This window comes from Rhodamnia argentea, chromosome 1 (genome assembly GCF_020921035.1).
Source record: "Rhodamnia argentea isolate NSW1041297 chromosome 1, ASM2092103v1, whole genome shotgun sequence".
In the NCBI taxonomy this organism is placed as follows: domain Eukaryota; kingdom Viridiplantae; phylum Streptophyta; class Magnoliopsida; order Myrtales; family Myrtaceae; genus Rhodamnia; species Rhodamnia argentea.
In genome coordinates this window covers 26,491,161-26,547,629 of record NC_063150.1, presented here as the reverse complement: position 1 = coordinate 26,547,629, position 56,469 = coordinate 26,491,161, and the positions used below count along the sequence as shown (strand labels likewise).

The following is a 56,469-nucleotide window of genomic DNA, read 5'->3' as shown; positions in this document are numbered from 1 at the left end:
CGATCAACTTGGTCGAAAATCGGCGATGTGGCGATTTTTTTATTTTTTTTTTTCAAATTCCTTTTCCTTCTTTTTTTCTTTCCTATCTTCTTCAACCTCTAGCCGGTCGCCGAGGTTCGGTGATCGACCAGAGGCGAGGGCGAGCGACTCGCCATCCTAAACTTTTCTTTTTGCCAATTCAATCTTAAAACTTTTTTGTTTGCCAATTCAGTCCCACAAATTTTGAAAATATATATCAAAATATTATTAAAAAAAAAATCCCCGTTCAGTGTCGGCAGCATCGCAAAAAAGCGATTTTATGCCAAAATTGACATGATGGATTGAATCAGTACAAATGAAAAAAATTTAGGATTGAATTGGCCAAACAAAAAAGAAAGAAATATGATTAATAGATTGAGGACTTTTTCCATAATTCTCCCGATCTTAACGATATGGACATCTTAACGCATTCAAAGATGAAATAATAAATTGACTATGAGCCTACCTCTGTCTAGTCCTTTAATTCTCCCTATGCAAACGCCTATAAATAACAAAATTGTTCAAAGTTGTAAACATATTAGACAACGGCCAATTAAGTACTAAATCTTTCGGTTGTGCTAATTTCCTAAATTTTTTTATGACTTCCCTTATCTCATCTAAGAATTGTGCCTCCTACTCAACGCAAATGCGTTAATTCTAATGCCTAAAAAAAGCTATAATGCAATAACATGTCACATATATATTTTTGTTTTGGGTAAAGTTCTGATCCTAAATAAAAAGATTCTTGAGCGAACATTTAAGTGTCAACAACAATTATGTCTGAATGCCCAAATTTCTGCTCCGTGAAAGTAAAATTAACTCTTGCGTTTTTATTTGACCTCTAACCAACCCATAATAGATTAGTGCCGGCTTTTAAAGTTGTAGGAAAAAATTAATGAGAAAATCAAGTTGTAGTAAAGGCTTGGAGAGCACGTGCCAAGAGCAAGCACCTCATTCCGTCCGAACCCCTCGGGAATTTCAGTTACCCTCCGGTGGTTCACGACACACGCATGAGAACTAAGCTCATCAGATCAGAAACCTATGTTGGATATTTTGATTTCTGATGTTGACAAACTTACTTTGAATTAATGAAATTCTCAGTTTTTCTATATTAAAAAAAAAGATAAGAAACCTAAACGATAACATTCAAAGGATATATCATCACATTAACAAACAGATAGCAATTGAGGAGGTTGTCCCCGTGCATTATTGCATCCTTGAAATTCACACAAGTCACACTTTCGTAGTTATGTAACAACTGGCAGTTCCTCTGCCATTCAAGTATGTGCTGGTGAGACCAGATCAAGTGTTTGGATCTTCACAAGCATCAAAACTTCCTCAGGACACTTCAGTTGGCCTACCAGCCTCTTCAAAATTTGCATGCAAGATGGCCCTCTTTCATTTTGATCGGTCTTTGGTACGGAATTTGAAGCTCCTCAGCCAAGTTAGCTGCACTTAGATCAATCACGTGATGCAATGATTCCATGACAAGGATCAAAAGGGAAGCAAACTAATTAGCAAATTCCTGAGCTCCTCGCCCCAGCTTTGCAAATTACGCAACAGCTCATCGATACAGCTCGGTGAATTGAAACTCCAAAAGTAAGCCTTGATCATTACATAGACCAACCAGACCTAAAGCACCACCGTTTTACCTCACCTGATCTTTCAAAACGACAGTCTGACTACTCGTTTTAGAAAGCTGGTCTACACATATATGACAGACTAGCCAGAACCACTTTCCATTTTATTTAGTCACACCCACCAGAAAGACTTGAACCTTGATTTTCATTTTAGCTCAGCTCTCTTACTTACTGGGGATTCATGCTCGAGGGAACAAAAAGAAACTTGACAGGGTTCACAATCGTCACGGAGAATTATAAAGGTGTTTGCTCGTCAGAATATCTGGCATAAGTCAAATTTGACACGTTAAAGAGTTCCAGGAATTCAACAAGTTTTTTTTTTTTTAGGGTAAAGAGGAATTCTTTTTTTTTTTGTTGGTCCAATGGGTAAAGAGGAATTCAATAAGTTCAGATGTTGCAAATTCCATAAATCCCCAATTGAGCTAGGGATTTCTCTCAATCACCAACAAATCTGGCACTCAGTTTCTCCAACTTCTCAGAGAACTGAATGCAGCCTATACAAAGGAGAATAAGCTGTCAACAAATGAGTTGATCGACAAATACCTTATAATTGCCGCTTTGCCGCATATATGAATGAGTTAAGGCACCACAAAGTTTCAAGGACCTTGAGGGAAGCTCTGGGATGTATTTAAGAAGATGACGATCGCGTCCATGAAACATCAAGTGTTTCTAGGTGCAATGGGCAACAACCCTGTGGCAACATGGGACTCCGACTAGAGATCTTCAGAGATTTTAAGCCAGAAGGAAGCTCTGGGAGCGACCTGAGCTTGTGACAGTCCTCTAGACTTAGCCTCCGTAGTTTTTTCAACATTCCAATTGCACTGGGTAACTCTTCAATCGCAGAATCACTAATGTCCAGATGTTGCAAATTCTCTAAATCCCCAATTGAGCTAGGGACTTGTCTCAATGACCGACAAGCTCGGGCACTCAGTTTCTCCAGCTTCCTCAGAGAACCGATTGACGTAGGAATCTCTGTAATATCAGCAGAATCTAAAATAAGTTCTTTCAGTTCTTCTAACTGGCCCAATTCTCCTGGTAACTCCTTGAGATTACCACAGCCACTCAGGTCCAAGGAAACGAGGCTCTTGACTTTGCCAATAGAATGGTGGACTTGCTTTAATCCGTAACAGTCTTTCAAGATGATAATCTCCACCTCTGTGAAAGCTGTGAGAACTGGTTCTTTCAACGTTTCAACAGCAGGTAACCCTTCGATTGCAGATTCACTAAAATCAAGACATTGTAAACTCTGTAAATCCCAAATTGAGCTAGGGATTTCTATCAATGACCGACAAGCTCGGGCACTCAGTTTCTTCAGCTTCCTCAGAGAACCAATTGACATAGGAATCTTTGTAATACCAGCAGAATCTAAAATAAGTTCTTTCAGTTCTTCTAATTGGCCCAATTCTTCTGGTAACCCATCGAGACTACCACAGCCACTCAGGTCCAAGGAAACGAGGCTCTTGACTTTGCCAATAGAATGGTGGACTTGCTTTAATCCGTCACAGTCTTTCAAGACGAGAATTTCCAACTTTGTGAAAACCGAGAGATCAGGAGTGCATGTCAGATTTTTGCAACATGCAAGATCGAGAACTTTTAGCCGCTCTCCCTATACAAAGGAGAATAAGCTGTCAAAAAATGAGTTGATTGACACACAAAACAAAACAAACAAAAAATCACAGAGGATGTCTTTTCGCATCTTACCGTGATTAAAGTCCATCCTCTCCAATCCTCTGTTATCCGGTTGTATGACAACTGCAGCACCAATAATGTCGATAGAGGCAAATTGGTTGTCCAAGAAGACAAATCGGGGTCAATTTCAAGCCACTGAAGCCATCTTAATTCAGAATACAGTTTGTCAGAGTCTCCACTTGAAGCCAGTCCTCCCAATTGAAGGAACCCAGAGCTCTGTAAGTTCATAAACTGTCCACCTGTGTAGTGGTTGAGACAAATTAGCTGGATTTTTTCAGTTCCCTCTATATCAAATTAATCAACTGAACGTCTAAATCGACTTTCAAACTTTTAGTTTTTGCTTTCTTTATCTTGAACTCACACAATTGTCATCTTTCTACCCTTGCCATATGTAAATGTTCAAATTTACATTTAATTTAATGATAATCTTTTGAAATTTCAACAATATAGTATGTTTTGACATGAAAATGAAAAGAAAAGTGCTTCTTGCTTTAGAAAATCTAAAAGATACGCTCCTCAATGTTTGTACCTTTTACTCGTTAAGTAGTTCAGGAAGCACCTGGTTTGCAATTTATTTGTTGAGTGTTTAATCATTGCTTTGAAACAGAAAATTTTCTTTTAAAGTATGCACTTAACTTGAGCCAATTTCAAAGATTGAAGGCTTAAGAGCTAAATGACGAAAATAGCCCGTGTATTCATTTAAAATTAGGGAATTTCACACTAATAGTCCCCACACTTTGGCCCAATGTACAATTATCCTTGAACTTTAACTTCATTTTAACGTTGCTCTTGAACTATTCGTAAATATGCAACCTAGTCCATAAACTTTTAATTTATTCAGTTTAGTCCCTCGACTTCCAAAACAAAGTCAAATCAGTCCTTTCTATTTGCAAGTTTTCATAATTACAATACTCCTGGAATATATTTTCATTACAATCCATTCAATAAATATAATGATATATTTTTATCATCTTCTAACTCTCTGATTTTTGTAAATAATCCGATAGTTCCATTTATGTATTATAATAGTAAGAGTAGAACCTTATCTCAGGTTGTATCATGTTGATATTTCTGCTATTTTGATTTCCAATTTATAGATTTAACGAAATTAAAATTAAGAAAACATGAAACATAAAAACTTGAAGGTTTTATTTATTTTAAAATATTAGGAACAAGATTTTGATTGATATAAGTGCTAATATTTATAGATGAAGTAAAATCGTTTTTAGTTATCCTTCTGAAAGCACATAATTCTTAAAATGAAAGCAATATCGAAATACGATATTCCTCTAGCACTTGTGTTGCCCAGCACATAAGGGCATGATGACCTGACGTCATCAAAGGACTTGAGAATATTGTCGAAGGACTATATCCTAAATGGAACTATCGTAGTAATTTTAAATACCAAAAAATGTAAAAAAAAAAAACTAATAAAAGAGATAGCATATTTTCAGTTAATTTGGTATATGGATTTTGCAATGAAAATTTAATCTAAAATCTAGGCCTACCTACAGTAGTGAATATTGTTGAATGACTGATTTGACTTTATTATGGCAATTGAGAAACTATTGAGATTATTGGTGCTATCAATTAAAAAATCAGGAACTAGATTGGACATTTACGATTAGTTCAAGCACAAGCACTACATTGAACTAATTAAGAGTTCAAGGATGACATTACACAATGCGCCAGAGTTTAGATACCATTAGTATTATTTCTCCTCAAAATTAATTCAATTAATTATTAAATTGATTTTGATGTAATTTAGAATGAAAGACTCAAAGCAAAATCTCCCTTAAAAAATAGTATAGACAAGAGTCATAGGATATATGTGGCAAATAACAAAGGAGACATGGATGCATGTGACAGATGATGCATGTGGAAGTTTGAAACGTCTTAAAGTGGAGCTTATAAGTTATAGCCAACAAAATAGGAGTTTTCGGAAAGTGGAGCAAGCCTTATCCATGGGCAGTTTTACAAGAAACCCAGTACCGTCCACAATAGGCATTAACATGAAAGGGGCGTTTAGAGGCAAAATAAAAAACGTAAAACACACCAAAGTCTATCTCCCACTTTACTTGTAAGTTTCCGCGTCGTTGCAAATTTTTTTCATGTCTTTTCAATTCCTTATAGTTCAATTTCAATGCATTCATCTTTTTGCTACACTTAGTTTCATAGAATTTGCCCTCCATCCGAGCCCCCGGTCATGGAATTTGCGCTCCATTGAGGAACCATGGAGCGATCCGGGTCACTCTCTGCAATCACCTAAAGTTCGGCGCAGTCGGTCGACCCAATTTTCATGTAAGAATGATGTGTGTAATTGAAAGTTAGAAAACACAACAGTAGCTAAATTGTTGCATTTCTGTTTAAGGTGAAATGGTTCACCCATTTCTCCCTTTTTTGTCTAATTAGTGTGATTATCTAACTCAACAGAAAGACTGTCATATAATATTATCTTAGTTCCATTTGGTTTGTTCTCATGTTAGCGCATTAACTAATCCTAAATAATGCTTAAGTGGATCTCTTGAATGCCATAATGAACTTTACATCCTCTAAATGCCATGAGTATTGAGTAGTCCAACAATTGTTTGAGTAACTCAAGACTCCTAAAAAAAGGACATGACAGTTATTTGAAAGAAATAAGAATACTATTTTCTTTCAAAAGTAAATTATGTCCGAGTATCATCGTTCACTAAGTAGTTTGTTCAACAGTAATTTTCTCATTTATAATATCCTTTGTCGTCTCTCTTGCTTAGCTGATCATTTTTTTTTTTTTTTTTGCTTTTTTGTCTAATTGGTTATGGTGTGGGAATCCAGAAATCAGTTTCAGTCATATGCATTATAATGCAAAAAATGGGAATGTCTTTCGAATACTGTTTACTAACTGAATTTTTCCATTGTAAAAGATTAAGAAGTATCAATTTATAAGTTATAACTATCTTTCCAAAGAAAATGATATGCGTCCACAGATATGTGCATAACAAAGGTAGATTGGGATAATATATTAATATCTGTGTGCTTAATTTTCTCAATTCTAGTTTTGGTGTCTAGCATGGCACGGGTTCGCGACTAGTTGATCCATATTTCACAATACTTCTAACTCTCTCTTTCTTTCACGTGAACTTTTGTTAGAACAGTGCCACCAAACTTGAAAGAATTGTCCTTTTTTCTTTTACATTGGATAAAGATTGTTTTTTTGTTTCCCATTCTTAGAATGCTTTTTATCAGCCGAATGCAATCATAAAAGAGAAGAAAAGAGACAATGGGCAGGAAATACATAGTAAAAATGAAAAAGCTAAAATTATTGATCCATCCACATAACTTTTTTGTTTTTGGTCTAACCATCAACATAACTTAAAAGTGTATCTTTTTTCGTTAGTTTCTTGGGAATATTTAGAACAGAGAAACACCAAAACACAAGTTTGTCTTGCGAAATATGAACTCTACAAACCGTTGTGAAACCAAAGATGATTTTTTTTTTGGTTCAATTTTGTGGTTTGATTCGTTCCGCGTTATCTGTACTTCAAATATTCACTAGGGAAAAATCTGCCCGAATAATCTCTCTGCATTTGTTTGAGTGAGAGTTTTTCAGAAATTGCTTTTTTAGACTTTAGAAAAAAAAATTCCTAAATCCAAAGAAATGAAAACATTTTTCAGAATTACCCATCTCAAACTTTTTAATTTTTTTTTTCTTCTTCCTCCGCTGGTCACCGGGCCTTGGCAATGGCCGGCGATTGGCCACATGTGATCGAGTCTCACCTTATCCGGCGAGCTCAAGCTCGCCGGTTCCTCGATGAGGCTCCACCTCGTGTGGTCAATTGTCAACCATCGTCGAGGCCTGGTGAGCTCTAGCTTGCCAAATATGATGAGGCTCGATCTCATGTGGCTGGTTGCCGAAGAAACAAAGAAAAAGAAAAAAAATAGTAATAATATAATAAAAAACAAGTTGACTATTTAAAAATTTGATTTATTTTTAGCCTCGTTGAAATCATTTTTCAAGTAAGATCTGAAAACCAAAAAACGTTTTTGGTCACAAATTACTAAATAAAGAAAGACAAACCATTTGCCTGAAAAATAATTTTCCAATAATCATTTTCCTTTTCCAATGGATTTTTTATTTTTTCCCAAATAAACACATCCTTAAGTTTTTAGATCGAACATATCCTTAAGCTCATTTGTAGAAGTCACTAAATCGAGCTGTAATCATCATCTCACGCTGTCTTTGATTTTTTTTTCAATGTATATTGATCTCTGGATTATATTACATGGAAAAAAAAAACTCTACTATATCGAAAGGGGATTTCAAAACCTCACTCTTTCGTCAAAAGTTTCCACATCAATGCGCATATAATTTATTACCAAAATACGCATAAACATAGTTTTAAAAGTTAAGATAATTGGAAATCAGTCCCATAAAATTTTTATTTTCCATAATTGAATCGTAATATCTCAATCTTGCAACCATATAAATTGTTTCCTAAACTAGTTAGCATCGTCCAACATTTATCTTTGTTCAAACAGATTTGACTTTTTTTTCATATTTTAAGCACCCATATGATGTGCTGCTTTTGCTGATGTTTATGGAGTTACTGAATCAACGAAAGAGTGTGATATCGAATCTTGTGAAATGTACTATTTCAGATAAAATCAAGAATATAAAGCTTTTTGCTTTCCCCAACATCTCTTGGTTACTTGCTAGGTTAGTTCCTCTCCATTGATTAGTCATGAACCAATGAGGCTTCCCCAAATGGACTATATACAATGACAATTTAAGTAAAACATAAACTTAAAAAAAAAAATGACTTCACGCTGAAGATTATACAACAAATAAAAAGGTATCGATATGATAATAAGCACGTAATTTCCTCTAAATAGTCAAGTTTGTCCAGTGGCTTTTGGCATCAAAGGGCATTAGCCCAAAATATAAACACACTATAAAACAACTTGGAGAGGAACGAAATGTTTATTGAGAAATGTTGAAAAGGAAAAAACAACGGCAATGAAGGGAAAATGAGAAAACCCACTCTTTATCATACACCTAACTTAATCCATGAGATGAACAAGGTTGACATGATACAATCTTTACAAAAAAATTAGTAAATATTTCGAATAAAATTCTTAAGGGTGTTTTTTCTTCGGTATCTATTAACCCGAAAGATGAATGAAAAGACATAGATATAACTATAATAGAAGGCCCGATATCTTCAAAATCAAAGTGGAGAAATAAACATATCAAACACTGGTTTCGTAAATCACAGGAGCACCACAAGGTCCACGATACATTCGGCCGTACTAGAAGCAATCACACGTGATAAGTGTAAAATTTTCTTTCAATGTTACTGTTCAGGGAAATTATTAATATTACAATTGGCACATATTATCTTTATTTTAACAAAGATATATTCATTTTTCTATCTACGATGTTTACACTTCATCTTTAGTCTTCTCAACGAAGTTTTTAGTGCAAAATCATAGTTAAAGGATCTTAAATTGATTGTGAATTAGATTTTTGACAAATGTAATTTATATCAAAAAACTTGAATTAAATAGTACAACTTCTTCATCCTTGGAATATTTATAATTTAATTAGCTGTCACACTTAATCCAGGATGGGCATGCGTGGATTTTTAAATAGATCTTTTCCTGAAAAGTAGGGGCATCTGTTCATACAAGATAATTGTTAAAATAGACCAGATGAAATTTATGAAAATATGAGGGGGAGGGAAAGAAAAGGGAGTGCCATATATTACCTTTTCGTTCAGTTAGCACTTTGGAGGCTTCCTTTTCTTGCCATTTGCTCCTTCCAAGATCTCTGAGTTGATCATGCATCCATATCATACCATCATCTTCAATTTTTATTAAGCACCTCAATTTCAACTCTTCAATTGCTTGATTTGCACGAAATCGATGATCGTTCCACATGCAAATGGCGAATTTGCTATCTTTGCCAATGAAGAAACGAGCAATATCAACAAAAATCTCCTTCTGATAATCGTCTAATCCATCATAACTTATCCGCAATATTTTCTGGACACGTTCTTGGACTTGATCTTGTTGTTGTGCTTCTAATTGCTTCGGCATATCATTCCATACATCTTCACTTTTTCCATACAAGTACGAACCTATAACCTCAATAGCCAAGGGAAGTCCATCCAGAGTGGATATGATCTCACGAGACATACGGTTAAAGCCCTTCAAAGAATCGTCCTCACGAAATGCATGTTTGTTAAATAAAATCAGGGAATCCTTCTCATCTATTTTATTCAATTCATGCTTGTGGACTACCTTGAATTCAGATTGATCAAGAATGGCTCTATATCTAGTTGTAACAATGATGATACTTCCTGAAGTGAACCAATCACATTGTTTAGCCAAAGCATCTAGGTGATCCTTCTCATCTATATCATCCAAAAGAATGAGAACCTTTCTCCTTTTGAATCTATTTTTGATCAATCTAATTCCATCTTCAACATTCGAAACTTCAACTTCGATTGACAGTATTCCCTTAATTAGTTGCTTTTGTAGATAAGTGATATCCTTGTGGTGAGCTGTTTCTCGAATATTGGGAAGGAATCTACAATGCACAAAGTCATTGGACAACTCATTGTAGATGATCTTGGCAAGAGTTGTTTTACCGATCCCTCCCATGCCACAGATTCCAATCATTTGAGCATCATTAGTAGAAGCGTCTACCCAACTCCTAATTTTTTTCACATGATCATCAAATCCAACTAAGTGCTTGGTAACAACAAGATGAAAATCAGGTCGCAACTTGCTCAACTTGCTCAAAACTTCTTTGATAACTCTTTCCACTAATTCTCCTTCATGCCCGTCGAACAACAAAACTCATGATAAACTTGTGATTATACTTAATCTCATCAAATGACAACACCTAATGTTTTGGTTTTATTAATAAGAATGGAGGATGATGGTGCAGTAGTCATTTCAATTTTCCCCCTCTTCCTTTTATGCCATTAGATAGATCTTGATGAAAGAAAGTAAGGTGGTGCACCTGGCTCATTAAGTGTCTTTGGGAGTATATCAACTATTACAAGGCTCAAGGTCGCTGCTAGTTGAAGGGTAGGTCTTTTTTTTTTCCTTTTTTCTTTTTGGGGTGTTTGGGTGGGGGTTGTTTTCAGAAAGGTGGAGGGAAGATTACCCTACTCTAAGGTCAGGCATCCCACAGGCTTATATTGAGGACTTAAAAGTTATAGACGCTTACCAATGGGGAGTCATTGGCAGCAAGAATCGAACCTAGACATGGTCAATGCAACATGTCTGATCAATATCAAGTGAGCTAACCACCGTTGGCAATAGGAGGATAATTTACTTGGTGATGATCAAGCTCTGGAGAACTAAGCATTGGAGAGGCATATTGTTCGTGATCAATACTATTGGCTGGAGGGGGTTGTCGTTTCTTTGTTTTTGGCCCTGTACTTGAGACAATTGTAAAGTTTTCGGGGCTCAGGGATACGTTGGTTTTAGTTGTGGGGACATGTTGGGGAGCGTATGTTGTCTTTTGGGCATTATGGTTGCTCATTGGTTTGGAAATTCCTGAGCTTTCTATGGAAGTAAGTCAGCCACATTTCATCATTTTTCCATTGATAAGAGAACTTACTTTTTTTTTTTATAAAAAAAAAAGGTGGAAAGCAAGTACCCGTTGGCAATTTTCTCAGATTCCCATCCATTTAAGTAACTCACGTCTTCAAGTGCTCGTCGCCCTTCCTGAATCTCCTTCTCATCAAAACGCTTCTTACGTGAATCAAAGGCCTTCCCAAAATTTCCTCTTAAATACCGCACATGCGATGGATCCACTTTGTAAAAAATGGGCAACACTATGTGTGACGTGCTCTTCCTGCAGTCCATCATATGAATGAGCTCACGGAGGCACCATTTGCTCGAAGCATAATTTTCGGAGATGATAGGGATCGAAATCTTAGACTGTTTAATGGCGTTGAGAAGCTGTGAACGAAATTCCTCGCCAATTGAGAGGCTATCATCGTCCCTGAACACGTGTATCGGCATAGACCTTTCGCTGCAAAGTCTGTGGTAGAGGTGATCAGTAAATTCCTTACGGGTATCTGAGCCTCTGAAGCTCAAGAATACATCGTATTCATCGTCAGTGCTGAAAGGAGGAGCAGATGCTCCCTCCGTGATCTCTTTCGTTGCACTCTTTTTCTTCTTCATGAGATGATTGATTACAAACATAGTCAGAAGAATTGGCGCAACAATTACCGCAAACGAACGACCTGAAACGAGACAGTGCATTCCCTTGTTTGCCTTGCCCTGGCTTTTTCCTTTCTCCATGTTAATATGGCAGGCAAAGATGAAAAGAGGATGCCTTCCTACTGCACAAAAAGATGTAGATAAACAAATGAAAAGGTTGGATGGAGAGCACATGCTTTCTGGGTGAAGAGCACATGTTTTCTGAATGATTCCGAAGACAAAATGTTTAATGAATAGAAGATATCTTCTAGGGTGATCGATTCCAAATTGGGTAGGCTCCATAAGTGAAACCTGAAATCTATCCTCTCAAGACCAATTCTCAATTTTCGAAATCTGAAACCTACCCTGTAGAACCTGGAACCGATTCTATCCATTGGGTCTGGCTCAAGAGTCTACCCGAGAACCGGCTGATTCCTTCTTTCTTATTTTTGTGAGTGTTTCATTCTTTTATTCCTTCAAAGGACAAAATTTTCCTGTTAGTTACATTCAAGTTTTAAAGGGTAGAAAGGTTCTAAGAAATTAAATGGATCAAGCCATAGCTTCTAGATTACAACCTGTCACTGTGAAACGGATTCAAAGAAGCCAGAAACATTAAAGCAAGAATACAAACCCTGCAAGAACCACACCTTGAAATGGTCTGACGATAGAATGCAACACTGGCACACTGCAATGCAGTACAAAGCTAGTAAAGCAAACTTCCACTAGATGGCATGACCTGGGAGTCAATTCATCCTATAGTCAAAATGATCTTGCTTAATTTTAAGCGACCGTTTTGAATTATGCTTTCAGCCTTTCACAGAGCTGCTCTCTAAACTGGATCGAGGTCATTTCCACCTAAATCCCCCGGGACCGATAGTTAAAAGCCAAGCAAAAAACGTTCAAATTGAGAGAGAGAGAGAGAGAGAGAGAGAGAGAGAGAGAGAGAGAGAGAGAGAGAGAGAAGCAGAGCTCAGCCTCGACAAACGAACGAACAAACGAGAGAGACCCTGTTGAGCTTACACGTGAAATTAAGAAAACTTTATCGTGATGCAGAAACTGCGATTTGCGAGTCAATCAAACAAAGAAACACGAAGCAGAGCTCTCAGACTCGACAAAAATACTTGAGCTTACCTATCAGAGTGAGTCCCCGTTGCCGGAGTGAGTGAGTCGCCGGAGAGGAGGAGACCGGGGAAGAGCGAGAAACGAACGAGAGAGAAAGAGACTTCGACAGAGAGTCGTCGCTCGAGTGGAGGGCCTGGAGGCTGAATAGATCGAAGTACAGGAGAGAGAAAGTAAACAGGCGACGGGCAGCAGAGCAGAAGAGAGAATAGATCATTAGGGTTTTCCCACTTCGGTCCGGTTCTATCACCCTGAACCGGTTCCCGCTTTGGCTCACCTATAATTTGCCTTCCTCTGCCCAAAAGATCAACATAAACAAACGAAAAGGATGGATGGTGAAAGGGATGTCTTTATGAAAGATTCCCCAATGCAAAATGTTTAATGAACGAGTCTTCCAATATTGAAAGTTGTTGACTCGGAGCAGTGCAATGTCCATGTTGTCTTTCATCTTTTATCTCTAGATGCGTGCACTTTCCTAATTGGACATCAACCACGTCTTTAGTTAGGGGATTACAAGCTAAAGGTACGGCTCGCATGTAAAATTTAACTAATATTGAAATGCATTGAAATCACTTGCACCCAAATCATTTAGGAATTCTTTCCCTATTTGCTCCAACCATGCCTCCGATCGATTGTTCATGTATGTGTATCTATTTGAAAGCACGTGCTAGTGCCTCACATCCATTTTCATCAAGTTACATTCTTGATGTTCATGAACATATTTCGTAAGTTTTACTGGGTACGCCTCATATAATAATGGAAACTAACAACCCTAGTTGTCATCCGTGTATTTGGTTTACTTATAAGTTTTACTGGATACCCCATATATACTGCTTTTGGGCAACCCTCTCAGCAATTAAGAGATCCATTCAAAGAACACGGGGACTAGTTGAAGTAATGAAATAACAACCATAGTTAAATTTCAAATTTGTTAAATAAAAAGTTTTCCTTTTAGAATGTAAATGCATAAAGAGATGAAAAAGGCAAACTCTCTCTCTCTCTCTCTCTCTCTCCCTCCTAGCGGCTAGCACAACCGTTCACCGCTCAATGACAGTGTGACGGTGCTATGCAAGCCACAATATATAAGTAAGCGAAAAGGGACAGTGTGACGGTGCGATAACAGTGGACGCTTATGCAAGCATTTTTCAAGTCAATATGCATAGAAAACTCTTTCCGTCATCTTCAATGCACCGCAAAAAAAAGAGCGTGATTTTGTGTTATTCAGCATCTAAAGCATAGACCAAGGTTCATCGACAATTTCACGGATGCTTCCGATATAACTTACTTGTTCAATAATCTAATCGCGGTGATTGTGAGTCCGTTCTATCCGGGGAAGAATGGACACAAAAACATCAGCTTTCTATATAATTAACATATCAAAATTAGGATAGGCACAAACCCACATTGTCTGTCGGGCATCTCGTAAATAAAGATGTCCAAGAGGAATGATTCTTAAAAACGTATTAGCACAGGCCTCCAAGCTCATACACTTTGACTAGGACGGAAGAAACGACTCCTCTGACATCTAAGGCCGTTAAAATTGGCTCTTTCTGATATTGGTTCCGGAGATGGGGGCCCTCCACTTTATAATAGAACGGCTTCATTTGTTTGGAAGAAAATTCACGAAGAATTATTTTCATTTCTTTTGTTTGTTTGGTGTGAAATAAATTCATCCAGGAAAGAGATATCGTCGAGCGGAAAACATTAGTTCGGTTACTTTGAAAATGACCTCCGAATTAAAACTGAAAATCATTTTTCTCGAGAAAATTATCGAAAAAGTCCTAAACCTATTACATTTTTACCAATTCAGTCCTAAACCTTTTAATTTTGCCAATTCAGTCCTAAACATTTTCACATTTTGTCGATTAAGTCTTTTGGCCAATTTAGCTCCCAAAAAATATTTACATGGATTCATAGTCAGCACCAACCATCCTACATTGCCAATCCGGCACCGACGTGGGTGCCGGAATAGGAAAACGATGACGTTTTTTTTTTTCCAGGGTAAATTGCCCAAATCAAAACATGTCCAAATTCAAAACCCTAAAGCCCCTGACTCCTCGACACTAAAGCCCCTCGCTCCTCCACGACCGAGCAACGGGCAAAGGCAGTCGGATGCTTGACAAGGCGTCTCCCCTTCATGGCAACTCTCTTTAGCAAGAGCCCCTAACTTTATCGAAGCTTTATTTTGCAAGATAACAAATTAAATCATTTGAGTTCTCCATCCCGCAACAATTCCTTGACAATCCCAGTGGACAATTGATACCTAAAAACTCAAACGAAAGATCCGATAATACACATTTCACATGTAACAACCAGAGAAACGAAAGGAAGAGAAACATGGAGCAAACACTTTCTTTTTGAAAATTCACATATGATAACTCTCTTGGATCAAAGAACGAGAGAAGGACAACCCGAGCAAAATAGATTGCCCTAAGGTCAAGTGACAAAAACTCGCCGGGGACCGGGTATGGATGAATCGTGCAACCGAGGCTCATCCTCTCCGCCGAGTCATCGTCATCGATGTCCCAACGAACCGCTCGCGAATATCCCCGGTGCATCGTCGAGAGTCGTTGCCCATCACCCGTTGTTGAGGAGTCGGGGGCTACTGCCAAAAAGAGCATCCGACGACCGTTGCATGTCGCTCCGTCATGGAGGAGTCAGGGGCTTTAGGTTTTTTAATTTGGGCGTGTTTTGATTTGGGCAATTTACCCAATAAAAGAAAAATATCATCGTTTTCCTTTTCCGGCGCCCACGTCGGTGCCGAACCGCCACGTGGGTTGGTCGGTGCTAACTAGGAATCCATATAAGCATTTTTCGAGAGCTAAATTGGCCGGAAGACTGAATCGGCAAAAGGCGGAAAGGTTTAGAATTGAAAAGGTTTAGAACTAAATTGGCAAAATTGAAAGGTTTAAAACTGAATCGACAAAAGTGCAATAGATTTAGGACTTTCTCGACAACTTTCCCCGTTTTTCTCTAAAGACACATAATGGAGTTTGGTCACGGACATTCTTCTAACTCCAATATCCGAAGTGCTTGGGATAATTACACCATGAGTGCCATAACTTGTGTACGGCGTTCACTTGAGTGCCATAACTTTCAAAACGTTCACTTAGGTGCCATAATTTTCAAAAATCGTTCACTTGAGTGCCACGTACGAGCAAAATCGTTCACTTGAGTGCTATAGTAACTTTTCCAAGGAGCCACGTCAACTTTTCGACGTGCCATGTCAGCTTTTCTACTGCCACGTCGCCTTTTCCGGCATCTACGTCAACATGGAACTCAAATGAACGATTTTTGAAAATTATGATACTTAAGTGAACGTTTTGAAAGGTGTGGCACTCAAGTGAACATCGTACAAAAGTTATGACACTTCTAGTGTACTTTTCCCGAAGTGCCTTCTTTTCTTCCCTTCTCTCTGTCTCTCTCTATGTGTGTGACTTTAGGTGTATTTCAAGGTGCCTTGCTCTTTGCTTAAGAAATCGGCTAGAAGTGCATCTCTGTCCATCACTACCATTTGGTGGAGCCCCATGATTTCTTCTGCTCTTATCCGTTTTTGGCTAAGGATTTTGATTTATTTGTTTGATCTCTACTGTTGGTTCCATGGATGTGGTTGGAACAGGAAAATTGTCAAAAAAGTTCTAATCCTTTCACACTTTTATCAATCCAGTCTTAAATCTTTTAAGTTTGCCGCCGATCTCTAGACAAAAAAAAGGAAATCTTTTTATAAATTTGTTAAAATATCATTAAAAATAATCTATGTCAGTGCTAGGGATGCCATGTAGGACGATGACATCCATGTCATTAATTTTCGGCCAATAGGACTCAATCAAGAAAAGGTGAAAATGTTTAGGACTGAATAGGTAACCATAAAAGATTTAGGACCGAATTGGAAAAATGTAAAAGGTTTAGAACTTTTTTGACAATTTTCCTGATTGGAACTGGAAGATCAAATTGGGCTTGGGATGGTTGTTAAAACAAGCCCACCAACTGCTTGTGAAAAATTTTCAAGGAACTCTGACTTACAATCATGGTGACCTTGCTAAAATAGTTATTCCTATAAATTGGAGACGCATAAGTTCAACACACAACTATCAAACGCAGCATAAAAATCAAGCAATGCAACTCAGTGCACCAGAAAAGATATTTCATTCCCTAACGAAAAACACAAATTTGGTTTTGTATTCCGAGCAGCGGAAATCATTTTCCGACTTATTATTGAGTTTTTGCCAAACATAGGAAAACATGACCATTTTCCATAAAAATGACTTGCTAGAAATTTTTCTGTTTGCTATCATTTTTCCTTTCAAAGAAACAGAAATGTCTCGAGTTTTTCTCTGCCAAGGACTTGCAGGCATTGTGAGACCTAGTCTATAGGAACTCCGATTCAGAATAAAATACCAATCCAAGTTCTCGCAAAAGCGCTACGACATCATTAGTGAGTCTTCCATCGGCTAAGAAGCTCTTTTCGGCAACATTCATTTGGTGTGTCAAAATAAAAATGAAGTGCCAATGTTCTAGTTATTATTTCAAGTTAGCTCGACGTCCAAAATTGCATTTGAACAAGTGTAGTTATTTAAGTGATTTAAAAATAGCCTCCATGACTCTGTCATTATGATTCAATCGCCTTATGTGAGTCAAAGGATCCGTTTGTTTTCAAATTCATCTTCTGATGGAGTGTGAAACCATAGGGTGACAGCAATTCGGGAAGTGATATATTAATATAATACGAAGTCAATAATGTTATTTGCGAAGAAAAGGACGAATATGGACTTACAACAATAGTTAAGCTTAAAAAAACTAACTTTAAGAGCCATCTTGAACATTGTTTCCACGAAGTCACCTTCCTGTCTGATGTTTTGGGAGTTGAAAAGCACATGGAATTAGAAAATTCGATTGAAAAACAAATGGTCCGGACAAACCGAATTAGGGAATTTAACACTTCGTTTGGACAATGCCTTGTTGAAATCATACGAAGTCAATAATGCTGTTCTAGAAGAAAATGATGACGATGGACTTACAAAACATAGTTAAGCTTAGAAAAAGTTAAATTCTAGTGAACAATGCCTCTCTAAAAGCCTTTTTGATGACTGTTTTCACGAAGTCACCTTCCTGCCTGATGTTTTGGGAGTTAAAAAGCACATAGATTAAGAAATTTGGATTGAAAAACAAATGGTCAGGCCGAAACAAATTAGAAAATTTAACACCCTGTGTGGACAATGCCTTGTTGATATTGTACAAAAGTCAATAACGTTATTCGACAAGTAAAAGAGGAAAATGGACTTACAACATATAGTTAAGCTTAGAAAAAGTCAAATTCTAGTGAACAATGCCACTCTAAGAACCTTCTTGATGACTTTTTTCACGAAGTCACCTTCTTGCCTGCTGTTTTTAGAGTATGAAATATGCGTGGAATTAGAAATTTCGATTGAAAAACAAATGGTCAGGCCAAACCAAATTAGGAAATTTAACACCTCTGAAATTATACGAAGTCAACAATGCTAATCCACGAGTAAATGAAGAAAATGGACTTACAACATATACTTAAGCTTAGAAAAAGTTAAATTCTATTGTGAACAATGCCACTTTGCATGATTTATGAATGATTTCTAATTTCCCGAGAAATGCATTCAACTTCAATGCGCGAAACAACACAAATTCAGCTAGGACTCAATCTGAACCAAGTTGTATTATCAGGGAAGTTCGTAGTACTTGTTATGTTACTTGAGTATTTTCTAGGTTTTTTGTCTTTCTACATACATGGGTGCATTATGGTCATTGTATAATTTTATAATATATTGAGATAGGTGTAGGGTAAAGAATACATGGAAACATAGAGCCGTTTTTTGGCTTTACGTTTATTTTTTCCTCTCTTCTTCTCCTCTCGTTTTCTCCTCTTTTCCTTCTTCTATCTTGCCTATTTATCATAGATTCTCTAATCAGCTTTATGACATGGTATCAAAGCAAATTTGAGTACCTGATTCTTTGATCCTATTGCTAGTTTGAGAGTCCCCTAATACCCCTTTTCCTTCTCTGGTGTGCAATCACTTGAAGCTGCAATTTCTATCTATTTTCTCTCCCAGTCTCAATTCGTATAAGACTAGGAGAAATCAAATTCATCTGGTTCTCTTTGCAGCTATGGATTTGTTTGTCGCTATGGATTGCAACACTTACAAATCAACAGATTCAAGGATCAGAATATTTTGTTGATTATGGTCGATTGGTATTGTATGATTTTCATCAAAAATACATTACTGTTGGTGTTGATTATATCAAGCAAAGGGCTATTTTATTTCTTGTGTTGAAGTTTCAATTTTCATGATTCGTGGTAGATATGCATTTATTTCGAGATTATCACCATGAGTACTAGTAAGTCTTCTACAGATAGTGTTAATATTCATATTACCTCTATTAAATTAAATGGGGCCTCTAATTACTTGTTAGTACTCAAGCTATCAAAGTCTATATTAATGCTAATGGGAAGCTCAATTATCTTACAACTGACCCCACTCATGCAAATGCTAAAGCATATGGTGACTGTATGAGAGATAATGACACACTTTTGGTGTGATTATGGAACGGCATTGAACCATCTATTGCTGCTAATGTCATGTTCCACACAATTGCCAAGGAGTGTGTGATGAACTTATTATGGAGAGCTACTCACAAGATAAAAACATGTCTAGAGTTTATGAATTATACAAGAAGATCTTTAATTTTAAACAGGGGGACAACTCTCTTGGAGAGTATTATAGTGCTTTGAAAGGCATGTGGGAAGAACTCAATCTTTATCAACACACAACTACTGATTTTGAGAGACTAAAGACGCAACGAGATGAATTTTTTTGTTTTGGTCGAAACGAGATGAATTTCAAGTGGCCAAGTTTTTATATGTGTTGAATGCTAACTTGCATCCTATCAAGAGCCTACTTCTTGCCAGAGAGAAAGTTCTTTCTATGAATGAAACTTTTTGTCGGATTCAACGCATTGTCCCTCCATCTTCTACATCATCTAAAGACAATTCAGCACTTGTGGCTAGTGGTGGTAGTCGTGGTCGTGGTGGATTGTCTTAATATTATTGAATATTATTTTCATATTTGTAAATAATTTTTTTAATTTTTTTAATGAGTGAGAAAAGAAAATGAAGAAAAATATCCACATCAATGCCAGCCATGCCACATATGACAACGACGTCCATATCGGTGAATTTCCGGTCAAAATTGGTCGGATTCAATTAACGTAAATGCAAAAAGTTTAGGACTAAATTGGCAATGCAAAAGGTTTAGGACTGAATTGGCATCAATAAAAGGTTTAGGACTGAATTGGCATCAACAAAAGATTTAGGACTGAATTATATTACCAATGCAATAGGTTTAGGACTTTTTTGACATTTTTCCCGCTATTCATTTGATGGGTTGAAATAAAAATGAAGTATCCAAAATTACCAAAAAAATCATAAACCTATTGCAATTGTGCCAATTCAGTTCTATTTTTTTTTTTTTTTGGCCAATTGAATATTAAAACATTTTGTAATTGTGTCAATTCGGTGCATTTTGCTTACTAGCGCTAATGTGGCAAATATATGATAATAGTTTAATACTTTTATAATTTTTAAATTATTTTTATTTTATTTTTTTGTGTTCTTTTTTCTTTTCTTTTCTTTTCTTGGTTTAGGACCGGCAGGAGGCCACCGGCGAGGCTCACAGCCCTCGCCCGGATGGTGGTGTTTGCTGGATTCATATCCTGCAGATGTCGTTTCGTTAACTCGTGGCGAAGTGCAAGTATGAGCAGCCCGCTCTAGGGTTCCATTCTTTACAGCTGAATCATCATCTGCAGTGCCCTCCACAGCGATCTGACCTGCTCTTTTCTTCAGGAGTTCTTTGAACAGGATAGCTGAGAGAGTGATGGCAGCAACTGTCACCATACAGGGCAACCACGATTACTCAAAACATTTTGTAGAGTCGGCAACGAGAAGGATTTAAGTTTGATATACAGGCGAATAGTGGAACAGCAGAGATGAGAGGTAGCACTTATGATCAGTATGGAGCAAGTACAAGAAGCTAAGGCTGTTTCAAAACTCAAGGAGTGAATGGGCAAGTGTTGTGACACTATTTGTTTCCCCCTCGGAATGCCTTTTAAGTTGATAACATTCAACTGCAATTTCATAAAAGCTTCTCAAAGAATATTCTGTCGAAATTGGAAAAGGCCACTGTCCTTCATCTGGCACTTCCTAAACAATGTTCACAATTAGCAACATCTCACGAGCTGTGATGCATAAGTTGGTCTCCAAGACCAACCAAGCACATGCGCTTCGATTGAACATTGCCTCTTCTCAGATCTCAAGAACAAAAATCGTCCCTTTCTAAGTTTGGTTCCGTAGATTTGGCCCTCCACTCTTCTTTTTGAGTTTATATGTATACGTTAGAGTAATTAAATCTTAAACCACGCTTTTATATAATAGCTTAAGTTTTTAGAACAGTTGGTTGTGGTCCTATCAAATCTTTCATGATATCAGAGCTGGAAATCCTCTAATATAGGCAAAACTACTTGCCTAAGTTCGACCAAAAATTGAATCTCAAGGGGAGAACGTGCATGTGTTCCCATCTTACATAGCACAATGCCGAGTTCTCTTGTTAAAAAGAAAAGTACGCACTCTCCATTGTCTTCCAAAGCTAAACTAAAGCTGCATTGTATAACGTTCATCAGCAATTTCCCGGATGCTTCCCATATAATTCTATATCAATAATTTATTCATGGTGTTAGGCACATGGCAACATCGTCGGCATCTCAAAAAAAAAAAAAAAAGATGTTCACATGGAATTATTTTTAGAGTCTTGATTGACCAAGAGTCATTTTTAGGGTATTGTTTTCGGACTTTCTAGCATTTGAATGACAGAAAACTACTCAAGCAATGAAAAATGTTTTCCCATAGGCTGAAAGATACAAGTTTAGACTGAGGAAAACGATTTTTCTCTTTAGCGAGAAGGAAATTGTTTCCCTCAAACCAATATGTTGATCTTACAAGGCGCATTTGGATTTCGTTTGTTTCATAGACAATGAATGATGTTATCAGCATTTTTCCAGAAATAATGATATTCGACGAGAAAAGGATGAAAATGGACTTACAACATATAATTAAGCTTAGAAAAAGTTAAATCCTGGTGAACAATGCCACTTTTCATGATTTATGAATGATCTCTAATTTCTCTAGAAATACATTCAGCTTCAATACTCGAAACAACACAAATTCAGCTTGGACGCAATCAGAACTAAGTTAGTATTGTGAGGATACAGGCTATTGCAATAGTCCTAATATTAGAAGTAATCACCCGTTGGGCATGCTTCGTAGGTCCCATTCTTTAGGGCTCCGACTTCGCCGAGATTGGCCTTCCACTCGCTAATGGTTCCATGGTTGTATTGCCTCTTGTTTTCGTGCTCGAGGAAGGCCTGTCCATACCCGCCCGTTTGGTACCTGATTCGCCGGAATTTCTTTCACAATGAAATACCTTTTATCAAAAGTAGTTCTTTGATTTTTAAATGTGTGAGAAGGGTACTGTGGCGATTCCGGACCGGGGTGATCCACAAAAACAAGAAATCAATGAACAAAACCTTACTAAAATTTTACAAACATAAATCGAACCGGAGTTTAACTTGACAAAAAGGCTTGGAAAGTACAATTTTTTACAAATGAACCAATGTAAACAAGCTTTTACAAAGTTTGACTCAACAACAAGGCCTAAGAACGCTTCAACACTATACTGGAGTTTGACTCAACGTCAGAATGTCTAGGATAAAAATAAACGCCAGAGCTTGACTTGACGACGAGAACCCGAAAGTTTCAATATTTGCAATTTTTCATGAAATGCTTGACCACGTCCTTGGGCAGTTATTTCTACCGTATATAATGGTCATGTAACCTTCGATAACCCTCTTATGCCTTGCAGCAACTCGAACCTTCTCTTTTTTGGCCTTTTATCAGTCACTTCTACGTCTCTCACTCAATACGATTCCCAAGCAGGTCTTCATGCGGCAGTATAGGGGCTCATATAAAAGTGGATGGTCATCCTTCCGCCGGATGTCAATAATCAAAATCAATCAGTTTATATATTACGAGAAACTTGCTTTGTGAAGTAGTTCTACACCTAATGCAATATAAACGCTGTTATAACCTGCTTTATATATGTAGGAATGACTAGCACATTGTAGGTATATCACAAGTTAGCTGCATATTACAGTGTTTACTTTCAAATATTTATGATAGTAGAAATCCTTTTATAACCTAATTTATATGTGTAGTAATGACTAGCATATTGTATGTGTACTACAAATTCTTGACGGCGTACCTCAACAGATGTTTCAAATTCTTGGCAGCATCACATGCTTTTGGCGTTGGAATCCACAACTATTTCAATTTCATCGTCGTATTGCGAGGACTGGACACGTGCCATCGTCGACAGGGCCACGAGCATCTTCCATAGGTTGATAACTATATGATAGTCCCCACGTGCCATACTCGTGTCCTACCCACGCTCTAGTATTTGCCTTGACTTATTCTCTCTTGCCACAAGCACGTGTGTCGATGGACAAACTTTTTTTCGTCTCAGCAGTACCAAACCTCGTAAGGCCCCACGTCGTAGAAAACGGGCATGATCTTGCCCTTGGTTTTCTTGCACTCTAGCATGAGACCAACTCCTTGAGACACCTTCCCTAAAGGCATAAGTTGTTTTGAGAAGATGGGTATGGAGATACTTGACTGTTTGATTGTTTGGAGAAGCTCTGGGCCAATCTCTTCCCCAATGCACATCTCTTCATCATCTCTGTAAGCACAGATTCCCGCTTACATCAGGCTGATATAAAGGAAGTTGGTAATACCTGCTAAATTGTCCGGTTCTCTAAAGCTCAAGAACACCTCGTAGTCAAAAAAATCCTGATGAAACCGTCATTTCCTGAATTCTTTTCGAGTGTATATGCATGTAGCCGGGTCTACTGTTCCATTGTTTGCAGCTGCTTCATTTTTAAGTAGCATCATCTTTGGTGATTCCTACTCAAAGTCTTCTCCTGGAGAAATCCTTGAAAAGATGAGCAGAAAATCACCAGATATGACCAATTAGAAGCTAGTTTGCTACACACGCTGAATCGCTGATACTGTTTCAATAGAATATTGCAACGTTAGTTGATTGTGACAAAGTCAACAATGCACAGTATACACACTGCGTTCTTTTCCAATGTAGTCTTGTGTTTTTAAGCATCTAATGCATAATACGAGGCTCATCAGCGATTTCATGGATGATCCCAATATAATTCTTTTTTGAAAATCTGCTCGCGGTGATTGTGAATCCCTTCTATCCGGGGACGAATGGACACAAAACATCAGCTTCCTGTGCAATTAATCTATCAAAATTAGGACAGGCACATGGTAACATTGTTAGGCATCTCAAAGATGAAGATGCCCACATTGAATGATTCCGAAAAAAGTAATAGCACTAGGCTCCAAGCTCATAGACTACGCTTAAGAAAAACAAATGGCTCCTCTCATATCTAAGCACGAAATTTGTTTCTTTCTGATGTTGGTTCTGGATATGTGCGGCCCTCCACTTCCCTAGAAACTAACAACCTCAATTTTCTCTGCCAAGAGTTGCAGACATGTAAGACCATTAGTCTACAAGAATTCCATGCAGAATAAAATACCTTTGTAATGGCAATTGCAATGGCATTAACTACTATTTATTTGTTATCTAGGTTACGCCGGAATGACCTATGAATACAAGTAACTTAATGTTCCATACTCTTATTTTTTTGCATTTTGGGCCACGAGAGTTATTTGTTTCCATCTCTATCCTTCTACCGATAAGAGCTATAGGTATTTATTCAGATTTCGTTGTCTCACTATCTGTTGACAAGGTACACTGCTATTATCTCAAGTTTAGCTCCACGTTTAAATTGCATTTGCACAAGGGTATTTTTCTAGTACTTCAAATCTAGCCTCCATGACTCTGATTATGATTTGATCACCTTATGTGATTCAAGGATCCTTTTATTTTCAACTCCTCCTTCTGACAGAGTGTAAAACCGCGAGGTGACAGCAATTCGAGGAGTGATATATAGGAATACTGATCATCTCTTCAACCCCAATGCACACTATTAAATCCTATACATTTCGACCGAGGCTCCAACCCTTGAGTCTGTTCTCTGTTCGACAATTCTTGGCGCCGAGAACGGAACTGCATCACTGTAATTTTAAGTAACTAAGGCATAAAAGGCTGCGATCCTGCTTCTTCGATTCAGTTGCTCCTCGCTACTTCTCCAGTTGCTAAACGAGCGGCAACTTCCTGCACAGAAACATAGTTCTGTCAACTTTGGGAAGAGTTAACCATCTCAATCAGAAAACAAGCTCAAACAGTCAGTCCGAGATGTTTGCACTTCTTGGTCTTCTCGTCAATGTTCAAATGCATAGTAAATGTATCAAAATCAAGGGAAAAGGACGGGTTGTGTGGATTAGCGTGGCCTCGAGACATATGTCTCGGAACCTGCACGCGTGATCTTATGATCCTGAATACACGTCGCTATTGTCAGAACTCAGCAGCAAAATTCTCAGTAAAAGATTCATTCAAGTACCTCATCAGGAGCAGAGTCATTTTCCTTCTCCCTCAATTCCTCTGCCTTTGCCAGTCCAGTTGCATTCTTCTCTTCCACCACCGCTTCACCGTGCTCGCCCTCCTTGACCGGTTCATGCCGGGGAGAGTAGTACTCGGAGGAGAGCCCCTCAGACAAGATCCCTTCCAGCAATTCCTCGTCAGAGAAGTAATGAACCGGTGAGTCATGGGATATTAATCTCCCGGGCTCTGGCTCTGCCTCTTCCTCTTCCTCTTCTACTACTGGTTCCATCTCCGGCACTAGCTCCTGCTCCAGCTCGACCCCATTTTCTTCCTCCACATGCTTCTCTTCCTCCCCGTTTTCATCCTTGGCTTTTGTTTCTTCTTCGCCGTTGTCTTCTTCTTGTTCCGGCTCATGATGTTCTCTTATGTCCTTGACATCAGCTGCAGCTCCCGGATCCTGGCTCACCTCATGGTTGATTTCTTGCAGCACAAGTAATGCCGTTGCATTCCCAATTGCTTCCATCTGAGGAACTTTTCGTGCTACTCCTTTGTTCTCCTCAAGATTGGCGCTTGAACTCCTGCTTTTGGTAATGGTGTTTTCGGTGGCAACAGCATGCTTCGACTTCCGGCAACCCATTTTCGTTGTAGAAAGGACTGTCGATCGAAAGGAATTAGATCGAAGGATTGATTCTCTCTCCCTTTATGCGTTATTGTAATGAAGTTTCGGCTTTTGTTTTCTTATGTCTGTTGGAGTTTTTGATTTGCTTAAGCGGGTTTGTTTTTCTTTTTGCTTAAGCGGTTTGCTCAGCGGTTGACAAAAAGGGAGGAGTTTTTCTTTCTGTTGTGGATTGAGGGTGGAGAGGAGACAGTTGCAGCTTCAGTTAAAAATTGGGGGGGGGAATATTTCCCTTTGAATCTAGAAAACGACAGTGCGCTTCTTATTATCGGTGAAAAACTTACTTAAGATGCGTAAAACTATTCGTATAATGACCGTTTTCACCTCTCTTTTTAACAATTAACATTCGCGTACATCCCTAAGCAAAACCTAATAACGAAAAGGCCAAGTTGTCCGTTCTTGAAGCTCGTTCTAACCTCTCGCTCCACTTTTGGGTGATTTAATTTTCCTGGTTTTTAGCGTTTTTTCGATTGGCGTAAATATTTAGGATTTGGTGACGGATATCATTGCAGGGGAAATGATATTTCGTTTCACAGATAGGAACATGAGACTAATTGATGCGAGAGTGCAAAGTGATCTATATTCAATATTTGCAAAATCGAAAATATGTGACGAGCCGTCGGGCAAAAAAAGTTAGACTTGTTTTTGATATTTTCCCGAGATCAATCTATCTCGTAAACCGATATTTTTATATGGTCATCAAACGTGGAATTGTTTACACATAATCGTGTCGGAAATTACATTTATATTAATGAAAATGGAAAGGATTAATTATTTTGCTAAAAAAAAAATTAAGCATTTCTAAACATTTAAGAATTTCGCAGTTCCACACCGTAAGTGGCCGTGGACGCTGCCGCAGGAGAACATTACCGCATTTCTTCTCCCTCCTCGAAAAACCCTGAGCAGCCAAAAACCTCGCTCGGCAACGACGGGGAACCTTCGGGCTCGAGAACTCGTCGGCGGCTCGTGATTCGACCGCGTCGAAGCTATGCAGGCCGCCTCCAGAGCTCGCAGGCTCTGCCGCATTCTCAAACCTCCGGTTCATCTCGGCTCGGCTGGATTCATCCCTCCGAATGACTACCGAGTCGTGGAATGTGCCCAGATTTGCGCGCAAGCATGTCGAAGTCAGAGCTCCTCCTTCTCCTCTACTGCTCACTCCCTCGGTTTCGCAGGTAGGGTGCTTCTCGTCCGTCAATATTTTGTTTGTTGCTGCTGAGGAATTTCAACGTGGATTGTAGATTTTTCGTTTGATAATTGGGGAAGAAGTCTGAGGAACTCGTTCGAGTGCTTCATGTTCTTAAATGTCAGTTCTGGGTTGAATTAGTTTGTTGACTCGTTGATACAAAGCGGAGCTGCATTTCTCTTGGCAGTAATAGGTTTTGACGTGATTTCGATGAAATTCACAGGGCCCGATCATGGCGGTAGATTGCGTGCAGCCCCTTATTCAATAATTTCGAGTTCGCCATATTCTTCTGAAGCAAGTGCTGAAAAGGAGGAACCCACAGGTTATTCCTCTTTTTCCATCAAAAGACAATATGTGTCTTGACAAATTGTGTAGTTCTTTCTCTGATATCTGGTTCTTGTTATGTTATGCAGAGACCGTGAAGGAGATGCATGATAAAATTCTTGAATCCGTTAATACGAAAAGAACAATGGCTCCAAACGCATGGACATGGTCGATGATTGAAAATTGCAAAAACAGAGAGGATATTAAGCTTCTCTTTGATGTCTTGCAGAACCTACGCAGATTTGTCCGTTGACTTCTTGCTCCATTAGAGAAGTAAAGTTTTAATCTTTTAACAGTTTATAATGAACCTTTCTTTTTTTTCATTGCAGAGGTTGTCGAATCTTCGAATTCATGAGAATTTTAACTGCAACCTTTGTCGGGAAGTCACAAAAGCATGTGTGCGGGCAAGGGCTCTTGACTTTGGTAAGCATGATCTACACAAGTTATGTGCCAAGTTCACAAATTTTGTATTTTACTAATATCTTTACCTGATTTCTCTTGCGCATTCGATTGGTGCTACTTGTTAACCCTATCGTTACCACAGTCATTTTATTGCATGTTGTCTGTTCTCAAAAGACCTTTTTACCTCGGGCCTGTCACGCTTGGAGAACATATTCAGTTGCTTATGAGAACTTTTGACCACCCCACTGCTAGCAAGTTGCACTTTTGTGTTTGTTTTTTTTTTTCCTTGCTGCGTCAATTATGTAAACCAGAATTTTGTCGTACACAGATGCAACACGTCTATTAAGCACATGGATGGAAATAACATGACACATATAACATCTTCAAGAATTAGTTTTTCAAATGTGAAAATGTTGAACCACATTCAATTTAAAGTACATATAACATAGTTAAATGTGTATAAACGTGCCCTGTGTGAGTAACATGTTAACTTGCTCGACATGCTTCAATGTGTTTAAATGGTTAAAAGGGTCAATGATGACAGGCTTTTTTTTTTTTTTTTTATGCACAAACTTGTTAGCTTGTTTATGACTCGGACATTATTAAGCTCAATCCAACGTAATATGTGTCAAGCACTTATTTTGTAAATGTGTCTTTCTGCACATTGATGGCTATATAAGACTGATTTCTTGAATGAAACCTCCAGTTCTGGTTATTGAATTCAATGTTGAGCTCAGCAAAGAGCATTCACTTTGTGCAGACGTGTTTTTATAACTGATAGCTTCAGTAGTTATCAGTTCGAGTTGATTCTAGTAATTAAGTTCCTCATAATTTTCAAGAAAAATAAATCAAATCAAACTGCAGTTCCATAGTGTTGCTCATGTCAGGAGATTGCAGCAATTAATTGTCACTGGAAGTACATGATATATTCAGAATCTATATCTGTAAATCCTTATTTAGGCTAAGAATTTGAATTGCATGGTGCACGTAGTCCGTGATGATAGAAACTAAGGGTTGACAAAATTGTAGGGAAGAAGGCCTTGTGGAAGCATAATGTCTATGGATTGACCCCTACAATTGGCTCTGCAAACCATTTATTGGTAAAGATAAAGTGATTCTTTTTTCTGTTTGTTTTATTTACACATTTCTTCTGCTAACTTGGGGTATTAAAATGCAGCAATATGCTAAAGAGCACAAAGATGCTACCCTCATGCAGGAAGTTATGAGGCTTTTGAAGAAGAATAACTTGCCGTTGCAACCCAGCACGGCCGATATTGTTTTCAGGTTCACTTCCATGTTGTTTTTCCTGGTTCCATGATGTTTATCCCGAGAATTATGTTATTTTCATGTAGTAAGCCATTAAAGCACTTAAATTTTCCTTACCAAAAAAAAAAAAAAAGCACTTAAATTTTTGTGAAATATACTACGTGGTTATCAAGCAATTTATCCAGTTTATAAGTGTCTTTGATATATGAATAAAATCAACTTGTTTTTATTTTAACCATTTTGTCTGCATTGCTACCCTCAATCTAATAGTTTACTCATGTTATTTGACGTCTTTATTTCTGTGGAAAAATTTTGCAGCATTTGTTATGATACAGACAACTGGGGGTTGCTCACAAAGTACTCGACTAGATTTATCAAGGATGGAGTGAAATTGCATAGAGCTGCATTTGATATCTGGATGGATTTTGCAGCAAAAGTAGGTGAGATACGCTCGTTCTGTATCCCTTTGCTGCTCTCACACCCTTGTCCCTCAGCATTTTTTGTTTTCAATTTCTTCCCACGAATAGTTTTCTCATCCAGGTCCAAGCCACTACAATGACTTCTTTCTCTCCCTAAACAAATAGACAAAAGGTAGAAAGAAAAAGAATTTTGCTACACTTTTACTCTCAACGACTTTCTTTATTTGTTCTGAGATTATGCCTCTTTATCCTTTTTGGTGGTTTGATGGAAATTACCCTTTTTAGGAGACGTTGAATCCCTATGGAAAATTGAGAAGTTAAGATCTGAGTCCATGAAGCAGCACACCGTGGGCAGTGGGTTCTCATGTGCGAAGGTATTTTGCAAGCACAAACTGTTGATAATATCAGACTCTGAAAGAACTAGGTATTCTTGCATTACAAAATCTGATAATGGGAAAACAGTATTATTGCGTTAGATCAGGATAAAGTTCTTGGTAAACCAGGTGAGGTCTATTGGCCAAAAAGAGTGAGAGTTAATGCTTGAATAAACCAAATTTTGGCTCACATTCTGGGACATGAAGCACCTTTGGGCTTGAAAATATTCATCGTCAACACACAAAGGTGTTCGACCAAAAAAAACAAAAAACATACATACACAAAGGAGATATGACTACTTTTTCCCCTATTTGGAAGCATCTATTTTGGCTTTTAGCACTCCTATGCGAGATTAAAAATTTTACCGAATGTCATTTACTTGTTTGGTGGTGAACTAAATGGTTTTATATCCAATTTTTTGGGCAGGGATTTCTACTTGAAGGCAAACCTGAGGAGGCTGCTACAGTCATTCAAGTCTTGAATCAGGTGCTTCTCACTTTTCACAGCAACTATAGCTATTATTAATATGCTCTCCACCTGGCATGATACACTAGCTCAAGGACTTGCTATCCTAATTTACCTCTGCCTTTGAACGAGTCCTTGTCCCAAAAAAAAGAATTGTCCTTTGATTTTCCATATCCTGTCATTGAGTAAAGCAATTACTGGAAGACAGACGGAATTGTCCCCCATATTGTGCTCTATAAAATCACTGTGACAGATGGTCTCCTTGAGGGGGACTGGGTAATTTGTTTCATATTCGGTGCTTGCTGTACTGTTTGATTAAAATTACACAAGTGAGTTCCAGGGATCCTAATAGCAAGTTTGAAAGATCATCTGAGACTCCTCCTGAATTGGATATAGTCGGAAATACACCTATGTAGGCTCTGTTTGTTCAGATGTCACTTCTTAGGTCTCATGTTGTGAATACCTTGGATTGATGCTAGAGTTTACCTGATGCGAAGAGGTCCAGCATTATGGTTGAACTTCAAAAGCTTGTCAGCGAGTGGCCTTTCGAGGTTATCAAACGGAAGAAAGAAGATGAACGCAAGGTACTTCCTTTGACTTGATATCGATATCACTTTGGGTAGAAGTAGAAATATTGCTTGTTTGTAGTTATATATTGCTTTGGTAATGTTTTCCCAATCATTCCTGTTGCTGGATGTATATAAGCTGCATTTAACTATCTCCAAATTTTTACAACCTCGCTTCTTTTCGCTCATGTAGGCTTTGGCTGCTGCTCTCAAGTCTGATATCCCCGCCATGGTTAGTTCCTTATTAAACACAGGCTTGGAGGTGAAAGTTAATATGGAAGAACTAACCATCGAAGGCGCCCTATGTTAGAGCATAACAGAATTGGAGATTGAATGCAGTAGCTGCAGATCCGTCTCCTATGTGGACCGTTAAGGTTGCCATGTTGGTCTCGGCCAATTTCACTGCGAAGCAAGAGTAAGTGCGGCAATCACATCTCGAGCAACAAGCATCTGAAGTTCTCTTGTGAAGGTCCCTGGGCCATTAGAAGATCTGCTTCCTCTTGATTTGAATGTTATCTATCATTCCTGTACTTTCAGATGATGATTTCGCTTCTTTCCCCAAAAATCTAAGTTTATTGGAGAGCATTTGTGCGTCATCAACAATTGAATTCTGAGAAGAATCCTCAGATTACTAGCTTTTGCAGAGAGGATCTTTTGGCACCCGGATTTTTAGATGAACCAAATGGCAGTTCAGAGACGAGACAATAAATAAGGTGGTCCTTGCATTTTCAATCTGGTTTCGCACCTAGGGGCTGCATGATAACACTTCTACTTCTGGATTTCTCTGCCAGAAGTCAATCTGGCAGGGAAATCCGTTTGGTAAAAACCTTGCCGAAGTAGAAATTTATTTGGTAAAAAAATTGACTTATGATAGGATTTTTAACTTCCGGTAAGATTTTTGGCCAACTTTGAGAAGCAAATTTTTTTTACTTCTCCACCTTAGAATCACTTCTTCGATCACACCGACCTCCACCGACCACCGCCGCCGGTCGCCGCCGGCCGGTCGTCGAAGATTTTGTTAATAATATTCTAAAAGTAGAAATTTTCAATCATGATTAAACGAATTTTTCTGATTAGAAGTCAATATGAAGTAAAAGTAGAAAAATCAGCTTCTGCTTTGAAGGAGAAGTTGAAAAATTAACTTCCGGTCGGAAGTTGATTTCCGGCAGAGAAGTGTTACCATGCGCCCTCCTAGTCTATTACATTTCTGACAGAATTTCACTGTCCAAAATTAAGAGAGTGCCTTGAATCCCGACTCGTTTGATGACGGTATACAGCGACTGTATACAGCGACCGTCATCGCTTCTAGATTTTATCGGATTGAATCGTCCGATCATGGTGCCAAAGATCCAGCACCTACATGCATCCCTTGTTACACAAGTGGAACTATTAGAGATGGCTTTGGTACCCACATGCGGGCATGCAATTTGTGTCTATAAGGCGTACACGATGTAATTACAGTTTGTGGACTAATCGCGTGCAAGTTTCAACGCATTTAATACACGAATCGATTCCACTTGGACTTGACCAGCTGATGACGATCGTTATCGCTGTTTCTATCAAATGACTGTTAGATGGGAGGCAAGTGTTTGTGGTGCTATGTCGCCCAAGTGATAGAATCTTTCTTATTCCTTTTTTTAATGCTTGTTGTCCCGGCATGAAACATCATAGTCTAATTCGTTGCTTGTGCCTACATAAGGTTTTTGATCCCGTTCGTCAGAAATCGAATTTGGAAGAAAACTAGAGGACTTCAAGAAACTTCCCCTTGTTTGACACGGGAAACGACGGAAAGGAGAAGGAAATATCACCTGTGTCTTTCTTCAGTTGTTTCTGATCTGTAGTGGTCCTCGATCCGGCCTGTCAAGATAATATCAAGAACCCCCGATGATGTATTTTACATAATTGTTTGCTTGTTGAGTAAGTTATCGACTGTCATTAGATGTTTACCAATATTTATCAAAAAAAAAATTATGCCTATTATGGCTATAAAATTATTGTAAACACTCGAATTAAGTAACCGCTTTAAGTACGGATTTACTTGACGTTTTCTTGAGCGGTATTTTACCTACTCTACATTCAACCGCTTTCGCCGAAAATCCACATCGACACTTGCAAGTTACATACTTTAACGTCAATAGCATGAGATTTTGTGAGATCAAAAGCGCAGCAAGTGATTTAGTTTAGGAGTGCATCGCCCGGTCCCCGTATGGAATCGAGGACCGGACCAAGAATCCCAGTCCTCAAATTTTTAGGACCAGATCGGGATTAGGCCGGCCCTAGAACGGCGGTCCGATCTCGTCCCAGTGGAACCGCTAAACACAGCTACTTATAGAAATCTAGCCCTTAGATCTATATTAACAATTTCCAATATTAACCATCCAATCTAATAAAATATACACACAACCATCGTACAGCTATCACATAAGTACTTATAATGAAGAAAAACACTTAAAACAACTAAAACAGGATTATGCTCCTATATCATCCTTCTCGAGTTGGAAAGAATCAAGCTCAAAGTGGGATTACATTTGTACTTCACTGAATCTAAGTGCAAACAAAATAATGGATTTGCGTAATATAGTCAAGACAAAATACGATTGGAGACGGCATATCAACAAACACGATTAGAGGCTATGTTGTGAAGGCGAGATGTGAGTGTTGAGCGAGAGGAAATGAGTGAGTGCTAAGTAAAAGATGAAAAAATTAGATTAACTAATTTTTCAAAAATTTCTAATCTCTCTCTCTCTCTCTCTCTCTCTCTCTCTCTCTATATATATATTCTAGGCAATCCAGTCTAGTCCCATCCACCATGGAATTGGGGACCGGACCACCCGCTCAAGGATCGGACCAACTCGGCCAGTCCAATTCAGGTCTGGTCTAATTTATTTATCTCTAATGTAATTGTTGCTTCCTCGTAAAGAATAGGTAGAGATATGTACGTTAGCGGCAACTAAGCAATCTTACTCAATTAATTAATAACCCACTAAGCTCGTGGGTCAAATTGCGCATTGAATATCAAACAAAAGCCAGCAATTATTGTGACATGACATGGCCCTCAATATGTCAATCAATCATCCTAAATTTGTAGACTTTCATCTCACAAATTGCTTCAGTAATCTCTCTCTCTCTCTCTCAGCACAAAATTTGGATAAAAATATATTTTTTTGGGTCAAAAAAATTTGGATAAGATCATGAGATGAATAATGATCTTACAAGGCCAACTAAGGTGGTTCATTAAGGGTGAGTGGACAACCGCAACAAGCACGAAAGCCTCACACGACACCGTGAAGCACAACAAAGAAAATCTCTCCATATCATTTTTGATTCAATGTCAAAAGCTGCTTAGTGAAGAGACTAATATGTGTTCCCAAAAAAAAAAAAAAAAAGGAAGAGACAAATAACTTACGTTATCCTTTGACGTTTTAATGAATGAGAAGTTTCGTTTTGACAAAAAAAAAAAAAAAAGAGAGAGATTAATATTCTCCCACCAAAAAAAAAAAAAAAGAGACTAATATTCCATCAAAATGATAATTAGAAAAATCCTCAAATATGAACATCTCTAAAACCATTCGGATAGCGATGAAAGAAAATAGAGTGTGTCAAATCTCTTAAGATAGTTACCTGAGAATCCTAGAATCCTTGACCAACGGGAATATAAATCACGTCGTAATCTTGCAAGTCGTGACATCCCTCTTCTTTAACATCATACGATTGTTCATGAGATGTTCCAATATAAAGTATACACAGCACAAAAAGAAGAAGAAGAAGAGATTATACGCACTGGAATCTATTCTCATTTAAGGTGTTTCTAACCCCAGTTGTATGCCAACACGTCGGCTATTATCGAAATCCCGGACTTGTGTCGATTCGAATCAAATTCGGGGTAAACCTTCGAGTCACAACACCATGCCAAACTACAAAACTAGGAATCATCTCTACCGTAGAAAGCTATCGGAATACAACACCTGATCATAGATCAAAGAGATTTATTGAACCGAAGTTTACATACCAGATTGCGATATCGGGCGAAAGTTCGTCGGGACGAGAACATACGTCATCGCTCCTGCAGCCTTCTCGAATTCCACGGACCATACGTGATACCCTTCTATTTGGCCCATGACAGTATCCTCTGGTGATCATGTTAACTGAATCCTGAACTAAGTTGCGGTTAATTGCGTGCATCCACGCCTCTCTTTGTCTCATCAATCGTCCCGAGTCGACCTTTCCAACACGGTGATGTATACACGAGCACAGAATATGGCAGCAAACCAAACGGATCACCATTCAAATGCGTAGCCATCCAATTTGGCCTTGCGTACATCTAACTCCAACCCATCAAAATCATTCCCCGTTTCACGAACTTTTTCAACCCAAAAAATGACTAATTAATTCAACCGAACGAATAAATTTGAAGAACCGACTCAGTCTCCCTCCTCCTTCCATATATACAATCGACCGACCAACCAACTCTTCCGGCCATAACCACATACTAGAGCCCAACTTGCACCTAGAGCCAACCATGTCGACCGAGGAGAAAGTACCCGACCCCGAGGGGGCGAAGCCTGCTGCCGAGGAGCCCCCGCCGCCGTCGAAAGGTCCAAACTTGTTCACGGCGGACGTGGTTCTTCGAGGGTTGCTGTTTGCTTCCACGGTGACGGCAATCGTGGTCTTGGTCACTAGCAACCAAACGGAAGAAACTTCTGTTCCGGGAGTACCGTTCCCGGTGCCTGTCGAGGCTAAGTTCAACAACTCTCCTGCTTTCGTGTAAGTCACTGGTTACTATTCAATGGCTCTGCTCGTTACTCTTTTTGCTACTCTATCTCTTCCTTGCCTAGTGAAAAGATGCTAAACCCGGTTCGATATACTGCGTGAGAGCCTGCTCGAACCAATCCCTTCCGTCGAGGTCGAGATTGAACTTCATTTCAATCATACCTCTCTCCGTCTTGCTTGAAAAAGTTAGTAGTTTCTGCCCATTTTGAAGTTAGCTTCTTATTTTTTTTGAACTTTTAGAGCTAATTTTGCGTCGGTATTGGGTGGTCTTGAGACTTCCTCGTCCAAAGAACTAGCTCAAAAAATTGAGACTTTTTCGCTCGCACTTATAGATCGACTCTCAATCCCTTCCATAACATTATGTAAAATAACTCCAACAACAAGTTCTGTCATTTCCACGAAATCCATATTGGATGATCTCTTTCAAATTTATGTTTAAATCTCTCATCGATGTTATCATGTGTTATTTTCCTATGTGCCTGTGCTTAAATTCTAAGTTCTGTTTCCAGTTTGGTGAAGAAGTGTCATGTATGAGGGAAGGTCTTGAAGAGCATCTTCCTGCAACTTTGGCAGGAAAACGAGGATATTATAGGTCAAACGAATTATGATTAGCCTTGATTTATTAAGTTCGAATGTCAATCTATCTACAAAGTTGTATTAGTTTCTGGAAGCAGAGACAAATTTATATGCCTGGAAATTGCAGTGACCATGCCAAAGAAAGGTAAATAATTGAAACTTCACTGTCCAAACATAGGACAAAATCAGAAACTTACTTGATTAGCAGCTAGACCTCAATTCCATGTCCAGCGACAGTTTTGACGTGGCCTGCTAATCTCGAGGTGCCTTACACAGACAAATTACATCAGTTGCAACAACGATAATTGATGTACCAGACAAGATGTCAACTTAACTAAAAAGAAAAAAAAGGAAGACATTAAATCAATCCCTCTCACATATTCATGAAGCAAGTAATTTTACGAACTTGATATCTTCCTTTTCTTTCGATGTAACTGATAAAATTAGTTATACTATCTTTTCGACGGCGTAAAACTTGGTTAACTCGAAAAAAATTGCACGAACTTCATGTTATTTCCGATATGATTAATTATGTTCGCCACGGAACCATCCTAGAACAGAATGTTTTTTTTTTTTTTTTGCAGGAAAGCTTATTCGCCTTTTGTCCTCGAATAATAATCAAGCTTTCCACTAATTAATTTCACTTTTCTTTAACAATAGTTAATGTTTGTTGCAGATACTTTTTAGTGGCCCTCTCAGTGGCTTGCCTCTACAGCATCATCACAGCCCTCGCATCCATCTCGGTCGTCTTGAAGCCAGACTTCTCAGCCAGCTTCCTCCTCTTCTTTGTGCTCTGGGATGTGGTGAGCTCTCAATCACCAAACTTTAGCAAACCTTTTTGAGTAAATGTACAATTTTTTTCCTTTTTGTTCAGTTTCCGGAATGGACCGTGCTTTTTTAGCGGCCCGGGAGCACGAACGTTTCATAACTCATGAGCAAGCTAGAAATTTGTTTGGATTCTGCATAACTTTTCGAGAGGAATGTCATGGAAAACACAAAGTCTCTCACTGACATCGATCAAAATTGTGTTGGGAATTGCCCAGGTGATGCTGGGAATAATGGCCTCAGCAATAGGGACAGCAGGAGGGGTTGGATACATAGCGCTGAAGGGGAACAGCCATGTGCGTTGGGCCAAGATTTGCCACGTCTACGACAAGTTCTGCCAGCACATTGGAGCATCCGTTGCAGTGTCGTTCCTTGCTGCTTTTGTTCTCATCCTCCTCATCACCCTTTCCATCGTCTCTCTGCACAAGAAGATCCCACAATAGAAGAAATGTCACACTTTTGAGAGTGTGACTTTGGCTTGGCTATTTACGATCCCCCCCTGTGAAAATGTTGTCTATGTTTTGTACCTCAAGTACAGGTAGATAGATCATAGATGTGTTCTGCTTGTGGATAAGAAACGTATCATCTGTCCTCTGTATTGTCACTGCATATGTCTTGTTCTGGAATTTATAGTGACATGCCGTCTTTTTCTTACCATGGACATTCGTGAGATACTGTTCGCGACACGTAGAGGGTTCTAACAATCTATCTACATTTCAGTTCGTCTCAAATTTCACGAGACAAGTGGTCCATGAAGAGGAGAACATTTTGCTGGGTGCTATACATCAAAATATTTAAAACCTAAGGAATTAACCAGGACCAAAGTGATTGGTTTTTGAGGCCCTATACGAAGCATGGAGTAGCAAAGAAACGCAAAACAGGTTGACCGGTTTGACCGAGAACCATCGTTCTTTGACTCTTTATGTCTAAGAAGAACTATATTTAATGATATGAAATTATTTTCTTGGAGAAGAGACTGGCCAAAAGCTATGCAATTGATTCAGCAAGAAGTGCGCATTACAAACTCCTCTTCCACGGAAGGTCCTCATTCTGAAGTAACAAGAATGGCATTTACATGACACAAAGCTCAACAAGGAGAAACCCATTGAAAAGGTATCCTCATTCAAGTCTATCGGTTCGTTTAGCACCTAGATATTAGCTTTGCAGCCAAATCATCCTGTTTTGGCTTTTTTAACCATTTTTTTTCCCCAGTATGCCGCCTTCCAAATTTCCCCTTTCGACTCAGGTTGGCATATAAACCATACTAACAAAGAGATACAATCAGTGATCAACCCACATAAGCAACAAGAGTATGCTTTGGGACTTGTTATGGCATCACATTCACATATTCTAGTTCTGACCTAACTCCTATGCCTAGGAACTGCAGGTGGACATGGTCTTGAAGAATTCCTAAAATCTGGAACACGTCCAAATCTTTTCATTCAGGTCTAAATTCAATATATGACATGTAGCAAGAACAACAAGTTTTTAGCTAGCAGCATCAAGATGGGCATCAGACTCCCACAAGTACCTTGATGCTCCCCAAGAGACTTCCTGCAAAGACTTTGGGTTGCCTAGAAGTGTCCACTGCAAATAAAATGTCAGAATCAGCTATTCACTGAATGAGCCTGGGTGACAACATGAACATTAAAATAACAAGGATATAAAAGAAAACCATCCATACAAAATATTATTTACCAAAGACAACCGCATTATGAAACCCAAATGTCCTCTTGTATTAGCGAGCCATTTCTGTCTTCTCATGTTTCCTTTTTCTCTTCTAATGCATCTCAAACCAATCTCAAAACCGAAAATTGTTCCTCCAGGACCACGTCAAAAAGTACCTTCAGGAATTGTAGCTATCCAAAGGGAACACGACGAGAATACAGAAGGCCTCAACAATTCAACAGGCAAGGATTGACAAAGCAGTAATAATTAGTCAAGGGCATTTGATATTCTGATTTTCTCACTTTAATGAGTTTTCTACTGCCAGCATATGTTTCTGCCATCGGACCATATCTTTGATACAAATTATTACTCTTCAAATCATTTCTAACATCTAAGCCATAATTCTACGCAATGTGGTGAACACAGTGCATGAGGCATCAATAACTTCAAAGTTGTGAATAACAGAATTTGTCAATTATCAGTAAGAATCAATTGTTACATACATACCTTACTCACAGATTATACATATGCCCAATCACTTTCCGGGTAAGGATCCACAACTTTAGGTGAGAAATGGTTACAAAACTGAAGCTGCCTAACCCAATTACTGGTAATTGAATCCATTTCCTTCACAGCACCAAGCATTCAAATAATTGTCTGCTCCCCCAACTCTTGACCTGCCATTCCTTCCCGAAGAACCTTCTCAAAGAACTCTTCCAATGTGTCCTTCCCATAGCTAGGCGTTTGATCAGAACTGTACTCCCCTGTCTCGGGATCGAGAATCAACATACTCTCCGCAGCATAGTACCGTCCAATCTTCCCAAACTCGGCTGCATCTTCCAATCCTGGAAAAATCTTAACCAAGAAATCCAGGACACCGATCGCAAAGTCCATAATCTCAATCGGCACTTTCAAGAACTTGGGCTCCTTCCCCAAAAGTCTAAACAAAATCTCCCCTTGCTCGAGAGGCGTCAAAGCCTTCCCTGGCCCGCCAATCGGTAAAATCTGGTTTATCTTGTCTTCACTCAACACGCAGTCTGCAATGAAAGAAGCTAAATCCGGCTCACTAATTGGCTTACAAGCACACAACTTCCCGTCCCCAAACATGACATAAGGCTTTCCATCCTTCACCAACTCAACCTGACCCCCCAAGCTCTTGAAAAATGCCGTTGGTCTCACAATGCTATATGTGAACTTATCGTCCTCTTCGGCTTCTTTCACCAATTCGGCCTCGAACTTCAGCTTCGCCCGCTGAAACTCAAGAAGGGGCTTTTGCACGCAAATAGCAGAAAGCAACACGAAATGCACAGCTCCGAATTTCCGACCGGCAAGAAGGCTATTTCTCGTGGCCTCGTAATCAATTTTCCAAGAATCCTTCACTCCGCCAGACCGACTAGCGAGGCACGATACCACGACATCAATATCACATCCCAAGCCCTCCACAGACTTCTCCAAGGTCTCCAAGTCCGTCACATCCGAAAAGCACACATTAGCCTCTTTCAAATCGTTCAATGTCTCATCCTTACTGTTCCTACCCCTGATCCCACTTCTCTCTCTGGCAACTGCTATGGCATTGAACCCTCTCTTCACCAACTCTCTCACTACGAATTTCCCAATATACCCAGTTGAGCCCACGACCAAAACGTTTATATCTTTGGGGGTTTTGTTCCTGAAAGAGGAGGGTGATGTTTCAGCCGCTGCTGCTGCCGAAGCAGTAATTGGGTTGAGTCTTTCTCGGCCGAACTTAAAGATGGAAGGCGAGTACACATGCGAGACTGAAAACGCACGAGTGCTTGAGCTCACCTGAATTGGGCTGATGAATTGAGAAGAGAAACGCCTTCTCAAGGCTTCGTACTTTGTGGGTCGAATACTGAATGCATTGGATGACAACGAAAGGGACATTTTTTTTCTTCTCGGAACTTCAAATAGCCTCAGTTGAAGCACAACGGCCAAGAACGGGTCGAGCTTCACTGAAGCATTTCTGGAGGGAAAGGAGTGCGCTTGAGGTCGAGATGGTGTTTCATCGTCGTTATGAAAATTGGGTTGGCGAAATCGAGACAAAATCTAAAATGATAGGCGGACATGCATCGCCGAGAGCATGGAGGACCGCTGGACAGTGGATGAAGAGTTAAGAGTTTCTAAAGTTCGGATACTGCAATCCAGTACCCCTAAGCCTTCAGAATTACCACTTTGCCCCCAATCGCTTTGTCATTTCATTATCAAGGACATTAGTCCTAAATCTTTTTGCAATATTTCCAAATTTAGTCCATTCAGTCAATTTTGACCGGAAATCACCGCCGGCCATCCTACGTGACACGGCTGGAGCTAACGTAGATATTATTTAATAATTTAAAATAATTTTTAAAAAAATTATGTTTTTTCGTTCTTTTTTTGGCTAGCAATGGTTAGCCGGCCCTTGTTCGTGGCTGTGAAAGCCCTAGTCAAGGCCATGACCTCGCCTAGGGCCATCACAGCCTCGCCGGCCATGCACACGGCCACGAAAGATTAGGCGATGACCGGCTAGCCCTTGCCCAATGAATGGCAAGGGATGCTAGCGACCCTCGCAGGCCAAAGTGAAAAATAAAAAGAATTAAAAAAATTATTTTTAAAATACAGATTAAAAAATTCCACGGCTGAACTAATAGATTAAAAAAGTCCAATCACACCACATGGGATAGCTAGTGTCTATGCCAGAGATTTTCTACCAAAATTAATTAGATAGACTAAACTATTACCAATGTAAAGGGATTTAAAACTTAATTTATCCAATTGAAGGATTTAGGACTGAACTAATATCAATGGAATAGATTCAGCACTTTTTTTTTGGAAAATAACACAAATGGTTCTTGAACTTTGATCCAATGTGCAATGTAGTTCCCGAACTTTTAATTTGATCAATTTAGTCTTTGAACTTTAATCTAATATATAATGTGGTCCCTGAACTTTTAATAATCCCTGAAATTTTGAAATATGTTTAACTTAGTCCATGAACTGTAAAAAGATGTTTAATGTTATCATTCCATTGATTTAAATTTAGAAACTAAGTTGAATATGTTCCAAAAGTTATGGACTTTATTGGTCAAGTTAAAAGTTCAATGACCATATTGCACATTGGGTTAAAGTTTCGGGACCATATTAATTAAATTAAAAGTTCATGAACTATATTACATATTATGTCAAAGTTTATGGACCGTCATTTTGCATTTCTTTTCTTGTACTTTTCCCAGCAAATCGGAATCTCTGGCTCGGATACGGGCTGGGCCTAGCGTCAAGGCCCATAACTCGTCACCCGATACGGTCCATCACAGGCGTAGGCTCAGCGACTCTCCATCTCCGCCATATGGGGGAGATGGAGAGTCATTGAAGGAAAGCTTCAGAAGTTTCCCATTTGATTTGCCAAAAGCAAGCTTCTCTTCCTTACGTGCACGAGCTACTTCACCATCATCATCGTTACCTTGTCATCATAGTATTCACGTTCGCTCTCTCTCTGATGGGCGAAACCAGGAGAGAAATGAAGCAGTCGGAAAGCCTCCAAGCCTCTCTCCCAGAAGATATCGCCCTCAAAATCGCGTCTTTCCTCCCGGTATAGGAACAATTCCTTCTCGATTCATCTCTTTTATGGCTCTTATATTGTGGATCCGACCACGAGAACTTGAATGTTGAGCTGTCGATTATTTTGCGTATTTTGGGTTTTGGTTTGATCGTCAGGTGGGTGATTTGTGTGCTCTGGGAAGTTGCAGCCGATTCTGGAGGGAATTTTGCGGGTCGGATGTCTTGTGGGAGTCGCTGACGAGACAGAGATGGCCTTCTTTGAATTTCTCCACTGAATCTTCATCAGTTGATCATGGTGACTCTTCCTCTTTGGAGGTAGTCTTCTTGTGAAGCATAGGGTCTGAGAATTGGGTTCGTGTTCATGCTTTGATTATAAAAATTGCTTAATTTTGATGGTTCGGACATGTATATTTGCTTGATAAAAATTGCTTAATTTGGATTGAGTGTCACTTGCTGTCACATGATTGTGCAATTCTCAGCGAGTAGAGAGAAATTCTGATTATTTGTTGGTGATTGGGATTTGAAAGTAGGGATGGAGGGACTTTTACGTGAAGCGGCACACTGAGATGGCCGAGCGAGCTATGTCGGTTGTTCAGCATGTCGAGCAATGTTTGTTTTCCGATTCTCTCGAGATCAGAGACTACCTAAAAGCAATCGAGCTCTTGAACTCCATGCGACTCGGCTTCAAGGATGTTGAAATGTTTCTGTTCAGAGCAGAAGTGAATGTGCTGCTAAACTTGGTCGGCTTGCATTACTGCATGCACTGGCTAGAAGTGCCGGTAAGCAGCTGTTACTTTTGGGCATTGAGTTGAGCAGACCGCAATTTTTCAACATTGCTGCATAAGTGGTGTGTAAAACTTCTGAATGGTGCTAAAATGTCCAGAAACAAAAGCAGGCGTTTGTTCTTTTTATGGCCGTAGCATTTTCTTTCTCCTCCTACATGAATGGGATCGATCTTTTCAGCAAGTCATCTTCCCTGTTGGGAAAATGAAAGATTGTGTATATGGTATAGACCTGTTGTCCATCACTCCTTGTGAGAACTTCCTTTATAAAGATTGTATTTGGGTCAGTCTTGAGATTCGTCAATCTCAAAGTTGAGAATTACGGCTTGATTGTTCGTCTATCTTCTTAATTAGCTATATACTGTTGAAAACAAGAAAGATAAATGAAATGTTTAAATTTCCATGCTATGCGTAGTTCCCTGCCTTTGAATTTGCGGTACTAGGTTTTGATTTGTGGAATCGCACCATGCAGATGAAGAGATATGGGCTAATCATACTTTGCCTTTTCATTTTTGTTCTGTTAGGGTAGAGGTCCCAAAATCATGTCGAAGAGACTCCGGAGATTGGTTGGAACTTACTCTTGGTAAAATAATCATAGAAATTTTGCAGGTTGAGCATGTCATGGAAGCTCTTCGAAATAGCAAGGTCTCACAACGTCAAGTGTGCGTCAAATGGTGGAAGCTCGGCAGATTATTCTATGGCTTCCGAATGCGAGATGAGTCTCATTGTCGTTCGGTTTCCCTGCAAGAACTAGCGTTGCCTCAGGAGAACGAGGTCCTCGGCGTGCTTCATCGAGGTGCCATTCATGAGGTCCTTCGCGTCCAGATATCCGTATTCCATTCTACTTGCACTTCCTGGTCTTTCCCAGAGCGCGCAAGTCTGTGATTCATGATGATATAGACAGCCGGTTGTGCCACAGAAGTATGATCATGGTATGTGCTGGTTTCCAAGAAGATTGAGGTTTGTGCATGTCAGTGTGCATACCTGTATGTTGTGTTTGTAAAGGATGTTGTAAATCCTCGCCACCGTATCAATCGATTCCAATGATATTAGATGACTTTGGAGTCGTTTGATTTGTCCAGTGTTCAAGTTGGGATGTATGTCCAGTTCACTTTCTCTACATATCGATGTCCTTTAAAATTTGCTATTTGAACATCTGGTAAGATCTAGCCAGGCAACGCAGGTCTCAGCTGTTGTCCCTGTCCCTCGGCATGACTTCATTTGCAACATACACCTTTTACCATGATGTGATACTTGTATTTCAGTTGCAGAACCATTTGAAATAGTCTTACTTGTATTTTCCTTGGAATTCTACTGCTTTTGCTTAGATTTCATCGAGCTTATTCGATTTGGTCTCGAGAACTTGTTTGGATTAGATTCCTAGTTTTCCTAGTTTTGCTTCATACTTTGTGGGAACACTGATTGCATTTTGGATGGCAAAGAACGAGACATTTTTTCCTTCTTCAGCTTCAAGAAGTCTCTGTCGAAGCACAATGGCCAAGAACGGTTCAAGCTTCACTGAAGCATTTTTTGATAGAAAATGAGGGCGCTTTAGATCGACATGGTGCTTTTTGGTCGTCGTGAATCTTGGCTTTTATGAAATCAATAATAGGGCCGAGAACCAGCCAGATTGGCTTGGTCTGTACAATTGCAGGTAGTTTCCAAAGAGAAACAGTTTGATTCCCTGTTTCGAGAATTGAAAACCAATGAGCACATCTGGTATCGTATTCGGACTCGTCGATTAAACTAAAAAATAGCTCTAATCATACTTGTTCATGGTTAAAGCGGACTTTAGAGACCAGAGCTTCTAGCGCACGATCTCTTGAAAACCAATTCTAGAGATCAAAAGGCTCATCGGCTGCAATGCAAAAATTCTTGGTTTTGTTATTTCATTTGGTTTTGTGAGTCCAAACCATGAGCCATGGTTTAATTTGCCAAGGTTTTTGGATACAACTCGGTGCTCCTAAGTTATAAGGAGTAATTGGAGCCAACCCGAAAACTAGTCGGGCTGGGCCGTGTTTTGACAAATATGAACCTCGGACTCCGATACGGACTAGGCCCTTTTCAAGGCCCATAATTCGACACCCGACCCGGTCCATCGCATGAGGAGGCTCGGCGACTCTCCATCTTCGCCACCTCCATGTCATGGCAAGGGCTACTTCACCATCATCATCGTAACATTCACGTTCCTGGCTACGTTTGCTCGCTTCCTTCGGTTCGCGCTCTCTGACGAGCGAAACCCGAACAGAAATGAAGAAGTCGAAGTCGGAAAGCATCCTAGCCTCTCTCCCAGAAGATGTCGCCCTCAAAATCGCGTCTTGCCTCCAGGTCTCGGAACGATCCATTCTCGATTCATCACTTTTATGGCTGTTGTTTTGTCGAACCGATCAAGAGAACTCGATTGTTTGATTGTCGATCGTTTCGCGTATTTGGGTTTTGGTTTGATCATCAGGTGGGTGATTTGTGTGCTCTGGGAAGTTGCAGCCGACTCTGGAGGGACTTATGCCGGTCGGATTACTTGTGGGAGTCGCTGACGAGACAGAGATGGCCTTTTTGCGATTTGTTCATTGAATCTTCATCAGTTGATCATAGTGAATCTTCCTCTTCGAAGGTAATCTTCTCTGTAAGCATTGGGTCTCAGGGTTTGGGTTCGTGTTAATCTCCTGATGATAAAAATTGCTTGACTTCGATTGTTCGGACATGTATATTTGTTCAATGATTTCGTCCCTTTTTGGATTGAGTGTCACTTGCTGTCACGTGATTGTGCAATTCTGGGCGAGTAGAGAGAAATTATGATTATGGTAGCTTGGGTACTTTGTTGGTGGTTGGAATTTGAAAGCAGGGATGGAGGGACCTTTACGTGAAGTGGCACGCCAAGATGCCCGAGGCTATGTTGGTTGTTCAGCATGTCAACCAATGTGCGGTTTCCGGTTCGCTCGACATCAGAGACTTCCTAAAAGCAATCAAGCACTTGAACTCCATGGGACTTGGCTTCAAGGATGTCGAAATGTTTCTGCTCAGACCAGAAGTGAATGTGCTGCTAAACTTGGTCGGCTTGCATTACTGCGTGCATTGTCTCAAAGTGCCGGTAAGCAACTTTTACTTTTGGGCGCTGCTTACATGGTTCTGTAATTCTCGAGGAAGGATGCACATAACTGCCAGATGGGCATCTTGCTTTCAATAACTGTCGTTGAGCAGACCATGATGTATCAACATTACTGCACGTGCGGTGTGTGAAAATTCTGAATGGTGCTAAAATTTCCAGGAACAAAAGCAAGCATTTATGCTTGTTATGGCTGTAGCATTTTCCTTCTCCTTCTACCTTAATGGGGATCGATCTTTTCAGCAAGTCATCTTACCTGTTGGGAAAATGGAAGATTGTGTATATGGTATAGACCTGTTGTCCATCACTCCTTGTGAGAACTTCCTTTATAAATATTGTATTTGGGTCGGTCTCGAGATTCGTCAATCTGGAAGTTGAGATTTACAGCTTGATTGTTCGTCTAGCTTCTTAATTAGCTATATACTGTTGAAAAGAAGAATGATAAATGAAATGTTCAAATTTCCATGCTATATGTAGTTCTCTGCCTTTGAATTTGCAGTACTAGGTTTTGATTTGTGGAATCGCACCATGCAGATGAAGAGATATGGGCTAATCATACTTTGCCTGTTCATTTTTGTTCTGTTAAGGGTAGAGGTCCCAAAATCATGTCGAAGAGACTCCAGAGATTGGTTGGAATTTACTCTTGGTAAAATAATCGTAGAAATTTTGCAGGCTGAGCATGTCATGGAAGCTCTTCGAAATAGCAAGGTCTCACAACGTCGAGTGTGCGTCAAGCGAGATGAGTCTCATTGTCGTTCGGTTTCCCTGCAAGATCTAGCGTTGCCTCAGGAGAACAAGGTCCTCGGCGTGCCTCGTCAAGGTGCCATTCATGAGGTCCGTCACTTCCAGATACCCGTATTCCATTCTACTTGCACTTCCTGGTCTTTCCCAGAGCGTGCAAGTCTGTGATTCATGATGATATAGACAGCCGGTTGTGCCACAGAAGTATGATCATGGTATGTGCTGGTTTCCAAGAAGATTGAGGTTTGTGCATGTCAGTGTGCATACCTGTATGTTGTGTTTGTAAAGGATGTTGTAAATCCTCGCCACCATATCAATCGATTCCAATGATACTAGATAACTTTGGAGTCGGTTGGTTTGTCCAGTGTTCAAGTTGGGATGTATGTCGAGTTCACTTTCTCTACATATCGATGTCCTTTAAAATTTGCTATTTGAACATCTGGTAAGATCTAGCCAGGCGACGCGGGTCTCAGCTGTTGTCCCTGTCCCTCGGCATGACTTCATTTGCAACATACACCTTTTACCATGATGTGATACTTGTATTTCAGTTGCAGAACCATTTGAAACAGTCTTACTTGTATTTTCCTTGGAATTCTACTGCTTTTGCTTAGATTTCATCGAGCTTATTCGATTTGGTCTCGAGAACTTGTTTGGATTAGATTCCTAGTTTTCCTAGTTTTGCTTCATACTTTGTGGGAACACCGATTGCATTTTGGATGGCAAAGAAAGGGACATTTTTTCCTTGTTGAGTTTCAAGAAGTCTCTGTTGAAGCACAACGGCCAAGAACGGTTCAAGCTTCACTGAAGCATTTTTTGGAGAGAAAATGGGGGTGCTTGATGTCGAGATGGTGGTTTATGGTCGTCGTGAAACTTGGCTTTTACGAAATCGATCACATGACCGAGAACGAGCCAGATTGGCATGGTCTGTACAATTGCAGGTAGTTTCCAAAGTGGAACCAACCCGAAAACGAGTCGGGCTGGGCCGGGTTTTTACAAATCTGAATCTCTGACTCCTATACGGACTGGGCCCTTGTCAAGGCCCATAATTCGACACCTGACCCGGTCCATCACATGCGGAGGCTCGGCGACTCTCCTTCTTCGCCACGTCCGTACGAGGGAAACCTTGAAAAGTTTCTCCATTTCATTGCAAGAGCTACTTCACCATCATCAGCATCATAACATTCACGTTCCTGGCTACGTTTGCTGGCTTCCTTCGGTTCGCGCTCTCTGACGAGCGAAACCCGAACAGAAATGAAGAAGTCGGAAAGCATCCTAGCCTCTCTCCCAGAAGATGTCGCCCTCAAAATCGCGTCTTGCCTCCAGGTCTCGGAACGATCCATTCTCGATTCATCACTTTTATGGCTGTTGTTTTGTCGAACTGATCAAGAGAGCTCGATTGTTTGATTGTCGATCGTTTCGCGTATTTTGGGTTTTGGTTTGATCATCAGGTGGGTGATTTGTGTGCTCTGGGAAGTTGCAGCCGACTCTGGAGGGACTTATGCCGGTCGGATTACTTGTGGGAGTCGCTGACGAGACAGAGATGGCCTTTTTGGGATGTGTTCATTGAATCTTCATCAGTTGATCATAGTGAATCTTCCTCTTGGAAGGTAATCTTCTCTGTAAGCATTGGGTCTCAGGGTTTGGGTTCGTGTTAATCTTTCGATGATAAACATTGCTCAATTTCGACCGTTCGGACATGTATATTTGTTCAATGACTTCGTCCCTTTTTTGGATTGAGTGTCCCTTGCTGTCACGTGATTGTGCAATTCTCGGCGAGTAGAGAGAAATTCTGATTATGGTAGCTTGGATACTTTGTTGGTGGTTGGAATTTGAAAGCAGGGATGGAGGGACTTTTACGTGATGTGGCACGCCTTGATGGCCGAGGGAGCTATGTCGGTTGTTCAGCATGTCAAGCAATGTACGGTTTCCGGTTCGCTCGAGATCAGAGACTTCCTAAAAGCAATCGAGCACTTGAACTCCATGGGACTTGGCTTCAAGGATGTCGAAATGTTTCTGCTCAGACCGGAAGTGAATGTGCTGCTAAACTTGGTCGGCTTGCATTACTGCGTGCATTGTCTCGAAGTGCCGGTAAGCAACTTTTACTTTTGGGCGCTGCTTACATGTTTCTGTAAATCACGAGGAAGGACGCACAAAACTGCCAGATGGGCATCTTGCTTTCAATAACTGTCGTTGAGCAGACTGTGATGTTTCAACATTGCTGCACACGTGGTGTGTGAAAACTCTGAATGGTGCTAAAATTTCCAGGAACAAAAGCAGGCATTTATGCTTGTTATGGCTGTAGCATTTTCCTTCTCCTCCTACGTTAACAGGGATCGATCTTTTCAGCAAGTCATATTGTCTGTTTGGAAAATGACAGATTGTGTATATGGTATAGACCGTTCCTCGTGAATATTGTCCATCACTCCATGTGAGAACTTGCTTTATAAAGATTGCATATGGTTCATTCTCAAGATTCGTCAATCTCGAAGTTGAGATTTGCAGCTTGATTGTTCATCTAGCCTCTTATTTAGCTATATACTGTTGAGAAGAAGAATGATAAATGAAATGTTTAAATTTGCACTATACATAGCGACCTGCCTTTGAATATTCGGTTCTATGTTTTGATTCGTGGAATTGCACTATGCAGATGAAGAGATACAGGCTAATCATTATGGTATTCTACTACTTTGCCTGTTGATTTTTGTTCTGTTAAGGGCAAAGGTCTCACTCTGGCTTGGCGTTTAGGAATATCGCTCTAATCATAATCTGATGCATTGAATCATGTGGAAGAGACTTCAGAGATTGGTCGGAGTTTACTCCATGGTAAAATAATCACAGAAATTTTGCAGGCTGAGTATGTTATGGAAGCGCTTCGAAATAGCAAGATCTCACAACGTGAAGTGTGTGTCAAATGGTGGAATCTCGGCAGATTATTATTCAATGGCTTCGGAATGCGTGATGAGTCCCATTGTCGTTTAGTTTCCCTGCAAGATTTAGCATTGCCTCAGGATAATCAGGTCCTCGCTGTGATTCATCGAGGGCAATTCACGAGGTCCTTCGCGTCCAGATATCCGTATTCCATTCTACTTGTGCTTCCTGGTCTTTCCCGGAGCTCACAAGTCTGTGATTGATGATGATATAAGCATCCGGTTGTGCCACAGAAGTATGATCATGGTATGTACTGGTACCTAAGAAGATTGAGGTTTGCGTATGTAGTGTGCATGCCCGTATGTTGTGTTTGTAAAGGATTTTTGTAAATCCTTGCCACCGCATCAATCAATTCTAAAGATACTGGATTAATTTGGAGTTGTTTTGTTTATCAAATGTTCAAGAAGTCGTTGGACTTGTCAAATTTTGGATTTGGGACACACATCAAGTTCATTTCCTCTACATGTTGATGTACGTACTTTAAAGTTTCCTATTGTGATGTGGCTATTTGAACATCTGCTAAGATCTGGGGAGGCAACGCGGGTCTCCGCTGTTGTTCCTTGGCATGTCTTCATTCGTGACTTACACCTTTTACCATGATGTGATACTTGTGTTTCGGTCACGGAACCAATGAAAATTCTCTGGAATTCTAGTATTTTTCCTTAGCTTTCACCGAGCTTATTTGATTTTGGTTTTTGGACTTTTCCTATGTTGAATTTCTGGAAAATCAAATCACATGTTATGGAGCTCAGTCGACTGGACCTATACACGGCAAAGAATGACTGAAAACGTGGGGACATTTTTTGCATTAGTTCTCTTTCGGAATGCATTCTACGTTTGTGTTTGCTCCTCAGCTTCTAACGCTTGATGACACTACTAGGACCATAGGATTACAAGTGCAGATTGACATCATTGCATGCATCTAAAGACTTCTGGATCACTGAGAGAGTTATGCACTGATCTGACTCTTACGTTAGACAATTCAATTCAGCTCCAAGGCTAGCTAACCTTCGGGTCGCGCGTGATGTAAAGAGTAGTTATGACTCAAATCGAACATTTCATATTGGGTGAGAGATCTTTTAGTTGTTATTGATCCATTTATGACCCGTATAAGTTTGTTAAACAACCCATTTATAACTCACACTCTTAAATATGGGTTAGAATTTGACCCCCCCCCAAAAAAAAAGGAGCAGCGCTATTTTCACTCTTATTTTGATTAAGACATTTTTTTTTAGTTAACTTACTGAAATACCCTCATCTCTCTCTTCAATTTATTGTTTCTTTCTTATGAGGCTAATCTACAAAACTGTCTTTATTTCTATCATTTTTCTCATTCACTTTACAATACAAATTCTCCATTACACATATCAAGATATCAATTTACCATATCTTATTACCATTTCAAATTTGAAAATTGAATTTAATTATTTAGCATATCTTGATAAAAAGCGGAAAAGAAATTGATAAAAATAAGGAAAAGGTTAATTTGTTAAAAGTGTGATCAAATATCAAACATACTTGTATTCAGACCATGTCTAAATATTAACAAAATATAAAAGCATAAAAGAAAAATATGAAACTTCTTGATGTTTAACTCCTGTTAAGAAGAAAGTAAATTCCATCTCATAGCAAATGGATCAAGACTTTAAAATATGCTTAAAACTTCCCCATAAAAAAATCTTCTGCCAATTTAAAAGTGCAAAATGTGTAAATAAATTTTCAACGCCATTTTGTAATTTGTGTTAAAATGTGAAAAGCTCAAAAGAAAGCACAAATTAATGATGTTTTAACTTTGAAGATCTACAAATTTATTTTGCAAAATCAACCACAAGGTCAACAATTTGCTAGATAATTGGATTAAGTTATAATTTTGAACTTTAAAATAAAATTTTAACAAATATGCGATTAATTGTGTGTTCATAAGTCATTATAATTATGAATTTTTAACCTTTTATATAACTTTTCTAATTGAAAAAATGAGACGGTAAATTAAAAATAACGACCTTCTCTAGACAATATGATAACATAATGCATGATAAGATAATATTTTATCGCATGTAATTTAACATTTATATTTTGAGATTGATAATTTAAGAAACATAGAAACAAAAGCAATTGTGTTGGTTAGGATGATTAAAAAAAAAGTAGATTAGAGAGAGAGAGAGAGAGAGAGAGAGAGAGAGAGAGAGAGAGAGAAGGGTATTTAGGACTATTGATTGAAAAAAAGAGTATTTTAACCAAAATGGGGGTGGAAATAGCGCCGCCCAAAAAAAATTATGTGTTAGAATATGGGTTCTTGACCTATTTTGTCAACTTTACCTGAGCTTTTGGGATTGTCACTTTGCCTTTTCATTAGCAAGGACATTAGTCGAGCCGAAAGTCGGTAGTAGAGTCGAGAACTGGGCATATGGAATTGTCACTTTGCCCTTTCATTAGCAAGGACATTAGTCGAGTCGAAAGTCAACAGTGGAGACGAGAATCAGACTAATTGGCCTGGTTTGTACGATTACAGGTCATTTTCGAAGAGAACTAGTTAGATTCCCTGTTTTGAGAATTGAAAATCGATAACCCATTTGGTATCGGAGTTTTTAATAGGACGAAAAAAAGTTTTGGGTAGAATTGAGACATGACCTAAAGTGGAGTGCTTTTCATGTGACAAAAAAAGAGCTTAGGATAGAATTATAACTACACCTAAAGTTGAAAGAAGGTAAAATTGGGACACTAGCCAAAGCTGAAGGTTTTTTTTTATTATTAAGCCTATGGGTAAAAGCCAACCTAAGGCAGCGGAGTTCTCTTGAAAAACCAATTCTAGAGATCAAATGGCTCATCGGCTGCAATGCAAAAATTCTTTATTTTTGTTATTTCATTTGATTTTGTGAGTCCAAGCCGTGAGCGATGGTTTAATTTACCAAGGTTATTGGATAAAACTTGGTGCTTCTAAGGGATAATTGGAACCAACCCGAAAGCTAAGTGGGTCGGGCCAGATTTTTAGAGATCTGAATCTCTCACTCGGATACGGGCTGGGCCCGAGTGAGGGCCCATTTTTTCGACACCTGCCCCGGTCTATCACTTGCAGAGGGTCGGCGACTCTCCATCTTCGCCACCTCCATACAAGGGAGAGTTGTATACGACCGTGAAAAAATCTGCGTACGACGACAAATATTTGGCGGGTGTTTTAAAATTCAAATCAGGGATACCGCAATATTTGAAATTTTTTGTGAGACATAACTTAATTTTGAATAATTATGTCGTGGATTTTATTTGTTTGGGATGTTTGGTGAAACAAAATTTAGTTTAGAGTAAACGTGTCTTAGAGATGCTATTTCATATTTTTTATGACGAGCATTAATTTAAGGGAGATATCGGTTTGGGCCTTTTGGGGGTTTTCAATCGTGTTTTTTTTTTTAAATTACAAAATCGCCACGTAATGAGACAAAAAGGATATAAGGAACCAAAACATAAGACACTTTTTATATAGGTTAAAACACGATTAAGAACCTTTGACTAAAAAAAACACGATTTAAAATCCCAAATTAATATCATCGAGATTTTATTTACCTTAAATTAATTCTCGTCATAAAAAATCATGAAATAGTATATTTAACACACATTTATCACAAGCTAAATTTCGTTTCATCAAACATCCCAAGTAAATAAAATCCTTGACATAATTATTCAAAATCAAGTTATGTTTCACAAAAAATTTCAAATATTGCGATATCCGCAATTTGAATTTTAAACCACCCAACATTTATAGTAGTACGCAGATGTTCTGAATTTCTAACACAACAGATAAAATCTGCGACATAATTATTCAAAAATTAAATTATGTCTCACAAAAATATCATATACCGCCATATAATCGATTTGAATTTTAAGCCACCCGTCAAACACTAGTCGTTGCCCGCAGATTTTCTGAATCTCTAGCACAGCAGAAAAGTTTCCCCATTTCATTGCACGAGCTTGCTTCACCATCGTTCGGTTTGCTCTTTCTGACGAGCGAAACCAGAAGAGAAATGAAGCAGTCGGAAGGCATCCTAGCCTCTCTCCCAGAAGATATCGCCCTCAAAATCGCGTCTTGCCTCCAGGTCTCGGAACGATCCATTCTCGATTCATCACTTCTATGGCTGTTGTTTTGTCGAAACCGATCAAGCGAAGTCGGTGGTTTGATTGCCGTTCGTTTCGCGTGTTTGGGTTTTGGTTTGATCATCAGGTGGGTGATTTGTGTGCTCTGGGAAGTTGCAACCGACTCTGGAGGGACTTATGCGGGTCGGATTTCTTGTGGGAGTCTCTGACGAGACAGAGATGGCCTTCTTTGGATGTGCTCACTGAATCTTCATCAGTTGTTCATAGTGAATCTTCCTCTTTGAAGGTAATCTTCTCTTTAAACATTGGGTCTCAGGGTTTGGGTTCGTGTTAATATTTTGTTGATAAAAATTGCTCGATTTCGATTGTTCGGACATGTATATTTGTTCAATGATTTCGTCGCTTTTCGGATTGAGTGTCACTTGCTGTCGCGTGATTGTGCAATTCTGGGTGAGTAGAGAGAAATCCTGATTATGGCAGCTTGGGTACTTTGTCGGTGGTTGGAATTTGAAAGTAGGGATGGAGGGACTTTTACGCAAAGTGGCATGCCGAGATGGCCGAGCGAACTATGTCGGTTGTTCAGTATGCCCAGCAACGTTCGGGCCCGGTTTGCTCGAGATCAGAAACTACCTAAAACCAATCGAGCACTTGAACTCCATGGGACTTGGCTTCAAGGATGTCGAAATGTTTCTGCTCAGACCAGAAGTGAAAGTGCTGCTAAACATGGTCGGCTTGCATTACTGCAGGCACTGGCTTGAAGTGCCGGTAAGCAACTGTCACTTTTGGGGGCGCTGCTTACGTGCTTCTGTAAATCGTGAAAAAACGCACATAAATACCGGATGGGGCATCTTGCTTTCAATAACTGTCGTTGAGCAGACCGTGATGTTTCAACATTACTGCATATGAGGTGTTTAAAACTCATGAACGGTGCTAAAATGTCCAGAAACAAAAGCAGGCATTTATGCTTTGTTATGGCTGTAGTATTTGCCTTCTCCTCCTACATGAATGGGATTGATCTTTTGAGCTAGTCATCTTACCTGTTGGGAAAATGACAGATTGAGTACATGGTAGTGACCTTCCTCACAAATGTTGTCCATCACTCCATGTTAGAACTTGCTACAGAAACATTATATTCTCAAGATTCGTCAATCTTGAAGTTGAGATTTACAGCTTGATTGTTCGTCTAGCCTCTTATTTAGCTATCTACTATTAAAAAGAAAAATGATAAATGCAATGTTATAAATTTGCATACTGTACATAGTGCCCTGCCTTTGAATATGCGGTACTAGATTGATTTGTGGAATCGCACCATGCTCCGGAATCATAATGGGATTCTATTACTTTGCCTGTTGATTTTTGTTCTGTTATGGGTAGAGGTCTCATTCTGGCTTGTCAGTTAGGAATATCACACTATCATAATTCGATGCAGTGAATCATGTCAAAGAGACTCTGAAGATTGGTCGGGATCTACTCCATGGTAAAATAAATCGTAGCAATTTTGCAGGCTGGACATGTCATGGAAGCGCTTCGGAATAGTAAGATCTCACAACGTCAAGTGTATGTCAGATGTTGGAAGGTCCCCAGAACATTGCATGGCCTCCGATTCCGAGATGCGCCTTCTCGTTTAGTTTCCCTGCAAGCTCTAGCATTGCCTCAGGAGGACGAGGTCCTCACCATGCTTCATTCAACATTGCCATCCATGGGGTCCTTCATTTCCAGATTTCAGTATTACATTATACTGGCACTTCCAGGTCTTTCCCGTTTCTCGCAAGTCTGTGATTGATGATGATATAGACATCCAGTTGTGCCACAGAAGTATGATCATGGTAGTACTGGTACCTAAGAAGATTGAGGTTTTTTTAGTAAGTGTGCATACCTGTATGTTTTTTTTGTAAAGGATGTTGTAAATCCTTGCCACCGCATCAATCAATTCTAAAGATACTGGATAACTTTGGAGTTGTTTGGTTTAGCAAATGTTCAAGAAGTCGTTGGATTCGTCAAATGTTCAAGTTGGGACATACATCAAGTTCGCTTTCTCTACATGTCGATGTCCTTTAAAATTTGCTACTGTGATGTGGCTATTTGAACATCAGGTAAGATCTAGCGAGGCAATGCGGGTCTCCCCTGTTGTTCCTCGGCATGTCTTCATTGGCGACATACACCTTTTATCATGATGTGATACTTGTGTTTCGGTCACGGAACCATTGAGAAAGTCTCATCTTGTATTCTCTGGAATTCTACTATTTTTCCTTAGCTTTCACCGAGCTTATTTGATTTTGGTCTGGAGATCTTGCTTGGATTAGATTCGTACTTTTCCTAGGTTAACTTTCGGAATGCATTCTCCATTTGTGTTTGCTCCTCAGCGTCTCACGTGCTTGATGAAATTACAAGGACTATAGGATTACAAGTCCAGGTAGACATCATTGCATGCATCTAAAGACTTCTGGATCACTGAAAGCATTATGCACTGATCTGATTCTTACTTTAGGCAACTACAT

At 39.3% G+C, this 56,469-nt stretch overlaps 5 protein-coding genes and 1 long non-coding RNA gene across 19 annotated transcripts; 3 read left to right on the top strand and 3 right to left on the bottom strand.

Moving 5' to 3' along the window:
- Positions 1-2,093: 2,093 nt before the first annotated feature.
- Positions 2,094-11,654, bottom strand: LOC115732029 (disease resistance protein RPV1-like). The gene is made up of 5 exons (XM_048277911.1): positions 11,005-11,654; positions 9,098-10,176; positions 3,360-3,586; positions 2,349-3,264; positions 2,094-2,152 (listed from the first exon to the last, which is right to left on the bottom strand). Exons 1-5 carry the CDS (start codon positions 11,652-11,654, stop codon positions 2,094-2,096), a joined length of 2,931 nt encoding a protein of 976 aa, XP_048133868.1.
- A 15,162-nt stretch (positions 11,655-26,816) lies between these two features.
- LOC115753682 lies at positions 26,817-31,668 on the top strand. Its single transcript, XM_030692401.2, has 11 exons — positions 26,817-27,112; positions 27,347-27,445; positions 27,537-27,691; positions 27,777-27,870; positions 28,879-28,949; positions 29,027-29,133; positions 29,434-29,555; positions 29,820-29,908; positions 30,336-30,395; positions 30,854-30,958; positions 31,134-31,668. The coding sequence occupies exons 1-11, from the start codon at positions 26,929-26,931 to the stop codon at positions 31,248-31,250; spliced, it is 1,203 nt and encodes a 400-aa protein (XP_030548261.1). The 5' UTR covers positions 26,817-26,928; the 3' UTR covers positions 31,251-31,668.
- Positions 31,669-35,229: 3,561 nt separating this feature from the next.
- Positions 35,230-37,765, top strand: LOC115753672 (CASP-like protein 1D1). Its single transcript, XM_030692388.2, has 3 exons — positions 35,230-35,704; positions 36,963-37,089; positions 37,330-37,765. The coding sequence occupies exons 1-3, from the start codon at positions 35,460-35,462 to the stop codon at positions 37,552-37,554; spliced, it is 597 nt and encodes a 198-aa protein (XP_030548248.1). The 5' UTR covers positions 35,230-35,459; the 3' UTR covers positions 37,555-37,765.
- On the bottom strand, positions 35,722-41,307 carry LOC125316658. Its single transcript, XR_007199757.1, has 3 exons — positions 41,297-41,307; positions 37,877-37,882; positions 35,722-35,928 (listed from the first exon to the last, which is right to left on the bottom strand). It is a non-coding gene; the product is annotated as an uncharacterized LOC125316658 (long non-coding RNA).
- On the bottom strand, positions 39,219-40,892 carry LOC115753669 (divinyl chlorophyllide a 8-vinyl-reductase, chloroplastic). The gene has a single exon (XM_030692379.2). It carries the CDS (start codon positions 40,679-40,681, stop codon positions 39,425-39,427), a length of 1,257 nt encoding a protein of 418 aa, XP_030548239.2. The 5' UTR covers positions 40,682-40,892; the 3' UTR covers positions 39,219-39,424.
- A 797-nt stretch (positions 41,308-42,104) lies between the features above and the next one.
- LOC115753670 lies at positions 42,105-56,206 on the top strand. Of its 14 annotated transcripts, XM_048284039.1 has the most exons (6): positions 42,258-42,362; positions 42,488-42,646; positions 42,862-43,110; positions 46,878-46,924; positions 49,843-49,974; positions 55,638-55,730. In XM_048284039.1, exons 1-5 carry the CDS (start codon positions 42,270-42,272, stop codon positions 49,934-49,936), a joined length of 642 nt encoding a protein of 213 aa, XP_048139996.1. In that variant the 5' UTR covers positions 42,258-42,269; the 3' UTR covers positions 49,937-49,974; positions 55,638-55,730. The 14 variants fall into 14 exon arrangements, with proteins under 14 accessions (XP_030548243.1, XP_030548240.1, XP_048139996.1 ...); XM_030692383.2 differs by lacking the exons at positions 42,488-42,646; positions 42,862-43,110; positions 46,878-46,924; positions 55,638-55,730 and adding exons at positions 45,309-45,441; positions 45,566-45,724; positions 48,797-49,045 and having other exon boundaries at positions 42,105-42,261; positions 49,807-50,238; XM_030692380.2 differs by lacking the exon at positions 55,638-55,730 and having other exon boundaries at positions 42,152-42,362; positions 46,889-46,924; positions 49,843-50,207.
- Positions 56,207-56,469: the final 263 nt, after the last annotated feature.

What these genes read in the sequence shown, in the direction of transcription:
- LOC115753682 (XM_030692401.2), top strand. Translation starts at nt 26,929, where the DNA reads ATGCAGGCCGCCTCCAGAGCTCGCAGGCTCTGCCGCATTCTCAAACCT. An exon ending in TCATTCAAGTCTTGAATCAG is followed by an intron (nt 30,396 to 30,853) that starts GTGCTTCTCACT and finishes GATTGATGCTAG; the next exon opens with AGTTTACCTGATGCGAAGAG. An exon ending in AGAAAGAAGATGAACGCAAG is followed by an intron (nt 30,959 to 31,133) that starts GTACTTCCTTTG and finishes TCGCTCATGTAG; the next exon opens with GCTTTGGCTGCTGCTCTCAA.
- LOC115753669 (XM_030692379.2), bottom strand. Translation starts at nt 40,681, where the DNA reads ATGTCCCTTTCGTTGTCATCCAATGCATTCAGTATTCGACCCACAAAG.
- LOC115753670 (XM_048284016.1), top strand. Translation starts at nt 45,410, where the DNA reads ATGTCGCCCTCAAAATCGCGTCTTGCCTCCAGGTCTCGGAACGATCCA. An exon ending in GTGAATCTTCCTCTTCGAAG is followed by an intron (nt 45,725 to 48,796) that starts GTAATCTTCTCT and finishes ATTTGAAAGCAG; the next exon opens with GGATGGAGGGACTTTTACGT. An exon ending in TGCATTGTCTCGAAGTGCCG is followed by an intron (nt 49,046 to 49,806) that starts GTAAGCAACTTT and finishes GAAATTTTGCAG; the next exon opens with GCTGAGTATGTTATGGAAGC.
- LOC115732029 (XM_048277911.1), bottom strand. Translation starts at nt 11,654, where the DNA reads ATGGAGAAAGGAAAAAGCCAGGGCAAGGCAAACAAGGGAATGCACTGT. An exon ending in TCTGAGAAAATTGCCAACGG is followed by an intron (nt 10,177 to 11,004) that starts GTACTTGCTTTC and finishes GTTGTTCGACGG; the next exon opens with GCATGAAGGAGAATTAGTGG. An exon ending in GAGGATGGACTTTAATCACG is followed by an intron (nt 3,265 to 3,359) that starts GTAAGATGCGAA and finishes TCCTTTGTATAG; the next exon opens with GGAGAGCGGCTAAAAGTTCT.
- LOC115753672 (XM_030692388.2), top strand. Translation starts at nt 35,460, where the DNA reads ATGTCGACCGAGGAGAAAGTACCCGACCCCGAGGGGGCGAAGCCTGCT. An exon ending in AACAACTCTCCTGCTTTCGT is followed by an intron (nt 35,705 to 36,962) that starts GTAAGTCACTGG and finishes TGTTTGTTGCAG; the next exon opens with ATACTTTTTAGTGGCCCTCT. An exon ending in TCTTTGTGCTCTGGGATGTG is followed by an intron (nt 37,090 to 37,329) that starts GTGAGCTCTCAA and finishes GGAATTGCCCAG; the next exon opens with GTGATGCTGGGAATAATGGC.